The 72,089-nt window shown below is 48.6% G+C and overlaps 3 non-coding genes and 2 pseudogenes across 3 annotated transcripts; all 5 read left to right on the top strand.

Annotated features, from left to right (window-relative positions):
• Positions 1-35,618: 35,618 nt before the first annotated feature.
• On the top strand, positions 35,619-35,809 carry LOC140397807 (U2 spliceosomal RNA). The gene has a single exon (XR_011937234.1). It is a non-coding gene; the product is annotated as a U2 spliceosomal RNA (small nuclear RNA).
• Positions 35,810-36,954: 1,145 nt separating this feature from the next.
• LOC140397365 (U2 spliceosomal RNA) lies at positions 36,955-37,133 on the top strand (annotated as a pseudogene).
• Positions 37,134-43,257: 6,124 nt separating this feature from the next.
• Positions 43,258-43,445, top strand: LOC140397358 (U2 spliceosomal RNA). Its single transcript, XR_011936829.1, has one exon. It is a non-coding gene; the product is annotated as a U2 spliceosomal RNA (small nuclear RNA).
• A 6,145-nt stretch (positions 43,446-49,590) lies between these two features.
• On the top strand, positions 49,591-49,777 carry LOC140397361 (U2 spliceosomal RNA). Its single transcript, XR_011936830.1, has one exon. It is a non-coding gene; the product is annotated as a U2 spliceosomal RNA (small nuclear RNA).
• Positions 49,778-56,000: 6,223 nt separating this feature from the next.
• Positions 56,001-56,178, top strand: LOC140397362 (U2 spliceosomal RNA; annotated as a pseudogene).
• Positions 56,179-72,089: the final 15,911 nt, after the last annotated feature.

The following is a 72,089-nucleotide window of genomic DNA, read 5'->3' as shown; positions in this document are numbered from 1 at the left end:
CTGGGATGTAGCTGCCTCTGTAACTGTGACCATTCAGTGATTCAGTTCCAATTGTCAGTGTGTTTCTCTGGGTGGTTCCACTGCACTCTGGGATGTAGCTGCCTCTGTAACTGTGACCATTCAGTGATTCAGTTCCAATTGTCAGTGTGTTTCTCTGGGTGGGTCCACTGCACTCTGGGATGTAGCTGCCTCTGTAACTGTGACCATTCAGTGATTCAGTTCCAATTGTCAGTGTGTTTGTCTGGGTGGGTCCACTGCACACTAGGGTGGAGCTGCCTCTTTTTCTGTGACAATTCACTGATTCAGTTCCAATTGCCAGTGTGTTTCTCTGTGTAGTACGACTTTGATCATGTCGTCAGCCGACTTGTAGATGGAGTTGGAACCAAATTTTGCCACGCAGTCGTGTGTGTATAGAAATTATGGTAGGGGGTAAGAACACCACCTTTCGTGGGCCCCGCTATTGGGGACTGATGTTGTTTGTTCTTACTGAGTGTGGTCTGTGGGTCAGAAAGTCACGGATCCATATGCAGAATGAGGCACCAAGTCCTAGGTATTGGAACTCTTATATGATCTTGACTGTGATTATTGTGTTCGAGGTGGATGTGTAGTCAATAAATGGAGACTGAGAGGAGTCCTTGTTGTAGAGATGCTCTACGGATGATTGGAGAACCAGATATATGGAGTCTACTGTGGACCGGTATGCGAGTTGCAGTGGATCTAGGCATTCTGGGAGTATGGACTTGATGCGCTTCATGACTCATTACGATTGATGTCAGGGAGACTGGACAACAGTCATTTCTGGAACTATGACTGGTTCTTCTTTATCACCGGTATGATGGTAGCCTTCTTGAAGCAGGTGGGGACCTCGGAGCGGGGTAGGGACAGGGTATAGATGTCCGCGAAATCATACCCCAGCTGGTCCACGCAGGCTCTGAGGTGCACGACCAGGTATAGCGTCCGGTCCCGTCGCATAACAAGTGTTCAATTTGAGGAAGGCCCATCTGATTTTGGAAGCTGTGACGGTGGGTGTGCGTCTGTTTGGGCTGCTGTGGTACTCAACAGCGGATAGATCGTTTTCTGCTCGAACCGAGCATATAGTGCATTAAGTTCATTAGCGTGGGTTGCGCTTCTGCTGCAGATACTGCTCAAAGAACAAAGAATATTTACAGCACAGGAACAGGCTCTTCGGCCCTCGCAGCCTGTGCCGATCCAGATCCTTTATTAAACCTGTCGCCTTTGTTTGTAAAGATCTACATCCCTCTGTTCCCCGCCCGATCATGTATCTGTCTAGATGCATCTTGAATGATGCTATCGTGCCCGCCTCTACCACCTCCGCTGGCAAAGCGTTCCAGGCACCCACCACCCTCTGCGTAAAAAACTTTCCACGCACATCTCCCTTAAACATTCCCCATCCCACCTTGAAATCGTGACCCCTTGTAATTGACAACCCCACTCTTGGAAAAAGCATCTAGTTTAAGATAAAATATTACTATTATCGACACATAGAACAATCTGCCATGGGAAGATACATTTACATTAACATGCGCAAGAAATATTCTGACCTTCACATCTCGCCGGTATTTAACGGTAAATGTTTATGAGTCGGCTTATTCACCGGCAGCGGAATACGTTGCATACGGACAAGCATAGTGAGGTTAAGGAGGGATCATTCCCGATATAGGAATGTCGATATAGTTCTCAGGCCGCATTGCATCTGTCTTGCATTTCTTGGTGCTCCCACATGTCTGCGGCCCCTGTTTTTCCGGGCGGTAGAGGTCCGGCGTTTGGAAGCAGCTGTGGAAGTAGCTCTGACGGTTTGCTACAGTTTACTGTTTAAAATCCACTTACTGCATGAGGGTGTCGCTGGCAAGACCTGCGTTTATTTTCCAGCCCTCCTTGCCCTTCAGAGTTAGTGGCGATGTGTCTTTGTGCACCTCTGCAATCCCTGATGGGTAACTACATCCACCGTGCTGTTTGGCTGGGGGATGGCTTTTGCAGGTTTTTACCGAGCTACAGTGAAGGAATGATCCACATATTTCCCAGTTCGGAAGGTGAATGACTTGGAGAGGGTCTGCCAGGTGTCGCTGTTCCCAGGGATCTACTGCTGCCGTTCTCCTCGAACGTCGTGGTCGTTGGTTTAGCGGGAATGTCAGAAGGACGTCGCAAGTTTAATGCCACCGCTGACATGTGCCTTGTAGGTGATTTGCAGTCTTTACTGTGTCAGGTGTTGAGTGCGAATTGGCTGAATTCGTGATTCCTGGGCCTCCGGTGCAGGCCGAAATGAATCACCCACGGGGCACTTCTGTTTGATAATTGTTGTCAGAACTTTTGCACAGTTGTTGCTGGGGTCCTGCATCACTGTGGATGGGGATATTTGTGGATCCTCATTCTCGAGTGCGTTGTTTAATGGTCCAGCACCATTCAATGTATTTTTGCAGATGACACACTGACAAGTAAGTTCATGGTTGAGCTGCCCATCGATAAAAATGTGCTTTTATCTGGAGGTTCTCCGAATGATTCTGTTTTGTGGCTTGTCATTGCCTGAGGCAATGCGCTTTTCGAGCAAACTAATGGAAAATAACTGAGGAAACATTACGAACATTAACTCGGAAAAGGATTGTTTATAACTGGAGCAGGATAATAAAAGACGGAATGGAATAAATACGTTTCGGATATTCCAGTGAGACCATTGTGGTCGTGACATTCCTGAGTAGCTATTGGAATATGTTCCGTAAGTCAGGCAATGGGTATCAAAAGATGGATTTATAGTCCGTATAACTATCAGGATTGAGTTCTTAGGGATGACTGAGGATTTCCAGGATTGGCCACACTTAACGAACACTCGATATTATAGAATGCGGAGGTACAGAAGTTACATGATGGTTGTTAATTTTGGTATCAAGTGACAAATTTCGGCAAACCAACAGCACGGAGGAATCTCTATCCAGTTTTAATAGTTTTTCATAGTTTTAATAGTGTATATATGAGTGGTTAGAAGCAATCAGGTGATTTGACAGACACGCTCGCTGACCTGCCTGCGAATATATATTTTTATTTTAAAAATAAATTTAGCGTACCCAATTCATTTTTTTTTCAATTAAGGCTCCTTCAACATAGCGTGGCCAATCTACCGACTCTGCACATCTTTGGGTTGTGGGGGCGAAAACCACGCAACCCCGGGGGGAATGTGCAAAATCCCCGCGATCAGTGACCCAGAGCCGGGATCGAACCTTTGACCACGACACCGTGAGGCAGCAAGGCTAACTCAGTGCGCCACCGTGCTTCCCGTCTGGGAATATATAAAGGAAAAATTAATAGTATTGAGCCAACACATAGAATGTGACCATGATTTATGGAGTCCCCAACATCATGGGGACGCCATTTTGACTAGTTAGCCGATTCGTGAGATTGTCAACATAGACCGACGGTATTGCAGGGTGACTATGGCAAAAGTCACGATGATCTGTGGGAGACAATGTCCTCAGGAATATTGGGAACAGCTCAACATTTTGGCAGTTAAAACAATTCTGGGTAAATGTTGATACGTTACTGATATTAACCATGTTACAATCGATTTAATCACAATTCCCGGTGTTCCTTCCGAAGAATCACTGAAACGACTACACGATGACATTAATAAGTTCCATACAACCATCAGACTCACCATGGACCACTCTCCAAAATCAGTTGCATTCTTGGACACACTCGTCTTCATCAAGGACGGTCACCTCAGCACTTCGCTTTACCGCAAACCCACGGATAACCTCACGATGCTCTACTTCTCCAGCTTCCACCCTAAACACATTAAAGAAGCCATCCCCTATGGACAAGCGCTCCGTATACACAGGATCTGCTCAGACGAGGAGGAGCGTAACAGACATCTACAGACGTTGAAAGATGCCCTCGTACGAACGGGATATGGCACTCGACTCATCGATCGACAGTTCCAACGCGCCACAGCGAGAAACCGCACCGACGTCCTCAGAAGACAAACATGGGACACAACCGACAGAATACCCTTCGTCGTCCAGTACTTCCCCGGAGCGGAGAAACTACGTCATCTTCTTCACAGCCTTCAACACGTCATTGATGACGATGAGCATCTTGCCAAGGTCATCCCCACACCCCCACTACTTGCCTTCAAACAACCGAACAACCTCAAACGAACCATTATTTGCAGCAAACTACCCAGTCTTCAGAACAGTGACGACGACACCACACAACCCTGCCATGGCAATCTCTGCAAGACGTGCCAGATCATCGACATGGATACCACTATTACACGTGAGAACACCACCCACCAGGTACGTGGTACGTACTCGTGCGACTCGGCCAACGTTGTCTACCTCATACGCTGCAGGAAAGGATGTCCCGAAGCATGGTACATTGGCGAGACCATGCAGACGCTGCGACAACGAATGAACGGACATCGCGCAACAATCACCAGGCAGGAATGTTCCCTTCCAGTCAGAGAACACTTCAGCAGTCAAGGGCATTCAGCCTCTGATCTCCGGAGGTAAGCGTTCTCCAAGGCGGCCTTCAGGACGTGCGACAACGCAGAATCGCCGAGCAGAAACGTATAGCCAAGTTCCGCACACATGAGTGCGGCCTCAACCGGGACCTAGGATTCATGTCACATTACATTTATCCCCCACCATCTGGCCTGCAAAATCCTACCAACTGTCCTGGCTTGATGCAATTCACACCTCTTTAACCTGGGGTTACCCCATCTCTGGATCTGTAAAGATTTAATCACCTACTAATGCTCGCATTCCAAGCATTGTTTGGCGTCTTTGAATTTGTCGATATATGTGTTTCTGGAACATACCTCTTCATTCACCTGAGGAAGGAGCAGCGCTCCGAAAGCTAGTGATATCGAAACAAACCTGTTGGACTTTAACCTGGTGTTGTAAGACTTCGTATTGTGCTCACCCCAGTCCAACGCCGGCATCTCCACATCATTCCTTCTTCCTGACATTCATGAACTTCAACCCGAAAGAAAAAGTCGGATCCTGGATTTAGGTGAAATATTTTATCATTAGGTGTGTGGTGGTGAATTAATAAAACAAATCATCGTGTTGTCTTTGTTTGTATTTTTAAAATTTAGAGTACCGAATTATTATTTTCCCAATCAAAGGACAATTTACCGTGGCCAATCCACCTACCCTGCACATCTTTGGGTTGTGGGGGTAAAAAACAAGCAGGCACGGGGAGAATGTGCAAACTCCACATGGACAGTGACCTTGGGCTGGGGTTCGAACCCCTATTCTCAGCGTCGCAGTCCGAGTGCTAACCACTGCGCCACATGCAGCCCCAGGGTTGCCTTCGTGATGCTTGATTTGCACAGTTTCATTCATGTCCTGGTTAAGTGAACACTAATTCTGAACTATTTATTCCAGGCAGACCCGGGAGCAGCCAGGCTGATTCAGCAGGTAATCGCTTTCATTCTCATAGCTGATATTTTCCCGCCCAAAGCATCCAACTGAATGTTAAATCTGTGAGACAATCTCAGTGTTTTTCTGTTTAATTATGGACACGTTATCAATTAATTCCTGTTGCGAGATTAATGCTGAATATTTCAGAGCGACAATTGATTGTGTCCGTGGGCTTACAGAAAAAACAGATACAGCTGTCGGTCTGAAACAGATATTCAGTTCCCGAGTTGCCAGCCAGCGCTGACATATCGCGGAATTTTATGGTCCTTCCGCCGCCCCACCGACATCGTCCAGTTCCACCGAAGGTGGTGGGTTCACCGCATTTTCCCCTCCCGCCCCCTCCCTGAGCGGGCAGCACATTACATATCTGTCCCTTCCAGCGGTGAGCGGCAGGGCGCAGCTGGCTCGGCGGTGATGGCAGATATCTTGTAATCCGCAATAGGATTGGAATCTCACTGTGCTCGGCCAATCCGTGTGATAGACCGCTGACTATTCCAATCTTGACCTGTGTAGAGAAAATAAATTCTTTATTAAAACATAAATTTAGAGTACCCAATTCATTTTTTCCAATTAAGAGGCAATTTAGCGTGGCCAATCCCCCTAGCCTGCACATCTTTGGGTTGTGGGGGGGAAACCCACGCAAACACGGAGAGAATGTGCATACTCCACACGAACAGTGACCTGGAGCCGGGATCGAACTTGTGACCTCGGCGCCGTCTGACCTAAGCAGGTCTCACCCTCTGCGCCACCGTGCTGCCCTGAGGGAATAAATTCTGAGCCGATCCACACTCCAGGCTGACGCAACCGGTAGGATTGTTTTTCAATATCCCACTATTCGCCCCGTGTTTATACCATTTAGAAAGCTTCCCTCTTACATTTGCAATGTCTAATATTTGCTGCGGGTTTGTTGAGCTCCTGTAAACGGCCCAATGCTACTAGTGCTTCCGATATTTCCCGCTGCATCGGGGACCAATAACTCTGCATTTGATTTCTGTATTTTACAGAGGCGGTGAAGCTGAGACTGAGCAATGTGGGCAGTCGGTGCGCTGGTAGAGTGGAGTACAGTGGGGGACAGTGCATGATCAGGAATGGGACACGAAGGACGCCGCTTTTGTGTGTCGGGAGCTGGGCTGCGGCACCGCGCGCGCTGCACCGCGCAGGGCTCACTTTGGTGAAGGCTCCGGACCCATTGTGACGTGGAAGGTGCAATGCAAAGGGAGCGAATCCGCTCTGCGGGATTGTCCTTCAGAACGTTGGGATGCCTAGTCCTCGCCGCATTCCAATGATGCCGGAGTAATTTGTTCAGGTAAAAACCTTTCTTTGTCTATTCTCTACCGAATGGAATCTGTTCACTGAAAATAGAGGCAGTGAAATGACAGCTGTGAATTTCAACTTTTAGGACATCCTGATTAATAAAATGGGTTACTTCACCATCCAAGGCCTGCACCCTGTGCTCGGTTAACGGTGCGGGTAAACGCTCATTCGCTTTCAAGTGCAGGGTGAAATTCGCGGCTCCATCAGCGGCAACATTTCGACCTTTAGATTCTGAAGTAGGAAATGGACGTGAGAAACAGGGAATAGAGCCAGCGCTGCTATGGGTAGGTCAGGGATTACTTCCCCTCAATTTGGCCCTCTGTCAATCAAGACGTCAACGTTATCACACTGGTGATAAAGTGCGTGTTTGCAACATGACACTGACGATCTCTTTTAGACATACGGACAATTAAGTTAATCTGAAAGGAAAAATTATGGTCGAGAGAGAAGCAAAAACATTTGGTGGAAGGAGGTAAGTTGCTTGATTAGTGTTGGAGCGGAAATGAGCCAATGTCCGAACTAATCGTGACAGATTTTCATTCAGCAGATGTGTACAGATTTGTAAATCATTTGTATTATTGTAAGCTATTGTTGCTCAGCGCACAGATTTCACAGATTGGTATCCCAAGGTGCACACTGCGCTGGAAGACTGGAGATCCAGGTCGATAATACCCGGGGAACAGTGTGTGACCTTGACTGGGACTGGAATGATGCCATGGTAGTCTGTGCTCAACTTCAGTGTGGAGTCGCCGTGTCTGTGAGTAGAGGGGGTGATTTTGGAGAGGGCACTGGACTGATACACAGCGATAGATTTCAATTCATAGGCAACGAGACAAGCCTGGCGGACTGTCCTCTTGTTCCAGTAAATCGGACCCAATGCACTCACAGCAACGATGTCAGTGTGATCTGTTCTGGTGAGTGTTGAATTATGAATAATAGATCATTTTTGTCCAATATTTCAGTAACTGAGCAAAAGACAATCCAAGTCCGAGATATTCAGTTCTAATCACGATGCCCGGCCAATCAGTGATTAATTTCATATTTCTGGCGTGGCCTTACAAAGTAAGCAGGGATATTGATTATGGCAAATGTCTACGTTTTAATTGATCTTCTGAAAACAACAAATTATCATTGCTAATTACACATTGATGTAACATTCTATATCGAACACTTCAATAGACATGCTCTGTCTCCCCAGTCATGATCCACTTAATGGACTATAAAAATAGGTAATTTAGTAATTAACTGTGTTTACATTGTTAACAGATAAAGATCTAGGTTATTCACAAAACGGAAATAAGAGGTATAATCATACAGTAATAGAAGGAGGCAATTCGGCCCATCACGTTAACACCGGCCCGTGGATAGAGCACCCAACATAAGGCCACACCTCCATCCTATCCCAGTAACCCAGTAACCCCACCTAACCTTTTGTGGATACTAAGGGCAATTTAACATGGCCAATCCACCTAACCTCCACATGTTTCCACTATGGGAGGAAACCGGAGCACCCGGAAGAAACCAACGCAGACACGGGGAGAACGTTCAGATTCCGCAAAGACAGTGAACCAAGCCGGGAACCGAGCCTGGGGCCTGGAGCTGTGAAACAACTGTTCTAACCATTTTGGTACATAAAGTATCTCCGTCATTTTTTGCTGCCGGTAGAAATTAATGAAGTTAGCTCAGTAACATAATTGCAAATGCCCGGTTAACATTCGGACACCAGCACTTGTAGTGGATAGTTTTCAAGCAGTGGTGTATAGAAATGAACAATACATGGAGCATTTTCCAATACCGTCATATCCCGAAGAATTAAAAATATTCCGATAAACGGCCTCTTTCTGCATTTCCCGATCAGCGCCCTGTCTAAACATTGATGGTCCTTCAACATTTTTAACATAATTCAGTCAACTCTGGACTGAGTCTTTCCGATACGTTTTTCAAACTGGCCTAATCATGCAAAGCTTAATTAAACATCTTATACTTAGTTGGAATCTATACAATGTCGCCTTTAAACCCTCTATAATCGGCAATATTCCATCAGATTGATTTTCAGGATGAACACTCACATTTGAGTTGAGGCAGCTTCTTCAAAGTGTCCCGCACCATTTTAACTCCTTTAAAATGATTACTTGGGGAACATGAGCAGTGGGTATAGGTTCGATGGTATAATTTACTTTCTTTACCTTTGACGTGTGATTATTCTAATGGTTATCGACCAGTTACGTGGGTCCGTGTTTATATCCGAAACAGGACAACATGGTCCCCGATTGATTGGTGGCCAGGATAGGTGCTCAGGACGGGTGGAGGTGTTACACGGAGACCGCTGGGGGACGCTGTGTGATGTTTACTTTGGTTTAGAAGCCGCCAGTATGATCTGTGAGCATCTTCAGTGCGGGGCGGTAAAGAATATCACGAGAGGTGCTCCCTTTGGAAAGGGAACCGGCCCAGTGTGGAAGGAGAACTACAGGTGCGGCGGGAACGAGTCCCAGTTGTGGGAGTGTCCGCTTTCATCCGTGGACGATTTTAGCTGCTCCCATGGAAATGAAGCCAGTGTCATCTGCTCGGGTGAGTGCCCTCAATCCAGATAATCAGAGCAAAGTAAAATGTGGTACAGAAAATGAGGCGGCCATTCGGTCCATCGTGACAGTGCAAGCGTTTTGGAAATGTAACTCACCTCATCACAGCCCTGGAGTGCCCTCGCAGACTGTATTATTTCCCTTCCACATAATTGATCAATTCTCTTTTCAATGACATGATTGATCTTTATCTCCATTATACCCACACTGTCCATTTCCGATCCAAACCACTCACTGCCTATGAAAGTACTCTGAGGTCACAATTGTTATTTTGTCAAATATCTTAAATCTGCCACTCCTCCCATCCTCGCCCTATGCCGACGGGAACATTGAGTCCATATCTGTGTTACACAGAACTCTCAGGATTCTGAACACCCGGTCAAATTGGGAAGTTAAAAAATCCTCAGCACTACATTGAGGGTAATTAGAGGAGAAGTCCCGCGTGTCCACTCCTGTATTTTCTTTCACCCAATATCACACAGGACAGATTATTGGCCACTCTCACATGGCTGTTTGCGGGACTTTGGTCTCCTCCTTAATGTCTCTATTTTTTTTTTCATTTTGCATATTCCTGCAGCTGTTTGAGACAATTCACCTTTGCAGTGGCACAATCATAGTTCTCGGTATTCGGCACTGCTGGCAAATTTTTTCCCACACTCGGAATTTACATCCCTACACTGCAAGCTTAATTTCAAAGGAGTTACATTCTCTTCTCCTGTAATCCCAGATATTCCCTCCTCTCGTGCTTGCTGCCTGTACCGATTCTCTGCACGTGATTGATTTCCCCTAATGTTACCTCATAGCTCCAAAATGTTTGCCAAATCTGTCCTGACCATACCGATGGAACTAGCCAGTTGAACCGGAAGGATATGGGACGCGACTGCGTTCAGATGCAAACTATCCCAACATTCCCTGATCCCTCTTCCGCAGAACAGTTGCCCATATTGGAGGAAATTTATGTCCAAACCCCAGCATCTAATCTCCAGCTAGGTGTACATGCGTTTGCTAATGTTAAAAAAACAGAGTTGCATTTGGTGCAGTACCGAATAAGGATCTTTCTACATATACCGGCCAACGTGCGAGCGAATTCTGGCTTTCTATAAACAGTATTTGCATGACTCTATCCCTCTTTGTCATTGTTTCTGACACGGCCCACGAATGCTGACTGTTCAGCTTCCTGCCTGACAGTGCTCAGCATCCGCTCAGTCACACCCGTCACTCTTGCACCAGAGAAGCAGTCTGGTGTAAAGATGATCTAAACCTGCGTTCATTTGTTTCACTGTTACCATTCTTCTCAACGTCTCACTTCACACAGATGGAAATTGGTCACTGAGATTGATGAATGGGGGTAGCAGGTGTCATGGCCGAGTGGAGATTTACTACAACCGCAGCTGGGGCAGAGTCCAGGACAGCCTCTGGGACCTGAATTACGCTAACTGGTCTGCAGACAGCTGCGCTGCGGAGCCGCGATAGCCGCATGTAACTCTTCACAATACGGAGAGGGTGAAGGGTCAGTGTGGGTGAATTATGTCCATTGTAAAGGAAACGAATCGCATCTCTGGAACTGCAGCTCATTCCCACCGAAGTCGCCTCACACTGGCAGCATCGACGTTGGGGTTCTGTGTTCAGGTGAATAAACAGGTCACTGTGACTGAAATGAATGGGAAATGTGTCATGGGCAATGGGAACATGTCATTTCTTCCTCAGGGGCCTGTGGACCAATTATTTAGCACTGGAGCCAGGATGAACATGGGCAGTAATAACACATATTTGGAACTATGCTGACAGATTGAACAACGTTATAAATCTCTAGGTCCCGCCCCACAGTAAATACAGATAAAGCCAATAAGGACCAATGACAACGATAACAAATGAATTGGTCAAAGGGGTAGGTTTCAAGAGCGCAACTGAAAGGGAGAGGAAAGGTTTATGTAAAGGAATTCTGATATTGTCTGTCAAAAGCCAATGTCGGAGCTGTTGATTTATTTTTGTTCGTTCTTGTGATGTGGGCGTCGCTGTCTGAGCCAGCAATTGTTACCCAAATCTAATTGCCCTTGAACTGAGTGGAGTGCTAGACTATTTCAGACTGGGGGAAGTTAAGACTTAACCGCATTGGTGTATGGGGCTATAGTCACATGTAGGTCAGAGCGGGTTAGGACAACAGATTTCCTCCCTGAGGTGCATTAGTGAATGAGATGGGTTTTTACGACAATCGACAATGGTGACATGGTCATCAATAGACATCCAATTGCAGATTTTAGTTGAATTCAAATTCCACCATTTCGCAACATGGGATTAGAAGCCGCGCCCCCAGAGCTATCCCCAGGTCTCTGCCTTAGTAGTCCAGTAACAATACCACTACGAAGACGCCTCCTCATTAAGTGTCGGGGATCGATTGATGTATTTGTGCATTTGAACATGACAATGATATTCTAAAGCTAAATTATATTATAGGATGAAAGTGCAGGATGGATCAAATAGGTGATTTTGGTAGGCGGGGTGTGTGTGAGGGAATGTAATTGCGGTGGGCATTACTGGTGAGATCAAATTTGCGCGGTTCACTTTTGAAAGTGTTGTTTGCATTAGCGTTTTTGAAGGGAGCAAGATTGTTTTCCCAGCTAGGCATTTGAGAAATTTTCCTGTCTTGAAAGAACATGGATCTTCTGAACCTTTCAGCCGGAAGTGTGGTGAATTCGCGGGGAGGGTCAGTGCTTTAGCTGTTAAGCCGCTTTTTTTCTCAATGATGCTACCAACCCTTTGAACATTTTTTGATTTGTACCATTAAGAACGTTATGGCGATATCTGATTAAATATGGGCAGCAAAACAGTATGCAGTGAAAAACATAACATAAAATGTTTGCTTAAAGGGATTGTGTTTAGACTAATTAATTAGCATAATTAGACAATTGCGGGGGAAACATTCTATCCAGCATAGAATGGGCCAATCGCGAAAACCACGGTGCAGATTTTATAAAATAAATTGAGAGTACCCACTATTTTTTTCCAACGAACGGGCAATTTAGCGTGACCAAATCACCATACGCTATTCATGTTTGGGTTGTGGGTGTGAGAACAACGCAGACACGGGGAGAATGTGAATTCTCCACATTGCCAGTGATCCAGGGCCGGGATTAATCCTAGGACCGCGGCGGGGTGAGGCAGCGGTGCTAACCACTGCGCGCTTTATCAATTTCCAAATTATTTGTATCGGTTGATTCAGATTTTCGGAACAGGCATTTCCCTACGTCCCATTGAAGATCAGTTCCACATTGCCTTCACGGCGTTATTTTCCAGTCACCATATTATACATTTAGGTAAGACTACAAATGTGTTGGACAACAAGTATTCATTTACCAGCTTGAAAGGGAGATTTTAATTCAGCCGGCTATTACACAATAGTTTGAATTAAGCAGTGATATGAATTTGTGTTCGAAGGATAATATTCCACTGCATTATTTTCTATCAGGACACAAACAGTTAAGGCTGTCTGACGGGGCAAGCCGGTGTGCTGGCCGATTGGAGATTTATTACTCTGGGACCTGGGGCTCAGTTTGTGACGATTCCTGGGACCTGACAGACGCTGAAGTGGTTTGTAAACAGCTGGGTTGTGGAAATGCATTGCAGCTTCCATTTCCTGCTCCGTCTGGACCAGGCACAGGCACCATTTGGCTTGATGAGCTGGACTGCTCCGGGAACGAATCGTCTATCTGGCAATGCCCCCATGCATTGTGGGGAAACCACGACTGTAATCATAAAGAAGATGTGGAGATCATGTGCTCAGGTAAATATCGTATTTCCTTCAGTTATAAGCGAAGTTTCATACTGAAGATATATCCCCGATTTGGTCGGAACAGCACTGACGGAGGTTAGTCGGACTAACGCCATGTGTGGCGTTTATTCTGCACACAAATAGCATTAAAACGTTGGTTCAGCCTACCGGATCTATGTTCCCTTCCGATTATTTCTCCTCTCACTTCCGTTTATACTCTCAGTGTAAAAGCATCGGTGCCATCCGCCTCAAGTATCTTATGTTTTCTGAGTTTCACTTTCTTCCAACTTTCTGGCAATCAGAAGAAAAACATGTTCTCCTGAACTCACTGTGAATGTTATTCGTACAACAGATGGTCGTACCAGGGTCATACAGATCCACAGCACAGAAAAGACCTCTCGGCCCATCGTGTCTGTTATATATTGTGCAGTCCTCTTCAGAATTAACTGCTTGCCCCATTTTCTGCCTCCTATAAATTTGGAACTTTTATTTGTGAGGGCAAAGTATGACTAGTTGATGGATATCATCAGGAACAGTAACACCAGCACCAATCCATGTAAACATCCCGTTCGAACCTCTGCTATTTAACTAACAGAATAATTTACAGCTAATTTTACAGCAACTTTACTACTGACTCGCTGGTTTCTCATTTTCTGACCTGAGTTAACAATGTGGGAATTTGTCAAAGCTCTGCTGACAATCCAGGCTGATTCAAAGTAACGTATTCATCATAGATTATCATAGAATTTTCAGTGCAGAAGGACGCCATTCGGCCCATCGAGTCTGCACCGGCTCTTGGAAAGAGCACCCTACCCAAGGTCAACACCTCCACACCCTATCCCCATAACCCAGTAACTCCACCCAACACTAAACGTTACAAAGTTTCCTAGTCATTCAATGCGGCACATCATGTAAATGTCTGGTTTGGAATTCACAGTTACCTATTGTGGACTGCATCGTTTGATTTCAGCTGCTCGTTTCCGTTAATTTTTAGAAATAATATCAATGAAAATGTTAACTCAACTGGCGCAACATATATATTGCAGTGCACTCTGGATACACAATTGGTCAGTAGAAGCAACTAGATGTTTGTTATTTCATTGATAGAGCACAAAGAGCTACGTCTGGTTAATGGAAGTGTTCTACAATGGGACCTGGGGCACAGTGTGCTCTGACAAACTGGAGAACCGTGATGCAGATGTGATCTGTAAACAGTTATTTTGCGGCACCGCCGATTTCATTGACTATGACGCTAAATCATTTAGAATGGGTACCGGCCACACTTGGCTCGATGAGACCGAATATCTGTCACATGAGACGACGCTTTGGCAATGTCAGGTAGACCCGTGGGGTCAACACGACTGTGATCATCGGGAAGATGCGGGTATTTTTTGTTCAGGTGACACAATGAACTACTTTGTTTGCAGATGTAATTTCACATATTAATGTCATCTTCATTCAACATGTCTGTCTTATCAACAGGGGGGAAACACAATGAAGGGACCACACTAAAGTGTCAAGGACTGCGATGGAGAATCAGGTTCTCCTTCATCTTTTCTAACAGCTGCCTGACTGTATTCTGCGCTTGTGTCACGTCAAGTGTAATAATTATTTTTTCTTTGACAAATTCAGGAAAAATATTGCGCTTGGCTGTAGGTGACACCAAATGCTCCGGGCGAGTGGCGATATTGTGTAACAACACTTGGGGCACGGTATGTGATGATTCCTGGGATATGAACGATGCCAGAGTTGTGTGCAGGCAGTTGGAGTGTGGTCCCCCTCTATTGGCCCCAGGAGGGGCCGCTTTTGGCCAGGGTAACGGTACTACCTGGCTGGATGAGGTGAAGTGCACTGGAAATGAATCCTTTCTCTCTGATTGTCCTTTATCAGTGTGGCCTCAAGCTGACTGTGATCACAAGGAAGACGCCAGTGTGGTTTGTTCCGGTAAGCATCGCACAGAGTGGTGGGTGCTTGAGCTGGACAGGGGTGTTTGGTTCTTGGTGCTGAATATGAAGCACGTTTATCAATTAAGAATAACAGCTGAATTTCGAACATCAAACCCAAATAATTGTTTATTTTTTTCAACATGTTCCACAGATCCGCTTTTCTCTCCAACTTCTTCTCCATCCACGCCTGAAGGTACATCTCGTTGATAGAAATCATTCAATATTATTGTTATTTTTATATTCGGGGAATAATTGGACATTGGAATTGCCTTGTTGTGAGGATTTCTCAAAATGATAATCATGTAAACATTGAAAATTACACGGTGAAACCTTTATCTGTGAAAACTTTCCTGAATCTTTAATACAGCTCCTGAAGATGAAAGCACTTCCATTCCTCTTGTTATCTGCATATCAGTCGGAGTCCTATTGATCTGTGAGTTACTCGCCCTGGTGACAGTAATGCAGCGGCAGATGTCAATAAAAGGTGCGGCTCGAATCGAATTGACTTTGATCTTCACTCTTCCACTTTCCAGTTATACCTGGTTAAACATAAACTTTTATAAAAGCAACATACTGCGGATGCTGAAACTCAAATTATGTCACAGTCAGAGGGTCTGGCAGGAAGAGTCACATGGTCTCAAAGTGTTGCATTTGTTGGTTTCTCCCAGAATCCTGCCACACCTGCTGACTTTGTCCGGAAATGTCTGTTTTCCCGGTGTTAGAAATGATCATTTGTGTTTTATTTGGTTTTAGGTGGCCTTTTTACTTTACATCAGATTATTTTTCTACCTTTGTGTTCTTAATCCCTTTTAGTAACGATGCCATTTAAATTATTCTTCATTTAATACATGACATGGTGCCTTCCCCAAATTGACTGCTGTGTTCCCATATTGTAACAACGACTAATTTTAATTGTACATCTTTAGCTGCAAAGAGTTTAAAACCTGCTGATCATGAAAAACACGATATACAAATGGTTATTTCATGAAGATGAAATCACGTGGCAAGCAGAAGAATTAGTCCCAGTTGGTACTGATCGAAAGACTAAATTCTGGGAATAAATGCATCCATATAGACAGGTGGAGTTTAGGAATGTGTTCTGCATGAATCGGCGCTAAGACGAATGTTGTTTGTAATTTGTTGGAACAAGTTAGAGTTTGGAGTCAAAACTACATTTTAACGATGGTCTCAAGTTGTGGTAGGCGGAGATGTACTGATTTGCTATAATAGACATACGATTGGAAAATTAAGTTTCACATAAGTAACTGACATAAATGAAACCTTTGTGAGAAAAGGCACCATGTCATGTATTAAATTAAGAATAATTTAAATGGCATAGTTTCTAAAAGGGATTAAGAACACAAAGATAGAAAAATAATCTTATGTAAAGTAAAACGGTCAACTAAAACCAAATAAAACACACATGTTCATTTCTAACACCGGGAAAACAGACATTTCCGGACAAAGTCAGCAGGTGTGGCAGGATTCTGGGAGAGACCAACAAATTCAACACTTTGAGACCATGTGACTCTTCCTGCCAGACCCTCTGACTGTGACATAATTTGAGTTTCAGCATCCGCAGTATGTTGCTTTTATAAAAGTTTATTTTTAACCAGGTATAACTGGAAAGTAGAAGAGTGAAGATCAAAGTCAATCGAACTGTGGTTGGATGGAATTGGAGTAGATTGTATGGCTCTGAACAGGATATTACGAAAGTGCAAGAACAGTTCAGGGGAGGGCTGAACACAATGTACAAGAGTGTGAACAGTATTGAGGGGTGCCGTTTATCCAGAATGGCTGAACAGAAAGGAAGCAAAATGATCCCAGTTGGCGCATTCTGGCTCTTCCCTGAACTATTGCCCGCGGGTTCCACGATCTAAATCCACTTCTGATGTATTTACCGTCAGTGAAATTGAAACAGAAGGAATTATTGTGGCAGGGGAAGCGGTTCTGTATCAAACACCCAACGGCTGATGCAGACCTCACGGATTATGCCTTATATTATTTAATCCACTGGGTTATCTGACACATTAACTATCCGAACGGACGGAACTGTTAGATGACAAAAGTGACATTTATTGTCCACCTGATGGACATAAATAACAAACCAGAAATTTTCTGGAACACAGGGTTTACTGAAGAAACTCAGTATTAGTAAGGAAGTGGAGGTGGGAAACTGATGACAGTGAAGGCCGATAAATATCAGGACTTGATAATATACATTCTAGGCAACTTACCAACGTGGCGCGAGATATTGTTGATGCATTGTGCGTCATCTTTTGTGATTATTTGCACGTTGTAATTAATTATTGGAGGATAGCTCATGTAATCCCACTATCCAGAAGGAGAGGGAGAGTGAAAACGGGAAAAGATCAGTACACCTAACGTCTGTAGTGAGGACAATTCTAGAGACATTATGAAAGACTTAATAGCAGACCACTTATAAAACAGTGATAACATCGTACAGAGTCATCATGGATTTACGAAAAGGAAAACATGCTTATGAAATCGACTGGAACTATTTGAGCATATAATCAGTAGAATTTATGAATTGGGGCAGTGGGCCTGGTTTACCTAGACTTTCAGAAGGCTTTCTACAATGTCCCTCACCAGATTATTAGCAAGCGACATTGAAGCGCAAACGATTGGGGGGGAGGATATTAAGATGGATGGAATAATGTTTGGCAGAAAAGAAGCAGAAGAGTAGGAATAAACATTTTTTTTCAGAATGGCAGTCATGTCCATTGAGTCATGTTTCAGTGCTGGGACCCAAGCTGTTCACAATATACATTCATGATTTAAAGAATGCAATATGCCCAACTCTTCAGATGCCACACGTTGGGTGAGAGGATGAGCTATAAGGAGGATCGATACAAAGATGCTTCAGTGTGATTTGGCCGAGCTGAGTGGGAAAATTCAGGGAATATGCAGAGTTATGTGGATAAATGTGAGGTTGGCAGCAAAAATAAGAAGGCAGAATATTACCTGATTGGTTATAAATTGAGAGAGGCGTTTGTGCAACGAGACCCGGTCTCTTCTCACACCAGTCGCTGTGGTAATCCTGCAGGTACAGCAGGTGGAACAGAAGGCAACTGGTTTGCTGGCCATAAAAGTAGCAGAGCAGGATGTCATGCTGCAATTATAAAGTGCCTTCGTGAGACCACACCAGGAATATTGTACAGTTTTGGTCACCTTATCTGAGGGGTGATATTTTTTTGCTATAAAGGGAGTGCAACGAATATTTACCAGATGTATCCCTATAATGGTGGGTCTGACATATGAGGAAAGATTGAGTCCTTTACGATCATTTACGCTTGAGTTCAGAAGAATGCGGAGAGTTTGTGGCATCGATCTGAAACCTATAAAATGCAATCAGGATTACGTCCTTCACTCGGTTACGATATTGTGTAATTTGCTACCACAAAAATAATTGAGGTCAAAACACATATGATGATTTCCAGAACGAATTAGAAGCGCAGAACGACCCACTCCTGCTCCTAAGTTCCATATTTGTTTGTCTCTCTGTCTTCCTCTGTACAGTTGTCCTGAAACGTTTGAGCAGTTTCTTCGCCTGATCTCCCAAAGCTGAATGTTCTTCCAAAGTGGAGGCATGTATCAATTCATGGACAGTGTCACAGAGATGGTGAAGTTATTAATACCTCGTCTCCGATTGGTTGAAGTATTATGTGTCATGATGACTTTGTGATGACTCCACCACAAACAACTGATCCATTAACCAATCACTTTGTGTTTAGCAGATTCTGCAACCATTAACACTCTCAACCAGATTGAATATTACAGCAGTCGCAGTTTGGGTGACACTGATCCTGGATCCGCATATCCTGAAGTTGAATGCTCAAATATTTAGGGTATGTAGAAATTTTCGTTCCACCAGCTCGTTTCAGATCTTCACTCTGTAATATCTGAATTACAAAACACATCGGCCATTAAATGAGAGATTCAAGGATCTCACGTATTGCACAATGATTTCAGCAACAGAAACATCTAAACCGCTTGAGTCTGAAACAGCGTTTTATCATTTCTCCCAATAAAATAAATTAATAATAAACGTTTCCTTGTGATTCTCCACAAGCCAATGGAGGCAGTGAAATGTTTGCAGGTTGGAGGGATGCTCATTTTCTGGGAACAGTATGAATTTAAACTAAAATTGAAAATACTGCCGCACAAGCTGGCCCAATAATTCTTTCCGCTCAAACTCAATGACGTCATACCGAAATCGATCCACTTTCCTGCCCCTGTTATACTTGGGAGAGAATGATTACAGTATATCTTTCTAACTATCTTTTGGACGTAAGTAACTTCAACTGAAAACACCTGTGCCTCTCAGCTCGTGTTTCTGCCGACGATGACGATGCTGAGACTGAAACCATTGACTCTCAGGGTGGACACTTGCTGCAGGATCCTGGGTCTGATGATCGCATTACAATTCGGAAAGTTCAGCAGTGATCTCTACACTCTGGGTAAGATAAATCTTTGATTCTCCTGTTCTAGGATGAATGATGAGCCCAATGGGCGACCTGCAGATTTTTCTACACCTGGGGCACGCTGCGCTTGATGGGCTGGGTAAACAGGTTGTTTAACAGGAGGATCATCAAGTTTTCACGATTCAAGTTCGGCTTTGCGCAATTCCACGAAGACTCTTGATGTGCTTCATGCCATTGGGGGCGACCCTTCCACATTCTTGGGCTGTCTAATTCCAGGACCGTCCATTGGTCATCGCGCATGTTTCAATTTGCTTGGATGTTTGAGGACATTCCTGTACTTTTCCATGTCCCTCTTTTCCATGTCTCCTGTTGCGACTGCGCTCCGAATAGATTATCAGCTCTGGTTATTGCCTCAGTCACCCACACTCATGTGAGGAATTGACTCGCTCTATATTGAAGTTATTCTAATCGATCATGGAACAAAGTGGGATTTGCAATTGTTCATGTCGCGAATGCAAATAATTTAAACAAAGCAACTAACTTTCAGCCCAATGTTTAACTGAAGTATGCTCATCCCCACAGTGAACAACAGTCATATCCTCATTGACCCCGCGTTATCGGTTCCTTCCACACCTTCTCACAATACCAATGCTATCTGTGTCACAGGCCGGGGGATTCTACCATCATTGGTCATTGACCGTTTACATCTAAAGTTTACAAATCTGCATTGCACTGGTAAACGGTGATGGTTGGTTCCATTTCCCTCTGTATGTGGCGCGCTGCTGGGGCGTTACCTGTCCCGTGTAATTTTGGGACTCCTGGAGTATTCCCACGGTTCACTGAGTGAGAGTTTATGAGAAAAAAAACGGAGAATGTTTTGGATAGAATTTTAAAAAGCCAGTTGCACTGGAAATGTTGCGAAAGAGAAAACATGTAGATGTGATTTATTTCGATGATCTCTTCTTTCTTTTCACCCATCTCAGATAATTGTCAACTCCACATCCCTGAGATCCACAGACATATGACTCTACATTAAATCTGATGGAAGACATCAGAACTTTTCCAAAATGTCATCGCTTTGATTATGCTTTGCTGCCCGATATCAATATTGTATTTGACTGAATGAGAGATTACTTCCTGTTGTGTGTATTAGAATCACATTTCTCTCCTTATTTTGTGTGAAAGAATCTGCATTCTGTCTCTTTAAGAATGAAAAACAAAACACAATGTATATCCAGTATTGCACTGCCCATGTTAAAGCTGTGTTAAATCGCACTGCATTGTGGAACCGAAACGGCATTATAATTAAATAACTGATGCTGTTTCATGTCAGGTGTATTGGAAGACCATTTGGTAAAGTCCCTCACTCTTGCACCATTACATTAAGGTTAGGAGTGATAAATGCATTATTTCTCTGTTTTATCTCCAGTTATTGATGATGTGGAGATGCGAGCGTTGGACTGGGGTGAGCACAGTAAGACGTCTTACAACACCAGATAAAAGTCCAACAGATTTGTTTCGAATTACGAGCTTTCGGACCACAGCTCCTTTCTCAGGTGAAGGAGCTGCACTCCGAAAGCCAGTAATTCGAACCAAACCTCTTGGACTTTAACCTGGTGTTTGTTAGACATCTTACTGCCCAGTTGTTGAGCCCGTACATCATGTATTCGAGGAGCAGCGATCACTGCATTCTCCCAGCAGCCAAGTCCCTCACATTCATTCCAGCACTGCCCCTGACAATCGGGTCCTGAAGGCTGTAAATCAGAATTTCACGTATTTTTCTCACTTTAATTCCCCAATTTGTATATTCATTTCCATTAGTGTTGCCCCACTCAAGAGATCTTCGGCAGTATCACCCAGTATCACCCAGTACTGGAGAGAATTCTTCGAGACAGGATCTGCTCACGTTTGATTATCATAGAATTTACAGTGCAGAAGGAGGCCATACGGCCCATCGAGTCTGCACCGGCTCTTGGAAAGAGCACCCTACCCAAGGTCAACACCTTCACCCTATCCCCATAACCCAGTAACACCACCCAACACTAAGGGCAATTTTGGACACTAAGGGCAATTTCTCATGGCCAATCCACCTAACCTGCACATCTTTGGACAGTGGGAGCAAACCAGAGCACCCGGAGGAAACCCACGCACACACGGGGAGGATGTGCAGACTCCGCACAGACAGTGACCCAAGCCGGAATCGAACCTGGTACCCTGGAGCTGTGAAGCAATTGTGCTATCCACAATGCTACCATGCTGCCCATTTTGAAGCAAATGGACGTGTTAGTGAGAGGCAGCATGGTTTTGTGAAGGAGAGGTCGTGTCTCACTAACTTGATAGAGTTTTTCGAGGAGGTCACAAAGATGATTGATGCAGGTAGGGCAGTGGATGTTGTCGATATGGACTTGAGTAAGGCCTTTGACAAGGTCCCTCATGGCAGACTAGTACAAAAGGTGAAGTCACACGTGTGAGCTGGCAAGCTGGACATAGCACTGGCTAGGTCATAGAAGGCAGAGAATAGCAATGGAAGGATGCTTTTCTAATTGGAGGGCTGTGACTAGTGGTGTTCCGCAGGGATCAATGCTGGGACCTTTGCTATTTGTAGTATATATAAATGATTTGGAGGAAAATGTAACTGGTCTGATTAGTAAGTTTGCAGCCGACACAAAGGTTGGTGGAATTGCGGATAGCGATGAGGACTGTCAGAGGATACAGCAGGATTTAGATTGTTTGGAGATTGGACGGAGAGATGGCAGATGGAGTTTAATCCTGTCAAATATGAGGTAATGCATTTTGGAAGGTCTAATGCAGGTAGCGAATATGCAGTAGAACCCTCATGAGTATTGAAATTCAGAGAGATCTAGGTATACAGGTAGACAGGCCACTGAAAGGGGCAATGCAGGTGGAGAAGGTGCTCAAGAAGGCATACGGTATGCTTGCCTTCATTGGCCGGGGCATTGAGTATAAGAATTGGCAAGTCATGTTGCAGCTAACCTCAGTTAGGCCACACTTGGAGTATAGTGTTCAATTCTGTTAGCCACACTACCAGAAGGATGTGGAGACTTTAGAGCGGGTGCAGAAGAGATTTACCAGAATGGTGCCTGCTATGGAGTGAATTCGCTATGAGGAGGGTCAAAGACAGAGTCGATTGTCAGAGGCTTTTTCCCAGGGTAGAGGGGTCAATTAATAGGGGGCATAGGTTTAAGGTGCGAGGGGCAAGGTTTAGAGTGGATGTACGAGGCATGTTTTTTACGCAGAGGGTAGTGGGTGCCTGGAACTCGCTGCCGGAGGGGGTGATATTTAAGGGGCATCTTGACAAATACGTGAAGAGGATGGGAAAGGTGGATACGGACCCAGGAAGTGTAGAAGATTGTAGTTTAGTCGGGCAGGATGGTCGGCACGGGATTGGAGGCCCGAAGGGTCTGTTCATGTGCTGTACGTGTCTTTATTCTTTTTCCTTATAAACAGTGCCCTAAAGTAAACGAAATGCATTTGAACAGGGCCCTCCAGTAAATCATTACATTTTAATGATTGCCCGACAGTTTTTCAATCGCACATAAACCGTGCCTCAAAGTAAATAAATCACATTTAAACAGCTCCATGCAGTGAACCAAATGTTTTTAAACAGTGCCCTGCAGTAACCCAAATGCATTTCAACTGTGCCCTACAGTAAATTAAATGTGCTTAAACAGTGCAATGCACAACACAAATGCAGTTGAACAGTGGCCCACACTCAATCAAGTGCATTTAAACAGCGCCCTGCAGTAAACCAAATGCATTTTAACAGCGCCCTACAGTAAATCAAATTCATTTAAACAGTGCCCCCAGAGTAAATAAAATGCATGAAAACAGTGGCCTACAATAAACCAAATACGTTTATCCAGTGCACTACAGTAAATCAAATGCATTTAAACAGTGCCCGACAGTCAACCAAATACATTTATACAGTACACCACAGTAAATCAAATGTATTTGAAAAGTGCCCGACACTAAATCAAACGCATTTAATCAGTGCCCTACAGCAAACCAAACGTACTTAACCAGTGCCCTAATGTAAAATCATTTGGATTGAAACAGTGCCCTGCAGTAAATCAAATGTATTTTTACCGGACCCGAACGTAAATCAATCACATTTAAACAGTTACCGACAGTAAACCAAATGTATTTAAACAGTGCGCTACAGTAAATCAAATGCATTTAAACAGTGCGCTACAGTAAATCAAATGCATTTCAATTGTGCCCCACAGTAAATCAAATGTTCTTAAATATTGCCCAAGACAATACAAATGCAGTTGAACAGAGCCCTGCACTAAATCAAATGCATTAAGAAAGTGTGCCGCAGTAAACCAAATGCATTTGAACAGTGCCCTACAGTCAATCAAATGTATTTCAACAGTGCCCGACACTAAAGCAAATGCATTTAAACAGTGCCCTACAGTAAATAAAATGCATTTAAAGTGCCCTACTGAAAATCAAATGCGTTTAAACAGTGTCCCACAGTAACCTAAAGGCAGTTAAACAGTGCCCGCCACTAAATCTAATGTATTTAAACAGTGTCCTACAGGAAATCAAGTGCATTTAAACAGTGCCCAAATGGAAACCAAATGAATTTGAACAATGCGCTACATTAAAGAAAATGTTTTTAAACAGTGCCCGACAGTAAATCAAAGGCATTTAAACAGTGCGCTACAGAAAATCAAATGCTTTTAAATAATGCGCTACAGTGAACCAAATTCCTTTAAACTGTGCCTGACAGTAAACAAATAGCATTAACTGCCCATTCCAGGAATTCAAATGTACTTAAAGAGGTTCCTAGAGTAAATTAAATGCATCTAAACAGTGCTCGACTCTAAATCAAATGTCTTGAAACAGTGCTCTACTGTAAATCAAACGTATTTAAACAGTGTCCTACAGCAAATCAGATGCATTTAAACTGTGCCCGACCGTAACCCAAATGCATTTAGACAGTGCCCTACGTTAAGTCAAATGCATTTAAACAGAACCCTACAGTAAATAAAATGCATTAAAACAGTGCCCTGCAGTAACTCAAATGCATTTAAACAGTGTCCTACAGTAAATCAAATGCATTGAAGCAGTGCCCTACAGTAAATCAAATGCATTTAAACAGTGTCCTACAGTAAAGAAAATGCATTCAAACAGTGCCCTATCGTAACCCAAATGCGTTTGAACAGTGATCTACGTTAAATCAAATGCATTTAAACTGGACCATCCAGTAAATAAAATGTATTAAAACAGTGCCCGACAGTAAATCAAATATAGTTAAACAGGGCCCTGCAGAAAATCAAATGCGTCTAAACAGTGCCCCTGAGTAAATCCAATGTATTTCAACAGTGTCCTACAGTAAGTCAAACACATTTAAACAGTGCTCTGCAGTAAGTCAAATGCATTTAAACAGTGCCTTACAGTAAATCAAATGCTTTTAAATAGTGCCCGACAAAAACCAAATGCCCTTAAAGTGTTTGACAGTAAATCATACAAATTTAAACAGTGAAATGAAATGAAAATCGCTTATTGTCACAAGTAGGCTTCAAAGGAAGTTACTGTGAAAAGCCCCTCGTCGCCACATTCCAATGTCTGTCCGGGGAGTCGGTACGGGAAATACGGGAAACAGTGCCCTGAAGTAAACCAAATGCATTTCAACAGTGCACAACAAAAAATCTAATGTATTTAAACAGTGCCCGACAGAAAATCAAATGTATTTAAACAGTGCCCTATAGTAAGTCAAATGTATTTAAACAGTGCCCTACGGTAAATCAAATGCATTTAAACAGCGCCATGCAGAAAATCAAATGCATTTAAACAGTGCCCTGCGGTAAGTCAAATGCATTTAAACAGCGCCCTCTAGCAAATACAATGATTTAAACAGTGCCCTACAGTATATTAATCGTATTTAAACAGTGCCCTCAGTAAATCAATCGCTTTTACAAAGTGCCCTCCAGTAAACCAAATGCGCTTAAATAGTGCCCGACAGTTTTTCAATCGCATATAAACCGTGCCTCAAAGTAAATAAATCACATTTAAACAGTTCCATGCAGTGAACCAAATGTTTTTAAACAGTGCTTTATAGTAAAACAAATGCATTTACAGAGCCCTGCAGTAAACCAAATGCATTTCAACTGTGCCCTACAGTAAATTAAATGTGCTTAAACAGTGCCATGCACAACACAAATGCAGTTGAACAGTGGCCCACACTCGATCAAGTGCATTTAGGAAGTGCCCTGCAGTAAACCAAATGCATTTAAACAGCGCCCTACAGTAAATCAAATTCATTTAACAGTGCCCCAGAGTAAATAAAATGCATGAAAACAGTGGCCTACGATAAACCAAATACGTTTATCCAGTGCACTACAGTAAATCAAATGCATTTAAACAGATCCCGACAGTCAACCAAATACATTTATACAGTGCACCACAGTAAATCAAATGTGTTTAAACAGTGCCCGACACTAAAGCAAATGCATTTAAACTGTGCTCTGAAGAAAATCAAATGCATTTTATCAGTGCCCTACAGCAAACCAAACGTATTTAACCAGTGCCCTAATGTAAAATCACTTGGATTTAAACAGTGCCCTACAGTAAATCAAATACATTTAAACAGTACTTTACCGTAAACCAAATGCATTTAATCAGTGCCCTACTGTACATCAATCGCATTTAAACAGTGTCCTACAATAACCAAATGCATTTAAGCAGTGCCCGACTGTACATCAATCGCATTTAAGCAGTGTCCTACAATAAACCAAATGTACTTAAATAGTGCCCTACAGTAGTACATCAATCTTATTTGTTATGGGCCAGGGTTTAGAGACTCCCAAAGTGTATCATGGACTTCACCTGACCCACCTGACCCAGAACTTTTAATAGACTGTGGTATGGGGAGCACACGGCCCACTCTACAGGGGTGGTACAGCAGAAATGGGAAATATATTTTAAAAAACAAATCGATGTTTATTCTCTGAATTTAAGTTAACCTTTTTAAAAACATACAGTGAACATCTTAGCAACCACAATTCAACTACAACCCCCAAAGAATACAACACTAAGTAATGCTTACGCTGTCCTTTTACCATCCAGAAGACTTACATAAAACAGAACCTTTAACAGAAGCACATCTGGTTAACGTCACTCCTGAAAACGTTTATAATTCTGACTTCACCAAATGATCAAGAGATAGACGCATCATGGCAGAGAGATCAAGAGTACACCGGCTCTGTCTGGCTTCAGCTCCAACACTGAAACTAAAACACACACTGCAGCGAACAGCCTAAAACGAAAGTAAAAAGCTGCCAGACAGCCCAGCACCACCCATACGCTGACGTCACTGATAAACACTCGTTTCTGAAAGGTACATTTCTTAAACACCCATTTCTTAAAGGTACTCTCACATGACACCACCGCCCAAGAAAAAAAATAAACCATCAACTTCAAGATGGTTTCATTTTTCACCTTGTCACTATCCTTTAAGAAATGCACGAAGTAAACACACTTTTGCGTTTCTAAAAACAACACACGCTAACAGGGATAATAATATAGTCCATTTTTGTTCTTCTTCCTTCAACTGAAGCCCTTCTCGATTGACAGTCACTTTCAACATGAAATTTTACTTAAATGTTCAATGAAATTCACTCATGCCAGAAATCGCATTATTTCCCTATGTTTGAGGGTATAGGAAACTTCGCAATGAAAGTGACTTGGGGTTTTCCAAATTCACTTTTGGCTAGGTTTATCACCAAACCCGCCTCCTGAAGTCGATGGAATAATTCCATCAGACGTTTCAACTGTTCTTCCCATGTCTGGATTATCAGATCGTCGATGTATACCACACAATTGGGTAATCCTGAAACAACTTTGCTAGTTAACCATTTAAACGTGGCTGGGGCGTTTTTCATGCCAAATGGCATAACTTTGAATTGTTATGCACTATCTGGAGTCACAAAAGCTGAAATCTCCTTCGCCGTATCGGATAAAGATACCTGCCCTTAACTAAATCCAGTTTGGAAATAAAAGCTGATTGTCCCACTTTCTCAATACAATTCTCCAAACGTGGGATAGGGTAAGAGCCCGTTCTTGTAACTGCATTAACCTTTCTGTTGTCCACACACAACTGTCGGGTACCGTCTGGCATTGGTATCATCAATATGGGCGAGCTCCATTGGCTGCAACCCACTTCAATTATGCCATTTTAAAGCATAATCTCAATCTCTTTGTTAACCTGTGACAATTTTAAAGGATTAAGTCTATATGGATGTCGTTTGATTGGAACAGCATTTCCCACATCTACATCATGTATAGCCATTTTAGTATTTCCCAATTTATGTCCACAAACTTGCCCATGTGATAATTTTGAGGTCAGTCCGTTTTTCCTCTGGAAGGTAACTCTACAATTTATCCCAATTTTTAAGAACAGCCCCGTTTTCCAATTTAATTTGAGCTATGTCAAATTCACAGTCATCTGGATTTGGTTGGTCATTTTGAGTTAGAATCATTAAAACCTTTTTCTCTCCTTCCCTTTCCAAGTACCTTTTAAGCATATTCGCATGACACACTCGGTGAGTCTTCCTTTTATCTGGTGTTGTTACCACGTGATTCATTTCACTTAATTTCCTTTCAATCTGATATGGTCCACAAAACATAGCTTTTAAAAGTTCACCTCCCACTTGGAACAATACTAAAGCTTGATCTCCACAGGCAAAACTACGAACTTTGGATTTCTTGTCCGCTGCCCGTTTCATCGCATTTTGTGCAACTTTTTAATGTTGCCTAGCCAATTGACCTGCTCTATTTAATCGTTCCCTAAAATTTGACACGTAATCCAATTGTGTAATTTCTGATTTATCACTCACCAATTTTTCCTTAATCAATTTAAGTGGTCCTCTTACCTCATGACGAAAAATTAGTTCAAAAGGACTAAATTTGGTTGACTCATTAGGTGTATCCATAATTGCAAACAGTACGAATGGACTTTCTTTATCACAATCCTCTCAATAATCGTGACACTAAGCCCTCAACATTGTCTTTAATTTCTGACGCCACCTTTCTAAAACTCCCTGCGATTCTGGGTGGTACGCAGTTGATTTAAATTGTTTTATTCCTAAACTATCCATAACTTCTTTATATAATTAGGAGGTAAAATATGATCCTTGATCCGGTTGTATTTCTGTGGGTCGTCTATTGCTAGTAAATAATTTAAGTAATTCTTCCAGAATCTTTTTAATTGTAATGTTACTGGAATGGCCTCCGGAAACCTAGTAGACACCTCCATTATCGTCAAAAGGTATTGATTCCAACTTTTTGTTTTAGGAAGTTGTCCTATGCAATCAATTAGGACCCTTGTAAAACGTTCCTCAAATGCTGCAACTGGTATTAAGGGCGCTGGTTTTATCACTGCTTGAGGTTTCCCTGTCACCTGACATGTGTGACATGACTGACAACATTTAATTACATCTTTCTGGCGTACAGGCCAATAAAATTGTTTTTGTATTTCAGCTCAAGTTTTCTTTATTCCCAAATGACCTCCCTGGTACCTCATGTGAAACTCGCAACACCTCCTTTCCATACCCAACGGCAATACGACATGATGAACTTCTGCCCACTTTTCATCCGCCTGCATATATAAAGGTCTCCATTTCCTCATCAAGCCATTACTTTTACGGTAATAACACTCTGTTATACACTCTTCCGTGTATGTTTCTGATACATCCGTTTTATTTCTATACCTTTCTGTTGTAACTCTGCCAATTTTTCTGAACTAAAAATATCCGCCTCATCCTCTACCTGATCTTTTTCTTTGTCAACCATCTGATCAAAAATCGGTTCTGATAATTGCACTTCAACTTCATCATCACTCTCTGAATTCCCCTCCTGTCTTAACCTGTGACTTTGCGACCTTGTAACTACAGAATCCGGAAAAATTCTTCAACATTTCAGTTGTCTGATTTCCCACTGGATTATCAACCACCGTGGGCATCACTCCCACCTGCGATTCAGCTATATCATTACCCAAGATAAACTGTATTCCTGGACAAGATAGTTTCTCTATTACTCCTACTACCACCTCACCACTCTTCACTGGACTTACCAACCTTACCTTATATAATTGAACACTACTCCTCTCACTCTGAATTCCACATATTACCACCTTTTCTGGCAGCATTCTTCCCAAACACCATAACTCCTCATCTCCGACCATGAAAGATTGACTAGCTCCCGTATCTCTTAAAATTGTGTCTTCTTTACCTGCTCCTCATGATACACATGAGTAACCTTTACCAACACAAGTAAATTCTTGAAAGAGATCTGGCACCATTTGATCAATCACCTCTTGATCAGGTGTACAATCTTTTGCACCTCCTTCGCTTCTTTTGGGCTTTCCTTTACCACTTTAACTACCCCCACTGTCTTATCCTGTTTTACCACATCAGCCTTCCCAGCGCTTTTCTTCAAGCACCAACACTGTGACTTTACATGGCCTAGTTTATTACAGTGAAAACATTTGAACCTTTTCATGTCTCTTCCACCCTCCTGGATTTTTACTCTGAGGTGCACTGTCCTTATTATATCCCATCACATCACCTTTACTTTTACCACTTGAGTATTTCTCATGTCCCCAGTTTCCATCCCTCACAGGCTGAAACTGATGCCGGAAACCAAGCTTTGATTTATGAACTAATTCATAATCATCTGCCATTTTGCTGCTAATCTCGCAATTTTAACCCTCTGTTCTTGCACATGAGTGCTTACTGCATCAGGAATTCAATTTTAAACTCCTCCAAAAGCATAATTTCTCTGATAGCTTCATACGTTTGGTCTATTTTCAAATTCCTTATCCACCTATCAAAATTAATTTGTTTGAGCCTTTCAAATTCCATGTATGTATGACCAAATTCTTTCTTTAAATTTCTAAACCTTTGTCAGTGAGCTTCGTGCACGAGTTTCTCTGCACCTAAGATGGATTTGGTCACCTTCTCATACGTCCCAGACACCTCCTCCGGTAGTGATGCAAACACTTCACTAGCTCTACCTTCCAGCTTTGTTTGAATCAGTAATACCCACATGTCCTGGGGCCATTTTATTTGTTTAGCCACCTTCTCAAATTAAATGAAAAAGGCTTCTCCCTCCTTCTCGTCAAACCTTGGCAATGCTTGGACATATTTAAATAAATTTCGACCAAGCCTTCAACTTTGACGCTCTTTCTCACTATCCTCATCACTATCATCCAACTGTACGTTTCCCTTTACGTCTACCAATTTTAACTGACTGTCATTTTTCATGGTCATTTTCTGAAGTTCAAACTCTCTCTCTTTATTTTTGTCCCCTGGTCTGGATCTCCCTTTATCTTTCTCTTTGTTCTGCTGGGGCTATTCTTTCTTTTCTACTTTCTTCTCTCACCTTTTCTAATTCTTCTCTCTCTCTCGTTCATTTTCGTCTCTCTCTCTTTCTTATTCCTCTCTATCTCTTTCTTTCTCCCTTTCTTTTTCCTACAGGAAACTAAAGGCATTTAAACAGTGCCCTACAGTGAATCAAATATCCAGAAACAGTGCCCCAGAATAAATCCAGAGTATTTAAACAGTACACTGCAGTAAATCAAATATAATTAAATAGCGCACAACAGTCCATCAAATGTATTGAAACAGTGCCCTCGAGTAAATTAAATGCATTTCAACAGTGCCTGACTGTAAATCAAATGCATTTAAAAAGTGTCCTACGTTAAGTCAAATGCATTTAAACAATGTCCTACAGTAAACCAAATGTTTTTAAACAGTGCTTTATAGTAAATCAAATGCATTTAAGTAGTGCCCTACACAAATCCAAATGTTTTTAAACAGTGACACAGTAAATTAAATGTATTTAAACAGGCGCTACAATAAATCAAATGCATTTAAACATTGACACAGTAAACTAAATGCATTTAAAAACTGCCCTGAAGCAAATCAAATGCATTCAAACAGTGCCCTACAGTAAGCCAAATATATTTAAATAGTGATTTATAGTAAATTAATTGCATTTAAACAGTGCCTGACAGTAAATCAAAAGTATTTATATTTGAGCCCTAGAATAAATTAATTGCGTTAAACAGTGCCCGACACGAAATCAAACGCATTGAAACAGTGCCCTACAGTAAGTCAAGGGCATTTAAACAGTGCCCGAAAGCAGACTAAAGGCATTTAAACAGTGCCCTACAGTAAACTAATTGCATTTAAACAGTGCCCGATACTCAAATGCATTTAAATATTGCCCTCCTGTAAATAAAATGCATTTAAACAGTGTTTTACGTTAAATCAAATGCATTTAAACAGTGCCCTACAGTAAATGAAATCCATTTAAACAGTGACACAGTAAATCAAATGTTTTTAAACAGGCGCTACAATGAATCAAATGCATTTAAACAGTGACACAGTAAACTAAATGCATTTAAGAAGTGCCCTCCAGTAAATCAAATGCATTCAAACAGTGCCCTACAGTATACTAAATGCTTTTAAACAGTTTCCGACAGTAAACTAAATACATTTAAAGAGTGCCCAACACTCCAATGCATATAAGTAGTGCCCTACAGTAAATTAAATGAATTTAAACAGTGCCCTGTAGTAAACCAAATGTGTTTAAATAGTGCGGTGAAGCAAATAAAATGCATTTAAACTGTGCCCTACAGGAAATAAAATGCATTTAAACTGTGCCCTATAGTAAATCAAATGCATTTAAACAGTGCCCTACAGGAAATCAAATGCATTTATACAGTGTCCTACAGCAAATCAGATGCATTTAAACAGTGCCCTACAGGAAATTAAGTGTTTTTAAACAGTGCCCTCCAGTGAACCAAATGCATTTAAACAGTGCCCTATAGCCAATCAAATGTATTTAAACAGTGCCCTACAGTCAAACAGACCTTATTTAAACAGAGCATTACAGTAACACACCAACTAAAAGTGCCCTACTGTAATCGGACTTAAAATGTGCCCGATAATAAATCATGCTTTTAAACATTAAACATGTTTATGTAAAGCGAATTGCTTTGGAGACCTAAAAAAAACACCTTTCTCGAGGCCAGTATATGCCCTTCCAGAAACTGAACGGGGTCCAGCCAAATTAATGCTGTTCCATATTTCTATCCAGCATATTAATTCTGCTCCATTTTAATATGCAGCCATATTAATACGGCTCCATATTAATACCGTTCCATGTTACTACTCTTCCACATTAATCCTTTTCCATATAGTCCTGTTATATTTGAGTACGGTGCCATATTAATGTCCAGTCATATTAATACTGTTCCAATTTACTACTGTTCCATATTAATTCTGTTCCATATTAAAATGCAGCCATATTAATACTCTTCCATATTAATACTCTTCCATATTAATACTGTTCTATATTAGTGCTGCTTCATTTTAAGACCGTTACAAATGAGTACTGTTCCATATTAATGTCCAGCATATAAACACTGTTCCAAATTAATACTGTTCCATATTAGTACTGTTCCATATTAGTATCTGGCCATATTAATATCCGGCTATATTAACACTGTTCCATAGTAATACAGTTCCATATTAACATCCAGCCACATTCCATATGAATAATAATCATCTTTGTCACAAGTAGTCTTACATTAACACAACAACGAAATTACTGTGAAAAGCCCTTCGTCGCCACATTCTGGCGCCTGTTCGGGTACACAGAGGGAGAATTCAGAATGTCCAATTCACCTAACAAGCACGTCTTTCGGGCCTGGTGGGAGGAACCAGGAGCACCCGCAGGAAATGCACGCAGACAACGGGAGAACATGCAGGCTCCGCAAAGAGAGTGACCCAAGCTAGGAATCAATTCTGGGGCCCTGGAGCTGTGAAGATATGGTTCCATATTAATACTGTTCCATATTAGTACTGTTCCATATTGATATTCAGCCATATTAATACTATTCCATATTAATAATGTTCCATATTAATATCCAGCCACATTAATGCTGTTCCATTTCAATATGGTTCCATATTAATATGCAGCCAGATTACTACGTTTTTGCTCAATGCCTGCTACCCCGCCCCCCACATGGAGGTTGGACATGGCCCGACTTGCCCGTAAGGCTTTGTGCAAGAAAATATCACAGGCCACAGATGACTTTATTATTAATAACTAGAATGCTGTGATCAGGGGTGATATCATTGCCTAGAACGCACCTAGACACAAGGTAGAGAGGGCGGCTAGGCGACAGTTGTGGACTCCATACTGGAGGTAGACGGGCGATACTCTGAGGACTCGCCCAAAGAACTCCTGGCGGAGAGGAAAAAGCTACAAATGGACTTTGACCTGCTCTCCACGAGGGAAGCAGTGCAGCAACTCCGCCAGGCACGGGAGGCCCTTTACGAACACGGAGATAAAGCCAGCCACTGCTGGTTCACCAGCTGAGAAAGCAGGCAGCCACGGGGGTAATTGCTCAGATTAGAAGCAGCAGACCGAATCCAGTGGCAGAGCTAAACAATGTCTACGAGGCATTTGAGACCCTCTACCAGGGGTTATTCACCTACAAGCCCTCAGCTGAGGGATGAAACTGTTCATCGATGGACGGGACACGCCAGTTGTGAGGCAGACTGAAAATGGGACAGGAAGCACCAGTAAAACTGGGAGAAGGATAGCGCAGTGGTGAGCTCACGATCCTCATGGTCCCGCCCGCCACACACATCCCTGTGACGATGGATGTGGCTGTCCTACAACCCAATTGTGTGTAGAAGCTGGGATTCGTCTTTCTGGAGCTGCAGGAGGTTAGGGGGGATTTAAACACGTCTTCAACGTCATTAAGATTTTTTTTTAAAGATAGAAATGGATAGATCCTCTGACCCTAATTGCTCTACTGCATAAATCCCACCTTAGTTAGTGTCCCAATCCATTGGACTTTCCACAACACCAAATCCAGCAATACTCAGGAAGAATAATTGTTTTCCTATCCAGCCGACTGTTCTGTATTGAAGAAGCTGGTGAACTTTAGAAGGACAATTCTGCCTTCCTATCCACACTTCTGTTCACACATCAGTGCACTAAGTCCAGATATACTTTGGACTGACTTTTCTGTGTCATTTTTGTCTCTATTGTTCATAAAAACAGATCAAGCTGAGCTGTACGACATCTGCGTGTCCCCAGTGCACTCTGCTGAACACATCCAGATATAGTCTGGAGCAATATTTCGCTGTTCCGTTCTAACCTGGTGCTCCACCGGACACATGCACCTGCCCTGCTGCCGAACATGTATGTGTTTCATTTCCCAACCACTGTCCACACCCACTGACCCGAGCTGTACTTCAGAAGCCAATCTGCCTGTGCCATTCGCCTTGGATTGTTTCGGAATCCCACGTCAGGCTCGAATGTAGGTTCCGATTCTTTATAGAATCATATAATCCCTACAGTGCGGAAGGCGGGTCATTCGGCCCAACGATTCTGCACCAGCCCTTAGAAAGAGCAACCTATTTAAGCCCACACCGCAACCATATCCACATTCCCGCAACCCAATCTAACCTAAAGGGCAATTTGGCACGGCGAATCCACCTGACCTGCACATATTTGGACTGTGGGAGGAAAACAGAGCACCCAGAGGAAACCGTGTCAGAGAAAGTGCAAACTCCACATGGACATACATCCGAGGCTGGAATTGAACCTGGGTTGCTGGCGCTCTGAGGCAAGCGTGCAAACCACTGTGACACCGGATTGCAGCCGCCTGGACTCTGCACTGCACAGATTCAGCGTGTAGGACAATTTCTGGGGTCTCTGACAGCCTCTTTTCTGTTTTACAATGAAATACACAGTTTTTAAAATTAAGAGTAGTCAATTATTTTTCCAATTTCTGGTGGTTAATCCACCTACCTCCCACATCTTTGAGTTGTGGGGTGAGACCCACGCAGAACCGGGGAGAATGTGCAAACTCCACGCGGCTCGTGACCCGGGGCCGGGGTCGAACCCGGGTCCTCGGCGCAGCGAGGCAATGTGAACTGGGAACTTAAGGAAACTAGGAGAGCAAAAACGGTACATGAAAGGATACAGGCAGGTAAAATGAACGGACGTCCTAAGTAGTTTTAACAGCGCATTAAGGGTAAAAGGATAACTAGGGAAATAGCCGGAAAACATGGGCTATCGCTTCTCGGCCTTTTGGTTCAGATCAAGTGTAGTATCTGTTCTTATCAGTTTAATACCTGGTATGTCCTCTATCTGGGGACCGAATATTAAATTAATTTTTGGGACTCGGAGATGGTTCAGGGGCTTGCTTCTTCCGCTCCACGCATCAATCTCGTCTTGCAATGCTTCCAGGAATGGTGCCTTCACCCCCGCTTTGGGGAGCAAAAAGTACAAATGCAGAAAATGGCGCAAAACCTGGCCGCCCCTCTTCTCCCTTGTCCAGTTGTCTCATCCGGACCAATTTAAGGCCTTTCAGGCTCCAAAGCATTGCTAGCTTTTCTGCTGGCGTGCGCTTCGTGCACTAATGTTGTGAGCCGATGGACCCGCGGACTTGCGGCAGCCAGGCTCCGTTTTCAGCTGATATGCCACACAGACTTCCTGCTGCTTTTTACAGGCCACTCCCTCTCACCCCAGGATGCCGACTTGCCTTCTCCTCACTTCAGCTACCACAGCCCTTCATCCTGCACAACAGGGAAGTGTGGCGACAGACGGAACGGCATCCTGATTTGGATGTAGGTGTACCTTCACTGCGTCTCTTTTCGTTCTCCTGACTCCACGACCAACACGCCAGGGTGGAGCTCAGTGAGACTAGACATTGCCCCCTGTTGGATTCCGCCAATACTTGCTGCTTGCACGGATTGCCCTTTGTTCGGCAAAGCTGGAGGTTTCTTCGACTCCCTGCGTTGGGTGTCACTGGGCCTTCACAGCGTCTCCATTTCTTCTGGTGATGACAGGGGACGGCATGACAAACGATGTCTCCCTGTTGTGTTTTACTGATTCTGCATGCACAGACTCACCGTGCTCGGCCAAGCTGGAGGTCTCTTGACCAACAGTGACCGTAGGGACTAAAAGTTCCAAAGCACAGTCGAGCGCAGCAAGGTGCACCTGAATGTCGGTGGACGAGGAGGACAAGAGCCATAGCCGGAAAATATGGGTTATCGCTTATCGGCGTTTTGGCTCACATCAAGTGTAGTATCTGTTCTTATCGGGGCAGCTACCGCCAAGGCGCAAGGGGGAAAGACCAATGTGTAACGTTTTTCCAGCAAATATACACCGAGGGGCGGGTAACAGTGTAAACCCCACTTGGTCTGGGCCACTCACACTCCAATGTATAAAACAAACATGACAATGTAAATATTTAAGAAAGAATTGCAATGTAAAGAGTGATATGTGTATAAGAATATCAAAATATAATGGAAGAAAGTCAAAGCAGTGTGTAGCTCTGACGGAAATGTACAGACAAGACAATTCGAAATGTTCTGTAATGCTTATGATAATTTTTATGAATAAAGTATATTTTTTTGAATTAAAAAAAAATATATTTTCTTATCAGTTTAATACCTGGTATGTCCTCTATCTGGGGACCGAATATTAAATTAATTTTTGGGACTCGGAGATGGTTCAGGGGCTTGCTTCTTCCGCTCCACGCATCAACCTGGTCTTGCAATGTTTACAGGAATGGTGCCTTCACCCCGCTTTGGGGAGCAAAAAGTACAAAAGCAGAGAAGGGCGCAAAACCTGGCTTCCCCTTTTCTCTCTTGTCCAGTTGTCTCATCCTGACCAATTTAAAGCCTTTCAGGCTCCAAAGCATTGCTAGCTTTTCTGCTGGCGTGCGCTTCGTGCACTAATGTTGCGAGCCGATGGACTCGCAGACTTGCGGCAGCCAGGCTCAGTTTTCAGCTGATCTGCCACACAGATTTCCTGCTGCTTCTTAAAGGCCACTCACCCTCACCCCAGGATGCCGACTTGCCTTCTCCTCACTTCAGTTACCACAGCACCTTCATCCTGCACAACAGGGAAGCGTGGCGACAGACGGAACGGCATCCTGATTTGGATGTAGGTGTACCTTCACGGCGTCTCTTTTCGTTCTCCTGACTCCACGACCAACACGCCAGGGTGGAGCTCAGGGAGACTAGACATTGCCCCCTGTTGGATTCCGCCAGTACTATCTGCTTGCAAGGATTGCCCTTTGTTCGGCAAAGCTGGAGGTTTCTTCGACTCCCTGCGTTGGGTGTCACTGGGCCTTCACAGCGTCTCCATTTCATCTGGTGATGACAGTGGAAGACGTGCCAGACGATGTCTCCCTGTTGTGTTTTACTGGTTCTGCATGCACAGACTCCACCGTGCTCGGCCATGCTGGAGGTCTCTTGACCAACAGTGAACATAGACTAAAAGTTCCAAAGCACAGTCGAGCGCAGCAAGGTGCACCTGAATCTCGGTCGATGAGGAGGACAAGAGCCATAGTCGGAAAATATGGGTTATCGCTTCTCGGCCTTTTGGCTCAGATCAAGTGTAGTCTCATTTGATCGAGAGAAGCTGAGGATTGCGATGTCGATCGTGGATTGGAGAACTCGGAGGGATTGAAGTCGTCAAACAGGAAACGTTTGGAGCTCGGCTGCTATTGGTGGATCTAACGCCGATACAGTTCAGATCCAACGTACGAGCTATGGATGCAGCTGCATCACGTACATCAGGCTGGGTAGTGCGAAACACTGTCCGAGTCAAAGTGCAGAAAACGGAAGGAGAGTCACCGTTGGACCGGAAACACTTCGTGAAGCGGGTGCTGCTCTAGTGTTGTGGGTTTAAAGCAACAGACATCTTCTGCTTGCAAAACTTCCCCAACAATGTTTTTTTTTGATGTCACCTTCAAGAGCGTCGCAGCGTGCATCAAATTCTTGAACGTCTTCAAGGGAAAAAGTAACCAGAGTCCCCTGTCGATCCTGACTGCGGAGCCTCTGTTTACGCTACCGGCGCAGCAAAGCCGGGTTGTTACACTGCACACGTACAACCCCACGTCCCCGTGTCTGCTGTGCTCACGTTCCTCGCCAGGTACGCTCAGCTGAAAAGTGACAGCGTGCAAGTGAAAGACACCTTCGGCATCTGGACAAGTGAGCACCAGATCAAGGTGACTCTGAGAACAGACGGCAACGGAACCATCCTGCATCCCCCCTCCAGTTTCGCCATTGATGGAAATCGTGGCTACCTGTACTACGTGGGACTGCCACGAGTATGCCACACCTGTGGCAAAACGGGGCATGTTGCCGCAAACTGCAGTGTGACCTTCTGCAAAAATTGCAGGCAGGAGGGACACATGACTAAGGACTCCAAGGAAGACAAGTGCTGCAACCTGTGTGGGGAGGCCGGCCATCTTTACAGGGCCTGCCCGAAACGCAGGGCGACATATGCTCAAATCATCAGCAGCGGAGTTAAAAAGGCGACCAGGGAGGAGGTGCATACACCCTCCACTGAAAAAGACACCACGGCACAGAATGCGGAAAAGCAACAGAAGGGCCCCCAACAAAAAGAGGAGGCCCCAGCACCTCCTGACAACCCAACCCCAGCCCCATCTGATGAGGAACACTCAGTGGAAGAGGAAGAGGATGGGAAAAAGAATAAAGAGCCCTGGGAAACAGTGAACAGGGACAAACGAAAGAGAAAACAAAAAAACAAACTGAAGAAACCCCCCCGAGGGGTAGTGGCAAAAAGCGACACCTTTCAGCCAGCGCACTTAGCGCCGAGACCTCATCCGATGAGGGAAAACAGGACAAGAATCGGCCTCAAATAAAGAGGCAAAGCACCAACCTGGAACGGGAGGCACAGACCCCCCAGACCACCGACCGGGAGGAAAACAAGGTCACAGACCAACCTCGATAGTAACGAGCAGCAACAACCCAGGCGAAGACCGGCCTGCAACCCCAACACCTACTGTCTGCCACAACGAACGCCAGTGCTACACCTCCCCCCCCCCCCCCCCCCCACCCACCCCCAATGCATCTGCGTCAAAATCACGGGGCCAGTGCGGACCAGAACAGTTTTCTCAACCCTGCAACTCTGCGAAAGTTTGCGAGCACCACCGGCATGCTGGGGAACATCCAACAGCTGGAACAGCCAACTGTATAGACTCTGGACTCTTGAGACTGGTACATCTACCTTTTTATAATGGGTTTAAAAATTGCATCCACAAATGTGCGAAGCATTAAAGATACTTCGCGGTGTGTAGCCACACTCAACTATTTAGCAAATGTGAAAGCTGACCTACTGTTCCTGCAGGAGTGCGGAATTCCGCACCTCAGCAACTACAGGCGCTGGTCGAGCTGGCGGTCCCACGGGTCATCCATCTGGTCAGGAGGAAACGACTGCCGCGCCTCCGGACTGGGTATTCTGCTGCGGGGAGGCAACTTCACCATCTCCGACGTTAAGGAGGTGGTGGGCGGGCGCCTCCTCGTAGCAGACGTGAAATACAAAAACACCCCTCTCAGACTTATTAATGTGTACGCCCCGGCCGTAAAAAGTGAGCGGCTGGCAGTCCTTCAGCAACTCCCACTGCTGTTGGCCACCTCCAAGCCGGTCATCCCGGGTGGTAACTTCAACTGCATCATCGATGCGGTTGGACGATCCAGCAGAGCCGACAGCAATCTAGACGCAACGTCCAGACTCCTGATGGAAACGGTAAAAGACGCCAAGCTGCTCGACGTCTGCTGCAACCCTGCAGACGGCGCGCAGCGTAGATACACATGGTCACGGCCAGACGGGTCCGTCCGCTCCAGGAGAGACTTCTTTTTTGTGTCACGAGCTTTCACGGTCAGGTCCACCGACGTAACGCCGGTGTTTTTCTCTGACCACTGCCTCCGACTGGCCGACTGCCACCTGCAGGAAGACGAGGGGGTAGGCAGGGGGACATGGAAGCTAAATGTAAAACTGCTGACCCCTGATAACCTCGAGGAACTCAGGAGGGATTACAAAGGTTGGAGAACCGTGAAACCCCTCCTTGAGGCCCCACATCTCTGGTGGGAAGCAATCAAGGGGAATATCAAGAGGTTTTTCATCCTCAAGGGCGTGCAAAAGGTGAGAGAGAGACGAGGGATCATGTCCAGGCTCCAGAAAAGTATGCAGAATTTGCTCCAGCTGCAGTCGATGGGGGTGGATGTCAAGGAGGATCTCCAAGAGGTGAAGAGCCGGCAAGCCTCGCTCTACACCTCGGAGGCCTCCAAGATTATCTTCCGTTCCTGAGTCCGCTCCATGGAGCAGGACGAAAGGTGCTCACGCTTCTTCTTCCAAAAGGTGCACAGAGAGACCTCTGTGATCAGCAGCCTGAAGGAAGAAGATGGCTCTGTAAAGTCATCGCAGTCTGACATCCTGAGGATCAGCCAATCCTTTTATGCCGGACTGTATGACCTGAAGCCAACAGATAGCACTGTTTCCCAGACCATGCAGTTGACTATCACGGAGTTTATAGGTGACAGCGAGCTGGAAAACCTGGACAAACCACTAACTCTGGACGAGTTGACAAAGACCGCCAAGTCCTTCGAGATGAGTAAAACTCCCGGAAGCGACGGCTTACCGGTTGAGTTGTATTCGGCTCTGTGGGACTGGATGGGCCCAGACCTGATGGAAGTGTACGAGAGTATGATTCTGGAAGGCAGCATGTCAGAGTCCATGAGGAAAGGCATCATCACCCTCATCTACAAAGGGAAGAAATTCAGAATTGGCGACCCATTTCACTGTTGAATGTGGATTACAAAATTCTAGCTAAGGACATCGCCAATCGGGTCAGGTCTGCTCTGGAGTCGGTGATCCACCCTGACCAAACCTGTGCTGTACCCGGCAGGAAGATCTCTGATAGCCTCGCGCTACTCGGGGATACGATCGCCTACGTGCAGTACAGGAGGGTGGACACTTGCCTCATCAGCCTTGACCAGGAGAAGGCTTTTGACAGAATATCGCACACCTACATGATGGGCGTGCTCTCCAAAATGGGGTTTGGGGAGGGAATTCGCAATTGGATCAAACTGCTCTACACAAACATCTATAGCGCAGTCTCAATCAATGGGTGGGAATCAGAAAAGTTCCATATCAAATCCGGAGTCAGGCAGGGCTGCCCTCTCTCCTCTGCCCTTTTTGTGTGCTGCATAGAACCTTTTGCCGAGTCCATCAGGAAGGATCCGGGTATAAGGGGAGTGACGATCCCAGGCAGTGGAGGCATACAAGTCAAGGCCTCCCAGTACATGGACGACGTTGCCGTCTTCTCCTCGGATCCTGCGTCTGTGCGCAGGCTCTTGACCACCTGCGACCAGTTTGAACGGGCCTCGGGAGCCAAGGTAAACCGGGGCAAGAGCGAGGCCATGTTCTTTGGGAACTGGGCCGACCGGTCCTTTGTCCCCTTCACTGTCAGGTCAGATTACCTGAAGGTGCTGGGGATATGGTTCGGAGCTGCTGGGGCGTGCACCATAACCTGCGAGGAGCGCTTAGCAAAGGCAAGGCAGAAACTGGGCTGGTGGGAGCAACGCTCCCTCTCCATTGCGGGCAAAACCCTGGTCATCAGGTGTGAGGTACTCTCGGTGCTACTGTACGTGGCGCAGGTCTGGCCCATAACCCGACCCTACGCCGCAGCAGTCACCCGGGCCATCTTCAAATTTATCTAGCGATCCAAGATGGACCGTGTCCGAAGGGACACCATGTACAAACCTCTGGAGAAGGGAGGGCGGAACGTACCCAACGCCTCCCTCATCCTGTTGGCCACCTTTGTGTCCAGCTGCATCATGCTGTGCGTGGACCACCAGTATGCAAACACCAAGTGTCACTACATACTGAGGTTCTACCTGTACCTGGTGTTGTGAAGGATGGGCCTGGCCTCATTGCCGCGGAACGCTCCAAGTAGTTGGGCCGTACCGTACCACCTGTCCTTCGTGGAAACGTTTTTGAAGAAAAACACCTTTGACCACAATGCAATGAAGCAGTGGTCAGCACGTAATGTCCTCGAGGCCCTCAGGGAAAAGGAGACGGTCGAGGACGTGGGATGGTTCCCTGTGCAGACTGCCAGAGTCATCTGGCAGAACGCCTCATCACCAGAACTTTCAAACAAGCACCAAGAACTAGCTTGGCTGGTGGTGACAACGGCCCTCCCTGTCAGATTCTTCACGCACACCCGAAAGCTCTGCGCCAATGCACGCTGCCCTCGGAGTGGCTGTGGGGGAAATGAGACGGTCACACACCTCCTTGTGGAATGTGCCTTTGCAAAGAATGTCTGGAGAGAGATGCAGTGGTATTTGTCAAGGTTTATCCCAAACAGATCTGTGACACAGGACTCTGTGCTCTACGGACTATTTCCAGGGACACACACCGAGACAAATATCAACTGCTGCTGGAAGGTCATCAACTCGGTAAAAGACGCTCTTTGGTCTGCCCGAAACTTGCTGATCTTCCAGTGCAAAGAATTGTCCTCGACCGAGTGTTGCAGACTGGCACATTCCAAGGTCCAGGACTACGTGCTGAGGGACGCACTCAAGCTTGGGGCAGCTGCCGCCAAGGCGCAATGGGGAAAGACCACTGTGTAAGGTTTTTCCAGCAAATGTTCACCGAAGATCAGGTAACAGTGTAAAGCCCCTCGGTCTGGGCAACCAACACTCCAATGTATAAAACAAACATGGCACTGTAAATATTTAAGAAGGAATTGTAATGTAAAGAGTGATATGTGTATGATAATATCAAAATTGAATGAAAGAAAGTCAAGGCAACATGTAACCCTGCCGGAAATTTAGTGTCAAGACAATTTGAAATGTTTCTGTAATGCTTATGATAATTTTTTATGAATAAAGTATATTTTTTTGAAAAAATAAATAAATAAAAAATAATCTGTTCTTATCAGTTTAATATCTGTTATGTCCTCAATCTGGGGACCAAAAATTAAATTGATTTTTGGGACTCGGAGATGGTTCAGGAACTTGCTCCTTCCGCTCCCCGCATCAACCTGATCTTGCAATGCTTCCAGGAATGGTGCCTTCACCCCGCTTAGGGGAGCAAAATGTACAAAAGCAGAAAATGGCGCAAAACCTGGTTTCCCCTTTTCTCTCTTGTCCAGTTGTCTCATCCTGACCAATTTAAGGCCTTGCAGGCTCCAAAGCATTGCTAGCTTTTCTGCTGGCGAGCACTTCGAGCACTAATGTTATGAGACAATGGACTCGCCGACTTGCGTCAGCCAGGGTCCGTTTTTAGCTGATATGCGCACAGATTTCCTGCTGCTTTTTACAGTCCACTCCCTCTCACCCCAGGATGCCGACTTGGCTTCTCCTCACTTCAGTTGCCACATCCCTTCATCCTGCACAACATTGAAGTGTGGCGACAGACTGACCGGCATCCTGATTTGGATGTAGGTGTACCTTCACGGCGTCTCTTTTCGTTCTCCTGACTCCACGACCAACACGCCAGGGTGGAGCACAGGGAGACTCGACATTGCCGCCTGTTTAATTCCGCCAGTACTTGCTGCTTGAACGGAGTGTCCTTTGTTCGGCAAACCTGGAGGTTCCTTCGACTCCCTGCGTTGGGTGTCACTAAGCCTTCACAGCGTCTCCATTTCTTCTGGTGATGACAGTGGAAGGCGTGCCAGACGATGTCTACCCTGTTGTGTTTTACTGGTTCTGCATGCACAGACTCCACCGTGCTCGGCCAAGCTGGAGGTCTCTTGACCAACAGTGACCGTAGACTAAAAGTTCCAAAGCACAGTCGAGCGCAGCAAGGTGCACCTGAATGTCGGTGGACGAGGAGGAAAAGAGCCATAGCCGGGAAATATGGGCTATCGCTTCTCGGCGTTTTGGCTCAGATCAAGTGTAGTCTCATTTGATCGAGAGAAGCTGAGGATTTCGATGACGATCGTGGATTGGAGAACTCGGAGGGATTGAAGTCGTCAAAGAAGAAACGTTTGGAGCTTGGCTGCTATTGGTGGATCTACATGCTGGCCTAAACCTCGGGTTTAGGCCTAACGCCGATACAGTTTCACACCCAACGTACGAGCTATGGATGCAGCTGCATCCCGACCACTAGGCTGGGGCGTGCGAAACACTGTCCGAGTCACAGTGAAGAAAACGGATGGAGAGTCACCTTTGGACCGGAAACACTTCGTGAAGAAGGTGCTGCTCGAGTGCTGTGGGTTTAAAGCAACAGAGATCTTCTGCTTGCAAAACTTCCCCAAGAATGGCTTCTTTGATGTCACCTTCAAGAGCGTCGCAGCGTGCATCAAATTCTTGAACGTCTTCAAGGAGAAAGGTAACCAGAGTCCCTTGTCGATCCTGACTGCGGAACCTCTGTTTACGCTACCGGCACAGCGAAATCGGGTTGTTACACTGCACACGTACAACCCCCACGTCCCTGTATCTGATGTGCTCACGTTCCTCGCCAGGTACGCTGAGCTGAAAAGTGACAGCGTGCAAGTGAAAGACACCTTCGGCATCTGGACAAGTGAGCACCAGGTCAAGGTGACCCTAAGAACGGACAGCAACGGAGCCATCCTGCATCCCCCCTCCAATTTCGCTATTGGAGTAAATCGTGGCTACCTCTACTACGTGGGACAGCCACGAGTATGCCACACCTGTGGCAAAACGGGGCATGTTGCCGCAAACTGCAGTGTGACCTTCTGCAAGAACTGCAGGCAGGAGGGACACATGACTAAGGACTGCAAGGAAGACAAGTGCTGCAACCTGTGTGAGGAGGCCGGCCATCTTTACAGGGACTGCCCGAAACGCGGGGCGACATACGCTGAAATCATCAGCAGCGGAGTTAAAAAGGCGACCAGAGAGGAGGTGCATACACCCTCCACCGAAAAAGACACCACGGCTCAGAATGAGGAAAAGCAACAAAAGGGCCCCCAACAAAAAGAAGAGGCCCCAGCACCTCCTGACAACCCAACCCCAGCCCCATCTGATGAGGAACACTCAATGGAAGAGGAAGAGGATGGGACAAAGAATAAAGAGCCCTGGGAAACAGTGAACAGGGACAAACGAAAGCGGAAACAAAAAAACAAACTGAAGAACCCCCCGAGGGGTAGTGGCAAAAAGCGACACCTCTCAGCCGGCGCACTTAGCGCCGACACCTCATCCGATGAGGGAAAACAGGACAAGAATCGGCCTCAAATAAAGAGGCAAAGCACCAACGTGGAACGGAAGGCCCAGACCCCCCAGACCACCGACCGGGAAGGAAACAAGGTCACAGACCAACCCCCGATAGTAACGAGCAGCAACAACCCAGGTGAAGACCGGCCTGCAACCCCAACACCTACTGACTGCCATGACGAACGCCAGGGCTACATCACCCCCCCAATGCATCTACATCAAAATCACGGGGCCAGTACGGACCAGAACAGCTTTCTCAGCCCTGCAACTGTGCTAAAGTTTGCGAGCACCACCGGCATGCTGGGGAACATCGAACAGCTGGAACAGCCAACTGTATAGACTCTGGACTCTTGAGACTGGTAAATCTATCTTTTTTATAATGGGTTTAAAAATTGCATCCATAAATGTGCGAAGCATCAAAGATACTTCGCGGTGTGTAGCCACACTCAACTATTTGGCAAATGTAAAAGCTGACCTACTGTTCCTGCAGGAGTGCGGAATTCCGCACCTCAGCAACTACAGGCGCTGGTCGAGCTGGTGGTCCCACGGGCCATCCATCTGGTCAGGAGGAAACGACTGCCGCTCCTCCGGCCTGGGTATTCTGCTGCGGGGAGGCAACTTCACCATCTCCGACGTTAAGGAGGTGGTGGGGGGGCGCCTCCTCGTAGCAGACGTGAAATACAAAAACACCCCTCTCAGACTTATTAATGTGTACGCCCCGGCCGTAAAAAGTGAGCGGCTGGCAGTTCTTCAGCAACTCCCACTGCTGTTGGCCACCTCCAAGCCGGTCATTCTGGGTGGTGACTTCAACTGCATCATCGATGCGGCTGGACGATCCAGCAAAGCCGACAGCAAACTAGACGCTACGTCCAGACTCCTGATGGAAACGGTAAAAGACGCCAAGCTGCTCGACGTCTGCAGCAACCCTGCAGACGGCGCGCAGCGTAGATACACATGGTCACGGCCAGACGGGTCCGTCCGCTCCAGGATAGACTTCTTTTTTGTGTCCCGAGCTTTCACGGTCAGGTCCACCGACGTAACGCCGGTGTTCTTCTCTGACCACTGCCTCCTACTGGCCGACTGCCACCTGCAGGAAGACCAGGGGGTAGGCAGGGGGACGTGGAAGCTAAATGTAAAACTGCTGACCCCTGAGAACATCGAGGAACTCAGGAGGGATTACAAAGGTTGGAGAACCGTGAAACCCCTCTTTGAGGCCCCACATCTCTGGTGGGAAGCAATCAAGGGGAATATCAAGAGGTTTTTCATCCTCAAGGGCGTTCAAAAGGTGAGAGAGAGACGAGGGGTCATGTCCAGGCTCCAGAAAAGTATGCAAAATTTGCTCCAGCTGCAGTCGATGGGGGTGGATGTCAAGGAGGATCTCCAAGAGGTGAAGAGCCAGCAAGCCTCGCTGTACACCTCGGAGGCCTCCAAGGTTATCTTCCGTTCCAGAGTCCGCTCCGTGGAGCAGGACGAAAAGTGCTCACGCTTCTTCTTCCAAAAGGTGCACAGAGACACCTCTGTGATCAGCAGCCTGAAGGAAGAAGATGGCTCTGAAAAGTCATCGCAGTCTGACATCCTGAGGATCAGCCAATCCTTTTATGCCGGACTGTATGACCTGAAGCCAACAGATAGCACTGTTTCCCAGACCTTCCTGTCGACTATCACGGAGGTCATAGGCGACAGCGAGCTGGAAAACCTGGACAAACCACTAACTCTGGACGAGCTGACAAAGGCCGCCAAGTCCTTCGAGACGAGTAAAACTCCCGGAAGCGACGGCTTACCGGTTGAGTTGTATTCGGCTCTGTGGGACTGGATGGGCCCAGACCTGCTGGAAGTGTACGAGAGTATGCTTCTGGAAGGCAGCATGTCAGAGTCCATGAGGAAAGGCATCATCACCCTCATCTACAAGCAGAAGGGGGAAAGGGAAGAAATTCGAAATTGGCGACCCATTTCACTGTTGAATGTGGACTACAAAATTCTAGCAAAGGTCATCGCCAATCGGGTCAGGTCTGCTCTGGAGTCGGTGATCCACCCTGACCAGACCTGTGCTGTACCCGGCAGGAAGATCTCTGATAGCCTCGCGCTACTCAGGGATACGATCGCCTACGTGCAGGACAGGGGGGTGGACACTTGCCTCATCAGCCTTGACCAGGAGAAGGCTTTTGACAGAATATCGCACACCTACATGATGGATGTGCTCTCCAAAATGGGGTTTGGGGAGGGAATTCGCAATTGGATCAAACTGCTCTACACAAACATCTATAGCGCAGTCTCAATCAATGGGTGGGAATCAGAAAAGTTCCAGATCAGATCTGGAGTCAGGCAGGGCTGCCCTCTCTCCTCTGCCCTTTTTGTGTGCTGCATAGAACCTTTTGCCGAGTCCATCAGGAGGGATCCGGGTATAAGAGGAGTGACGATCCCAGGCAGTGGAGGCATGCAAGTCAAGGCCTCCCTGTACATGGACGACGTTGCCGTCTTCTGCTCGGATCCTGCGTCTGTACGCAGGCTCTTAACCACCTGCGACCAGTTTGAACTGGCCTCTGGAGCCAAGGTAAACCGGGGCAAGAGCGAGGCCATGTTCTTTGGGAACTGGGCCGACCGGTCCTTTGTCCCCTTCACAGTCAGGTCAGATTACCTGAAGGTGCTGGGGATATGGTTCGGAGCTGCTGGGGCGTGCACCAAAAACTGGGAGGAGCGCCTAGGAAAGGTAAGACAGAAACTGGGCTGGTGGGAGCAACGCTCCCTCTCCATTGCGGGCAAAACCCTGGTCATCAGGTGTGAGGTACTCTCGGTGTTGCTGTACGTGGCGCAGGTCTGGCCCATAACCCGACCCTACGCCACAGCAGTCACCCGGGCCATCTTCAAATTTATCTGGCGATCCAAGATGGACCGTGTCCGAAGGGACACCATGTACAAACCTCTGGAGAAGGGAGGGCGGAACGTACCCAACGCCTCCCTCATCCTGTTGGCCACCTTTGTGTCCAGCTGCATCAAGCTGTGCGTGGACCCCCAGTATGCAAACACCAAGTGTCACTACATACTGAGGTTCTACCTGTCCCCGGTGTTGCGAAGGATGGGCCTGGCCTCATTGCCGCGGAACGCTCCAAGTAGTTGGACCGTACCGTACCACCTGTCCTTTGTGGAAAAGTTTTTGAAGGAAAACACCTTTGACCACAAGGCAATGAAGCAGTGGTCAGCACGTAATGTCCTCGAGGCCCTCAGGGAAAAGGAGACCGTGGAGGACGTTGGATGGTTCCCTGAGCAGACTGCCAGAGTCATCTGGCAGAACGCCTCATCACCAGAACTTTCAAACAAGCACCAAGACCTAGCTTGGCTGGTGGTGAGAAAGGCCCTCCCTGTCAGATTCTTCATGCACACCCGAAGGCTCTGCACCAATGCACGCTGCCCTCGGAGTGGCTGTGGGGGAAATGAGACGGTCACACACCTCCTTGTGGAATGTGCCTTTGCAAAGAAGGTCTGGAGAGAGATGCAGTGGTATTTGTCAAGGTTTATCCCAAACAGATCTGTGACACAGGACTCTGTGCTCTACGGACTGTTTCCAGGGACACACACCGAGACAAATATCAACTGCTGCTGGAAGGTCATCAACTCGGTAAAAGACGCTCTTTGGTCTGCCCGAAACTTGCTGATCTTCCAGTGCAAAGAATTGTCCTCGACCGAGTGTTGCAGACTGGCACATTCCAAGGTCCAGGACTACGTGCTGAGGGACGCACTCAAGCTTGGGGCAGCTGCCGCCAAGGCGCAATGGGGAAAGACCACAGTGTAAAGTCTTTCCAGCAAATGTACACCGAGGGGCGCGTAACAGTGTAAAGCCCCTCGGTCTGGGCAATCAACACTCCAATGTATAAAACAAACATGCCACTGTAAAAATTTAGAAGGAATTGTAATGTAAAGAGTGATATGTGTACGACAATATCAAAAGTGAATGAAAGAAAGTCAAGGCAACATGTAACCCTGCCGGAAATGTACAGTCAAGACAATTTGAAATGTTTCTGTAATGCTCATGATAAATTTTTATGAATAAAGTATATTTTTTTGAAAAAAAAAAAAAAAAAAAAAAATCTGTTCTCATCAGTTTAATATCTGATATGTCCTCGAGCTGTGGACTGAATATTAAATTGATTTTTGGGTCTCGGAGATGGTTCAAGGGCTTGCTTCTTCCGCTCCACGCATCAACCTGGTCTTGCAATGCTTCCAGGAATGGTGCCTTCACCCCGCTTTGGGGAGCAAAGAATACAAAAGCAGAAAATGGCGCAAAACCTGGCTTCCCCTTTTCTCTCTTGTCCAGTTGTCTCATCCTGACCAATTTAAGGCCTTTTAGGCTCCAAAGCATTGCTACATTTTCTGCTGGCGGGCACTTCGAATACTAATGTTGTGAGCCGATGGACTCGCGGACTTGCGGCAGCCAGGCTCCGTTTTCAGCTGATATGCGCACGGATTTCCTGCTTCTTTTGACAGGCCACTCCCCTTCACCCCAGGATGCCGACTTGCTTTCTCCTCACTTCAGTTACCACAGCCCTTCATCCTGCATAACGGGGAAGTGTGGCGACAGACTGAACGGCATCCTGATTTGGATGTAGGTGTACCTTCACGGCGTCTCTTTTCGTTCTTCTGACTCCACGACCGACACGCCAGGGTGGAGCTCAGGGAGACTAGACATTGCCCCCTGTTGGATTCCTCCAGTACTTGCTGCTTGCACGATTGCCCTTTGTTCGGCAAAGCTGGAGTTTTCTTCGACTCCCTGCGTTGGATGTCACTGGGCCTTCACAGCGTCTCCATTTCTTCTGGTGACGACAGTGGAAGGCGTGCCAGACGATGTCTTCCTGTTATGGTTTACTGGTTCTGCATGTACAGACTCCACCGTGCTCGGCCAAGCTGGAGGTCTCTTGACCAACAGTGACCGTAGACTAAAAGTTCCAAAGCACAGTCGAGCGCAGCAAGGTGCAACTGAATGTCGGTGGACGAGGAGGACAAGGGCCATAGCCGGGAAATGTGGGCTATCGCTTCTCGGCCTTTTGGCTAAGATCAAGTGTAGTTTCGTTTGATCGCGGGAAGCTGAGGATTGTGATGTCGATGTCGATGGTGGATTGGAGAACACGGAGGGATTGAAGTCGTCAAAGAGGAAACGTTTAGAGCTCGGGTGCTATTGTTGGATCTACATGCTGGTCAAGCCTCTGATTTAGTACTAACGCCGATACAGTTCAGACCCAACGTACGAGCTATGGATGCAGCTGCATCCCGACCACCAGGCTGGGGAGTGCGAAACACTGTCCGAGTCACAGTGAAGAAAGCGGAAGGACAGTCACCTGTGGACCGGAAACTCTTCGTGAAGCGGATGCTGCTCGAGTGTTGTGGGTTTAAAGCAACAGAGATCTTATGCTTGCAAAACTTCCCCAACAATGGATATTTTGATGTCACCTTCATGAGCGTCGCAGCGTGCATCAGATTGTTGAACGTCTTCAAAGAAAAAGGTAACCAGAGTCCCCTGTCTATCCTGACTGCAGGGCCTCTGTTTCCGCTACCGTCGCAGCAAAACCGGGTTGTTACACTGCACACGTACAACCCCCACGTTCCCGTCTCTGATGTGCTCACTTTCCTCGCCAGGTACGCTGAGCTGAAAAGTGACAGCGTGCAAGTGAAATACACCTTCGGCATCTGGACAAGTGAGCACCAGATCAAGGTGACTCTAAGAATGGACACCAACGGAACCATCCCGCATCTCCCCTCCAGTTTCGCTCTTGGAGGGAATCGTGGCTACCTCTACTACGTGGGACAGCCACGAGTATGCCACACTTGTGGCAAAACGGGGCATGTTGCCGCAAACTGCAGGGTGGCCTTCTGCAAAAACTGCAGGCAGGAGGGACACACGACTAAGGACTGCAAAGAAGACAAGTGCTGCAACCTGTGTGGGGAGGCCGGCCATCTTTACAGGGCCTGCCCGAAACGCGGGGCGACATATGCACAGATCATCAGCAGCGGAGTTAAAAAGGCGACCAGAGAGGAGGTTCATACACCCTCCACCGGAAAAGACACCATGGCACAGAATGCGGAAAAGCAACAGAAGAGCCCCCAACAAAAAGAGAAGGCCCCAGCACGACCGGACAACTCAACCCCAGCCTCATCTGGTGAGGAACACTCAATAGAGGAGGAAGAGGATGGGACAAAGAAAAAGAGCCCTGGGAAACAGTGAACAGGGACAAACGAAAGAAAAAACAAAAAAACAAACTGAAGAACCCCCCCCCCCCCCCCCGAGGGGGAGTGGCAAAAAGCGACACCTTTCAGCCAGCGGACTTAGTGCCGACACCTCCTCCGATGAGGGAAAACAAGACAAGTATCGGCCTCAAATAAAGAGGCAAAGCACCAATGTGGAACGGGAGGCACAGACCCCCCTGACCACGGACCTGGAAGAAAATAAAACCCGCCGAGACAATCAACCGCTGGCTCATGGGAACAGCAATATGACCAACGGCCAGCAAACGCCGGACTTTGAAAACAAGGTCAAAGACTAACCCCCGAAAGTAACAAGCAGCACCAACCCAGGCGAAGACCGGCCTGCAACCCCAACACCTACTGACTGCCACGACGAACGCCAGGGCTATACCGCCCCCCCCCCAATGCATCTGCATCAAGTTCACGGGGCCAGTGCGGACTAGAACAGTTTTCTCAGCCCTGCACCTGTGCTAAAGTTTGCGAGCACCACCGGCATGCTGGGGAACATCCAACAGCTGGAACAGCCAACTGTATAGACTCTGGACTCTTGAGACTGGTAAATCTACCTTTTTATAATGGGTTTAAAAATTGCATCCACAAATGTGCGAAGCATTAAAGATACTTCGCGGTGTGTAGCCACACTCAACTATTTAGCAAATGTGAAAGCTGACCCACTGTTCCTGCCGGAGTGCGGAATTCCGCACCTCAGCAACTACAGGTGCTGGTCGAGCTGGTCGAGCTGGTGGTCCCACGGGCCATCCATCTGGTCAGGAGGAAACGACTGCCGCTCCTCCGGCCTGGGTATTCTGCTGCGGGGAGGCAACTTCACCATCTCCGACATTAAGGAGGTGGTGGGCGGGCACCTCCTCGCAGCAGACATAAAATACAAAAACACCCCTCTCAGACTTATTAATGTGTACGCCCCGGCCGTAAAGAGTGAGCGGCTGGCAGTCCTTCAGCAACTCCCACTGCTGTTGGCCACCTCCAAGCCGGTCATCCTGGGTGGTGACTTCAACTGCATCATCGATGCGGCTGGACGATCCAGCAGAGCCGACAGCAAACTAGACGCTACGTCCAGACTCCTGATGGAAACGGTAAGAGACGCCAAGCTGCTCGCAGCGTAGATACACATGGTCACGGCCAGACGGGTCCGTCCGCTCCAGGATAGACTTCTTTTTTGTGTCCCGAGCTTTCAAGGTCAGGTCCACCGACGTAACGCCGGTGTTCTTCTCTGACCACTGCCTCCTACTGGCCGACTGCCACCTGCAGGAAGACCAGGGCGTCGGCAGCGGGACATGGAAGCTAAATGTAAAACTGCTGACCCCTGAGTACCTCAAGGAACTCAGGAGGGATTACAAAGGTTGGAGAACCGTGAAACCCCTCTTTGAGGCCCCACATCTCTGGTGGGAAGCAATCAAGGGGAATATCAAGAGTTTTTTCATCCTCAAGGGCGTTCAAAAGGTGAGAGAGAGACGAGGGGTCATGTCCAGGCTCCAGAAAAGTATGCAGAATATGCTCCAGCTGCAGTCGATGGGGGTGGATGTCAAGGAGGCTCTCCAAGAGGTGAAGAGCCAGCAAGCCTCGCTCTACACCTCGGAGGCCTCCAAGGTCATCTTCCGTTCCAGAGTCCGCTCCGTGGAGCAGGACGTAAAGTGGTCACGCTTCTTCTTCCAAAAGGTGCAAAGAGAGACCTCTGTGATCAGCAGCCTGAAGGAAGAAGATGGCTCTGCAAAGTCATCGCATTCTGACATCCTGAGGATCAGCCAATCCTTTAATGCCGGAATGTATGACCTGAAGCCAACAGATAGCACTGTTTCCCAGACCTTCCTGTCGTCTATCACGGATGTCATAGGCGACAGCGAGCTGGAAAACCTGGACAAACCACTATCTCTGGATGAGCTGACAAAGGCTGTCAAGTCCTTCGAGACGAGTAAAACTCCCGGAAGCGACGGCTTACCGGTGGAGTTGTATTCGGCTCTGTGGGACTGGATGGGCCCAGACGTGCTGGAAGTGTACGAGAGTATGCTTCTGGAAGGCAGCATGTCAGAGTCCATGAGGAAAGGCATCATCACGCTCATCTACAAGCAGAAGGGGGAAAGGGAAGAAATTCGAAATTGGCGACCCATTTCACTGTTGAATGTGGACTACAAAATTCTAGCCAAGGTCATCGCCAATCGGGTCAGGTCTGCTCTGGAGTCGGTGATCCACCCCGACCAGACCTGTGCTCTACCCGGCAGGAAGATCTCTGATAGCCTCGCGCTACTCAGGGATACGATCGCCTACGTGCAGGACAGGGGGGTGGACACTTGCCTCATCAGCCTTGACCAGGAGAAGGCTTTTGACAGAATATCGCACACCTACATGATGGGTGTGCTCTCCAAAATGGGGTTTGGGGAGGGAATTCGCAATTGGATCAAACTGCTCTACACAAACATCTATAGCGCAGTCTCAATCAATGGGTGGGAATCAGAAAAGTTCCAGATCAAATCCGGAGTCAGGCAGGGCTGCCCTCTCTCCTCTACCCTTTTTGTGTGCTGCATAGAACCTTTTACCGAGTCCATCAGGAGGGATCCGGGTATAAGAGGAGTGACGATCCCAGGCAGTGGAGGCATTCATGTCAAGGCCTCCCTGTACATGGACGACGTTGCCGTCTTCTCCTCGGAACCTGCGTCTGTGCGCAGGCTCTTGACCACCTGCGACCAGTTTGAACGGGCCTCGGGAGCCAAGGTAAACCGGGGCAAGAGCGAGGCCATGTTCTTTAGGAACTGGGCCGACCGGTCCTTTGTCCCCTTCACTGTCAGGTCAGATTACCTGAAGGTGCTGGGGATATGGTTCGGAGCTGCTGGGGCGTGCACCAAAAAACTGGGAGGAGCGCATAGGAAAGGTAAGACAGAAACTGGGCTGGTGGGAGCAGCGCTCCCTCTCCATTGCGGGCAAAACCCTGGTCATCAGGTGTGAGGTACTCTCGGTGCTACTGTACATGGCGCAGGTCTGGCCCATAACCCGATCCTACGCCACAGCAGTCACCCGGGCCATCTTCAAATTTATCTAGCGATCCAAGATGGACCATGTCCGAAGGGACACCATGTACAAACCTCTGGAGAAGGGAGAACGGAATGTACCCAACGCCTCCCTCATCCTGTTGGCCACCTTTGTGTCCAGCTGCATCAAGCTGTGCGTGGACCCCCAGTATGCAAACACCAAGTGTCACTACATACTGAGCTTCTACCTGTCCACGGTGTTATGAAAGATGGTCCTGGCCTCATTGCCGCGGAACGCTCCAAGTAGTTGGACCGTACCGTTTCACCTGTCCTTCGTGGAAACGTATTTGAAGGAAAACACCTTTGACCACAAGGCAATGAAGCAGTAGTCAGCACGTAATGTCCTCGAGGCCCTCAGGGAAAAGGAGACCGTGGAGGACGTTGGATGGTTCCCTGAGCAGACTGCCAGAGTCATCTGGCAGAACGCCTCATCACCAGAACTTTCAAACAAGCACCAAGACCTAGCTTGGCTGGTGGTGAGAAAGGGCCTCACTGTCAGATTCTTCATGCACACCCGAAAGCTCTGCGCCAATGCACGCTGCCCTCGGAGTGGCTGTGGGGGAAATGAGACGGTCACACACCTCCTTGTGGAATGTGCCTTTGCAAAGAAGGTCTGGAGAGAGATGCAGTGGTATTTGTCAAGGTTTATCCCGAACAGATCTGTGACACAGGACTCTGTGCTCTACGGACTGTTTCCAGGGACACACACCGAGACAAATATCAACTGCTGCTGGAAGGTCATCAACTCGGTGAAAGACGCTCTTTGGTCTGCCCGAAACTTGCTGATCTTCCAGTGCAAAGAATTGTCCTCGACCGAGTGTTGCAGACTGGCACATTCCAAGGTCCAGGACTACGTGCTGAGGGACGCACTCAAGCTTGGGGCTGCTGCCGCCAAGGCGCAATGGGGAAAGACCACTGTGTAAGGTATTTCCAGCAAAGGTACACCGAGGGGCGGGTAACAGTGCAAACCCCCTCGGTCTGGGCAACCAACACTCCAATGTACAAAGACAAACATGGCACTGTAAATATTTAAGAAGGAATTGTAATGTAAAGAGTGATATGTGTATGATAATATCAAAATTGAATGAAAGAAAGTCAAGGCAACATGTAACCCTGCCGAAAATGTACAGTCAAGACAATTTGAAATGTTTCTGTAATGCTCATGATAAATTTTTATGAATAAAGTATATTTTTTTGAAAAAAAAAAAAAAAATCTGTTCTTATCAGTTTAATATCTGATATGTCCTCGAGCTGAGGACTGAATATTAAATTGATTTTTGGGATCGGAGATGGTTCAGGGGCTTGCTTCTTCCGCTCCACGCATCGACTGGTCTTGCAATGCTTCCAGGAATGGTGCGTTCACCCCGCTTAGGGGAGCAAAAAGTAGAAAAGCTGAATATTGCGCAAACCCTGGCTTCCCGTTTTCTCTCTTGTCCAGTTATCTCATCCTGACCAATTTAAGGCCTTTCAGGCTCCAAAGCATTGCTACCGTTTCTGCTGGCGGGCGCTTCGTGCTCTAATCTTGCGAGCCAAATGTTCACGGACTTACGGCAGCCAGACTCCGTTTTCAGCTAATATGCCACACAGATTTCCTGCTGCTTTTTACAGGCCACTCCCTCTCACCCCAGGATGCCGACTTGCCTTCTCCTCACTTCAGTTACCACAGCCCTTCATCCTGCACAACAGGGAAGTGTGGCGACCGACTGAACTGCAACCTGATTTGGCTGTATGCACACCTTCACGGCGTCTCTTTTCGCTCTCCTGACTCCACGACCAACACGCCAGGGTGGAGCTCAGGGAGACTAGACATTGCCCCCTGTTGGATTCCGCCAGTACTTGCTGCTTGCACGGATTGCCCTTTGTTCGGCAAAGCTGGAGGTTTCTTCGACTCCCTGCGTTGGGTGTCACTAAGCATGAACAGCGTCTCTATTTCTTCTGGTGATGACAGTGGAAGGCGTGCCATACGATGTCACCCTGTTTTGTTTTACTTGTTCTGCATGCACAGACTCCACAGTGCTCGGCCAAGCTGGAGGTCTCTTGACCAAAAGTGACCGTAAACTAAAAGTTCCAAAGCACAGTCGAGCGCAGCAAGGTGCACCTGAATGTCGGTGGACGAGGAGGACAAGAGACATAGCCCGGAAAATCCGGGCTGTTGCTGCTCGGCATTTTGGCTAAGATCAAGTGTAGTCTCATTTAATCGAGGGAAGCTGAGGATTTCGATGTCGATCGTGGCCTGGAGAACTCGGAGGGATTGAAGTCGTCAAAGAGGAAACGTTTGGAGCTCGGCTGCTATTGGTGGATCTACATGCTGGCCAAAGCCAACTCCGATACAGTTAAGACGTAACGTTCGAGCTATGGATGCAGCTGCATCCCGACCATCAGGCTGGGGTGTGCGAAACACTGTCCGAGTCACAGTGAAGAGAACGGAAGGCGAGTCACCTGTGGACCGGAAACTGTTCGTGAAGCGGGTGCTGCTCGAGTGTCGTGGGTTCAAAGCAACAGAGATCTTCTGCTTGCAAAACTTCCCCAACAATGGATGTTTTCATGTCACCTTCATGAGCGTCGCAGCGTGCATCAAATTCTTGAACGTCTTCAAGGAAAAAGGTAACCAGAGTCGCCTGTCGATCCTGACTGCGGAGCCTCTGTTTACGCTACCGTCGCAGCAAAATCGGGTTGTGACACTGCACACGTACATCCCCCACGTCCCCGTGTCTGATGTGCTCACGTTCCTCGCCAGGTACGCTAAGCTGAAAAGTGACAGCGTGCAAGTGAAAGACACCTTCGGCATCTGGACAAATGAGCACCAGATCAAGGTGACTCTGAGAATAGACGGCAACGGGACCATCCTGCATCCCCCCTCCAGTTTCGCTATTGGAGGGAATCGTGGCTACCTCTACCACGTGGGACAGCCACGAGTATGCCACACCTTTGGCAAAACGGGGCATGTTGCCGCAAACTGCAGCGTGACCTTCTGCAAAAACTGCAGGCAGGAGGGACACACGACAAAGGACTGCAAAGAAGACAAGTGCTGCAACCTGTGTGGGGAGGCCGGCCATCTTTACAGGGCCTGCCCGAAACGCGGGCGACATATGCACAGACCATCAGCAGCGGAGTTAAAAAGGCGACCAGAGAGGAGGTTCATACACCCTCCACCGGAAAATACACCACAGCCCAGAATGCGTAAAAGCAACAGAAGGGCCCCCAATAAAAAGAGGAGGCCCCAGCACGACCCCCTGACAACCCAACCCCAGCCTCATCTGACGAGGAACACTCGATGGAAGAGGATGGGACGAAGTATAAAGGCCCCTGGGAAGCAGTGAACAGGGACAAACGGAAGAGGAAACAAAAAAACAAACTGAAGAACCCCCCGAGGGGGAGTGGCAAAAAGCGACACCTTTCAGCCAGCGGACTTAGTGCCGACACCTCCTCCGATGAGGGAAAACAAGACAAGAATCAGCCTCAAATAAAGAGGCAAAGCACCAATGTGGAACGGGATGCACAGACCCCCCAGACCACAGACAGGGAAGAAAATAAAACCCGCCGAGACAACCAACCTCTGGCTCATGGGAACAGCAATATGACCAACTGCCACCAAACGCCGGACATCGAAAACAAGGTCAAAGACCAACCCCCGAAAGTAACAAGCAGCAACAACCCAGGCGAAGACCGGCCTGCAACCCCAACACCACCCCCGCAATGCATCTGCATCAGGTTCACGGGACCAGTGCGGACCAGGACAGTTTTCTCAGCCCTGCAACTGTGCAACCGTTTGCGAGCACCCCCGGCATGCTGGGGAACATCCAACAGCTGGAACAGCCAACTGTATAGACTATGGACTCTGAGATTGGTAAATCTCCCTTTCTATAATGGGTTTTCAAATTGCATCCATAAATGTGCGAAGAATCAAAGTTACTTTGCGGTGTGTGGCCACACTCAACTATTTAGCAAATGTGAAAGCTGACCTACTGTTCCTGCAGGAGTGCGGAATTCCGCACCTCCGCAACTACAGACGCTGGTCGAGCTGGTGGTCCCACGGGCCATCCATCTGGTCAGGAGGAAATGACTACCGCTCCTCTGGCCTGGGTATTCTGCTGCGGGGAGGCAACTTCACCATCTCCGACGTTAAGGAGGTGGTTGCCGGGCGCCTCCTCGTAGCAGACGTCAAATACAAAAGCACCCCTCTCAGACTTATTAATGTGTACGCCCCGGCTGTAAATAGTGAGCGGCTGGCAGGCCTTCAGCAACTCCCACTGCTGTTGGCCACCTCCAAGCCGGTCATTCTGGGCGGTGACTTCAAGTGCATCATCGATCCGGCTGGACGATCCAGCAAAGCCGACAGCAAACTAGACGCTACGTCCAGACTCCTGATGGAAACGGTAAAAGATGCCAAGCTGCTCGACGTCTGCAGCAACCCTGCAGACGGAGCGCAGCGTAGATACTCATGGTCACGGCCAGACGGGTCTGTCCGCTCCAGGATAGACTTCTTCTTTGCATCCCGTGCTTTCACGGTCAGGTCCACCGATGTAAAGCCGGTGTTCTTCTCTGATCACTGCCTCCTACTGGCCGACTGCCACCTGCAGGATAACCAGGGGGTAGGCAGGGGGACATGGAAGCTGAATGTAAAACTGCTGACCCCTGAGAACCTCGAGGATCTCAGGAGGGATTACAAAGGTTGGAGAACAACGAAACCCATCTTTGAGGCCCCACATCTCTGGTGGGAAGCAATCAAGGGGTGCGTCAAAATGTTTTTAATCCTCAAGGGCGTTCAAAAGGCGAGAGAGGGACGAGGGTTCACGTCCAGGCTCCAGAAATGTATGCAGAATTTGCTCCAGCTGCAGTCGATGGGGGTGGATGTCAAGGATCTCCAAGAGGTGAAGAGCCAGCAAGCCTCGCTCTACACCTCGGAGGCCTCCAAGGTTATCTTCCGTTCCAGAGTCCGCTCCATGGAGCAGGTTGAAAAGTGCTCACGCTTCTTCTTCCAAAAGGTGCACAGAGAGACCTCTGTGATCAGCAGCCTGAAGGAAGAAGATGGCTCTGTAAAGTCATCGCAGTCTGACATCCTGAGGATCAGCCAATCCTTTTATTCCGGACTGTATGACCAGAAGCCAACAGATAGCACTGTTTCCCAGACCTTCCTGTCGACTATCACGGAGGTCTCAGGCGACAGCGAGCTGGAAAACCAGGACAAACCGCTTACTCTGGATGAGCTGACAAAGGCCGTCAAGTCCTTCGAGACGAGTAAAACTCCCGGAAGCTTACCGGTTGAGTTGTACTCGGCGCTGCAGGACTGCATGGGCCCAGACCTGCTGGAAGTGTACGAGAGTATGCTTCTGGGAGACAGCATGTCAGAGTCCATGAGGAAAGGCATCATCACCCTCATCTTCCAGCACACCTAAGAAGGTTGTGCAGTGCTAGTCCGAGGAGACCGAAGAGCTCTTATGTGACTGCTTAGATGCATGGATGGTCCATATTTAAGAACACGGCGACCAACTTAAATGAGTATGCCACCACCGTCACAGACTTCAGCAGAAAATGTGTGGACGACTGCATGCCAAAGAAAGCAGTACGTGCGTTCCCCAAACGGAAACCTTGGCTCAATCGCGAGATTGACTCCCTACTGAAGGACAGATCTGAGGTGTTCAAGGCAGAGGACCCTGACCTATACAAGAAATCCAGGTACGACCTCCGCAAAGCCATCCGGAATGCCAAGAGAGAATATCAAACCAAGCTAGAGTCACAGACAGACTCTCGGCGGTTGTGGCAAGGGCTAAACAACATAACGGGCTACAAAGCGAAGCCGAACAGTATCTCTGGCAGCAGCACACCCCTCCCCGGTGAACTCAATGCATTCTATGCTCGGTTCGAGCAGGTAACCAACAACCCGCTGGCGAGTGCCACAGCAGCCCATAATTCACCCATACCCACCAACACAGCTTCCGAAGTCAGATTGGCCTTCCTGAAAGTGAACCCTCGGAAGGCGACAGGCCCAGCCGGGATCCTTGGTCGTGCACTCAGAGCCTGCACGGACCAGCTGGCAGAGGTATTCGCGGACATCTTTAAGCTGTCCCTACTCCACTCCGAGGTCCCCACCTGCTTCAAGAAGACCACCATCATACCGGTACCAAAGAAGAACCAGGCAACGTGCCTCAATGACTGACGACCAGTGGTCCTGACTTCAGTCATAATGAAGTGCTTCGAGAGGTTGATCATGAAGCGCATCATGTCCATACTCCCAGAATGCCTTGATCCACTGCAATTCGCATACCGCTGCAACCGGTCCACATCAGACACCATTTCCCTGGCCCTACACTCATCCCTAGAGCATTTCGAAAACAAGGACTCCTACATTAGACTCGTATTGATTGACTACAGCTCCGCCTTCAACACCATAATCCCGGCCAAGCTCATATCAAAGCTCCAAAACAGAGAACTTGGCTCCCCACTCTGCAACTGGATCCTCGATTTTCTGACCAACAGACCACAATCAGTAAGAATGAACAACAACACCCTCCACAATAGTCCTCAAAACCGGCTGCGTACTTAGCCCCCTACTCTACTCCCTGTACACACACGACTGCGTGGCAAAACTTGGTTCCAACTCCATCTACAGGTTTGCTGACGATACGACCATAGTGGGCCGGATCTCAAATAACGATGAGTCCGAATACAGGAGGGAGACAGAGAACCTAGTGGAGTGGTGTAGCGACAGCAATCTCTCCCTCAATGCCAGCAAAACTAAAGAGTTGGTAATTGACTTCAGGAAGCAACGTACTGTACACACCCCTGTCAGTATCAACGGGGCCGAGGTGGAGATGGTTAGCAGTTTCAAATTCCAAGGGGTGCACATCTCCAAAAATCTGTCCAGGTCCACCCACGTCGACGCTACCACCAAGAAAGCACAACAGCGCCTATACTTCCTCAGGAAACTAAGGAAATTCGGCATGTCCACATTGACTCTTACCGACTTTTACAGATGCACCATAGAAAGCATCCTATCAGGCTGCATCACAGCCTGGTATGGCAACTGCTCGGCCCAGGACCGCAAGAAACATCAGAGAGTCGTGAACACCGCCCAGTCCATCACACGAACCTGCCTCCCATCCATTGACTCCATCTACACCTCCCGCTGCCTGGGGAAAGCGGGCAGTATAATCAAAGATCCCTCGCACCCGGCTTACTCACTCTTCCAACTTCTTCCATCGGGCAGGAGATACAGAAGTCTGAGAACACGCACGAACAGACTCAAAATCAGCTTCTTCCCCACTATCACCAGACTCCTAAATGACCCTTTTATGGACTGATTTCATTAACACATCACCCTGTATGCGTCATCCGATGCCAGTGTTTTTGTAGTTACATTGTATATGTTGTGTTGCCCGATTATGAGTTTTCTTTTATTCCATTTTCTTCTCATGTACTTAATGATCTGTTGAGCTGCTCACAGAAAAATACTTTTCACTGTACCTCGGTACACGTGACAATAAAAAAATCCAATCCAATCCAGACAGTTGTGAGTGTTTGATGGACAGTATAGATGAAGCTTTGCTCTGAAACACTGGAATTTATTCTGAGGGGTGATTTAATCAAATGCTTCAGAATAGTATTTGATAGTATACATCTCGTGTGTGTCTCAGTGACAGCTCTGGAATATGTACAGCACAATCTCATCCTGTTTCTGTGCCTCTCGCTCTCTGTGAAATTAACTGTTCCATTTTCTAAATTACCACTTTTCAAAAGGGCTCCATTGCCTGTGAAACAGTTTGTGATACCCAAAGGTTATGAAAAGTGCTTTAAAATGCCTGTCCCCAAGCTGCTGTGAGGATGTTCAGAGTCAGTGTGTGACTTGGGTCACACACAGGCCAGATACACCTCTCCAAGTTAAAGATGGAGAATGAATCTCGCTCCATTTAAAAGATGTATTGAACCAGCCTGTCTGAGTTTAAGTATGTGATTTTCTGTACGCGTGTGTGTGTGTATATGGGGGGGGGGGGGGGGGGGTGGTATGTGTGTCATTCTTTAAGCGGCACTGTATGTTACACGGTAGCACAGTGGTTGGCACTGCGGCCTCACAGCTCCAGGGTCCCAGGTTCGAATCCTGGCTTGGGTCACAGTATGTGCGGAGTCTGCACGTTCTACCCGTGTCTGCGTGGGTTTCCTCCGGGTGCACAGGTTTCCTCCCTGACGTCCCGAAGGACGTGCTGTTTGGTTAATTGGGCATTATGAATTCTCCCTCAGTGTTCCCGAACAGGCGCCAGAGTGTGGCGACCAGGGTATTTTCTCAGTAACTTCATTGCAGTGTGTGTCTGTATGTGTGTGTGTGTCTGTGTGTGTGTGTGTGTGTGTGTGCCTGTGTGTGTGTGTGTGCCTGTGTGCGCGTGTGTGCGTGTGCCTGTGCGCGTGTGTGCCTGTGCGTGTGTGTGCCTGTGCGTCTGTGTGTGTGTGCCTGTGTGTGTGTGCCTGCCTGTGCGTGTGCCTGTGTCTGTGTGTGTATCTGTTTGTTCAGGTGTATCTCAGCGTGAATAGGGGCAGCACGGTAGCATTGTGGGTAGCACAATTGCTTCATGAAATGAAATGAAAATGAAAATTGCTTATTGTCACTAGTAGGCTTCAATGAAGTTACTGTGAAAAGCCTCTAGTCGCCACATTCCGGCGCCTGTTCGGGAAGGCTGGTACGGGAATCGAACCATGCTGCTGGCCTGCCTTGGTCTGCTTTAAAAGCCAGCGATTTAGCCCAGTGAGCTAAACCAGCCCCAGGGTCCCAGGTTCGATTCCGGCTTGGGTCACTGTCTGTGCGGAGTCTGCACGTTCTCCCCGTGTGTGCGTTGGTTTCCTCCGGGTGCTCCGGTTTCCTCCCACAATCCAAAGATGTGCAGGTTAGCTGGATTGGCCATGATAAATTGCCCTTAGTGTCCAAAATTGCCCATAGTTTTGGGTGGGGTTGTTGGGTTGCGGGGATAGGGTGGAGGTGTGGACCTTGGGTAGGGTGCTCTTTCCAAGAGCCGGTGCAGTCTCGATGGGCCGAATGGCCTCCTTCTGCACGGTAAATTCTATGAAATCTATGAATTTGTTTCGTAGTGATTGAAGATCATGAGATAAAAAGTTTGATAGAACGTTTGGCAGCATTGTAGGTGTAAACAATAATGACAGAGACGGTGTAAACCCTGAAGAGAGCGCCTACACGGGGTAGGGGAGCGCCCACTCGCTGTCACCCCACCGAACCTGAACATCTTTAGATACTGTGGGCAATTTTGATAAATCTTGGCCAACTAACCTAACCTGCAAGCCTTTGGACGGTGGGAGCAAACCGGAGCACCCGGAGGAAACCCACACAGTCACGGGGAGAACGTGCAGACTCCGCACAGTCAGTGGCCCAGCCGGGAATCGTATCTGGGACCCTGTAGCTTTGAGGAAGCAGTACTAACCACTGTTCAATCCCGGCTCTGGGTCACTCTCCATCTGGGGTTTGCACATTCTCCCCCTGTATTCTCCCCCATAGCCAGCACTGCCAGTGCTCCCCACACGCATACTGCACTGCAAGTGCTCCCCCACACAGACAGCACCGGCAAAGTTCCCCTCCACAGCCAGTGCTCCCCTCCAGAGCTAGCACTGCCAGTGCTACCCCCACAGCCAGTACGGCCAGTGCACCACCACAGCCAGCACTTCCAGTGCACCCCCCATAGCCAGCATTGCCAGAGCTCCCCACAGCCAGCACTGCCAGTGCATCCCCCATAGCCAGCACCGCCATTTCTCCCCCACAGCCAGCACTGCCAGAGGGCCCCTCATAGCCAGCACTGCCAGTGCTCCCCTCCATAGCCAGCACTGCCTGTGCTCCCCCCCCCAAGGCCAGCACTGGCAATGCTCCCCTCCAGAGTCAGTGCTCCCCTCCACAACTAGCACCTCCAGTGCTCCACGCACAGCCAGCACTGTCAGTGCTCCCACACACGGCCATCACTGCCAGTGCCTCCTCACAACAGCCAGCAGTGCCAGTGCTCCCCCTCACAGCCAGCACTGTCAGTGCTTCCCCACAGTCAACACTGCCAGTGCACCCTCACAGCCTGATGTGCCTGTGCTCCCCCAAAATGCCAGCACTGCCAGTGTACCCCAGAAAAGCAGCACTGCCAGTGCTCCCACACAGCCAGCACTTCCAGAGCTTCCCCTCACAGCCTGCACTGCCAGTGCTCCCACCCTCCCACATCCAGCACTGCCTGTGCTCCCTCCACAGCCAACACTGCCAGTGCTCCCCACACAGCCAGCACTGTCAGTGCTCCCTCCACAGCCAACACTGCCAGTGCTCCCAGCACGCAGCAGGCACTGTCAATGCTCCCCACAGCCAACACTGCCAGTGCTCCACACGCAGCCAGCACTGTCAGTGCTCCCCCCACATAGCCAGCACTGTCAGTGCTCCCTCACACAGCCAGCACTGTCAGTGCTCCAACCACACAGCCAGCACTGTCAGTGCTCCTCCACACAGCCAGCACTGTCAGTGCTCCCACCACACAGGCAGCACTGTCATTGCTCCCCCACACATCCAGCACTGTCAGTGCTCCCACCACACAGCCAGCACTGTCAGTGCTCTCCCACACAGCCAGCACTGCCAGTGCTCCCCCACACAGCCAGTACTGTCCGTGCTCCCCACAGCCAGCGCTGTCAGTGCTCCCCACACAGCCAGCACTGCCAGTGCTCCCACCACACAGCCAGCACTGTCAGTGCTCCCACCACACAGACAGCACTGCCAGTGCTCCCACTACACAGCCAGCACTGTCAGTTATTCCCCCATATACCCAGCACTTTCAGTGCTTCCTCTACACAGCCAGCGCTGTCAGTACTCCCCCCACACAGCCAGCACTATCAGTGCTCCCACCACACAGCCAGCACTGTCCGTACTCCCACCACACAGCCAGCACAGTCAGTGCTCCCCACACAACCAGCGCTGTCAGTGCTCCCCACACAGCCAGCACTGCCAGTGCTCCCACCACACAGCCAGAATTGTCAGTGCACTCCCCACACAGCCAGCACTGCCAGTGCTCCCCACACAACCAGCAATGTCAGTGCTCCCCCACACTGCCAACACTGTCAGTGCTAATACCACATAGCAAGCACAGTCAGTGCTCATCGCCACAGCCAGCACTGCCAGTGCTCCCCACAGAGCCAGCACTGTCAGTGCCCCCCACAACAAGCACAGCCAGTGGTCCCCAAAGCAGCACTGCCAGTGCACCCCCAGAGCCAGCACTGCCAGTGCTCCCCCTCTCGGCCATCACTGTCAGTGCTCCCCTCCACACAGCCAGCACTGCCAATGCTTCCCCACATCCAGCACTGCCACTGTTCCCTCACATCCAGCTCTGCCAGTGCGCTCCCACAGCCTGCACTGCCAGTGCTCCTCTCCACAGCCAGAAATGTCAGTGCTCCCCACACATGGCCAGCACTGTCAGTGCTCGCTACAGCCAGCACTGTCAGTACTCCACCCTCACAGCCTGAACTGCCAGTGCTCCCAACAGCCAGCACTGCCAGTGCTCCCCTCACAGCCTGAACTGCCAGTGCTCCCCTACATCCAGCACTGCCATTGCTCAACCCACACAACCATCACTGCCAGTGCTCCCCCACAGCCAGAGCTCACTCTACCACAGCCAGCACTGCCAGTGCACCCCACAAACATACAGCACCGCCAGTACTCCCCACAGCCTACTTTGCAGTGCTCCCAACCAAGTCTAGCACTGGCAGTGCTCCCTCCACATCCAGCACTGTCAGTGCCCCTCGGACAGCCAGCACTGCCAGTGCTCCCCACAGCGAGCACTGCCAGAGCTCCTCCCCACTACAAGCACTGCCAGTGTACCCCAGCATAGCCAGCACTGCCAGTGCTCCCACAGCCTGTATTGCCAGTGCTGCCCCCACACAGACAGCACTGCTACTGCTCCCCCACCCAGCACTGCCAGTGCTCCCCACGGACAGCATTGCCAGTGCTCCCATTCACATAGCCAGCACTGCCAGTGCTCCCTCCACTGCCAACACTGCCGGTGCTCCCGTCCTCCCTCTCCCAGCATTGCCAGTGCTCCCATTCACACATCCAGCATTGCCAGTGCTCCCTCCACAGCCGACACTGCTAGTGCTCCCCACAGCCAGCATTGACAGTGCTCCGCAATCAGCCATCAATGACATTGCTCCCCCACATCCAGCACTTCCAGTGCTCCCCCACCACAGCCAGCACCTCCAGCGCTCCCCACATAGCCAGCCCTGCCAGTGATCCCCACAGCCAGTACTGCCAGAGTTCCTCCCACTACCAGCATAGCCAGTGCACCCCTTCACAGCCACCACTGCCAGTGCTCCCCACAGCCAGCACTGCTAGAGCTCCTCCCCACTACAAGCACTGCCAGTGCACCCCTCCATAGCCAGCACTGCCAGTGCTCCCACAGCCTGCATTGCAAGTGCTGCCCGCACACAGACAGCACTGCCACTTCTCCCCACCCAGCACTGCCAGTGCTCCCCACGGACAGCATTGCCAGTGCTCCCATTCACACAGCCAGCACTGCCAGTGCTCCCTCCACAGCCAACACTGCCAGTGCTGCCCACAGCCAGGATTGACAGTGCTACCCCACAGCCAGGATTGACAGTGCTCCCCAATCAGCCATCTATGTCAGTGCTCCCCCACATCCAGCACTTCCAGTGCTCCCCACCACAGCCAGCACTGCCAGCGCTCCCCACACAACCAGCACTGGCTGTGCTCCCCACTCAATGCCAGCACTGGCAGTGCTCTCCTCAACACATCCAGCACTGCCAGTGCTCCCACAGCCAGCACTGCCAGAGCTCCTCCCACTACCAGCAATGCCAGTGCACCCCTTCACAGTCATCACTGCCAGTGCTCCCCACAGCCAGCACTGCCAGAGCCCCTCCCCACTACCAGCACTGCCAGTGCACCCCTTCACAGCCAGCACAGCCAGTGCTCCCACAGCCTGCATTGCCACTTCTCCCCACACAGCCAGCACTGGCTGTGCTCCCCACTCAATGCCAGTACTGGCAGTGCTCTCCACAGCTAGTACTGCCAGTGCTCCCCTCACAGCCAGAAATGCCAGTACTCCCCCCACAGCCAGTACTGCCAGTGCTCCCACCACAGCCAGTGCTCCCCCACACATCCAGCACTGCCAGTGCTCCCCACATGCAGCCAGCTCTGTCAGTGCTCCCACAGCCAGCACTCCCCCCATTGCAACGCTCCCCCAGAGCAGGTACTGCCAGTGCTCCCGCCCACAACCAGCACTGCCAGTGCTCCCTCCACACACAGCCAACAATGCCAGTTCTCCCCTCCCCAAATGCCTGCAGTGCCATCACTCCCCCACAAAGCCAACACTGCCAGTGCGCACCCCCCACCACAGCCAGCACGGCTAATGCTACCACCCAAGGCCAGTACTGGCAGCGTTCCCCTCCACAGCCAGCACCGCCAGTGCTACCTTCCACACAGCCAGCACTGTCAGTGCTCCCCCACACAGCCAGCACTGCCACTGCTCCCCCACATCCAGGTCTGCCAGTGCGCCCCCACAGCCTGCACGGCCAGTGCTCCCCTCCACACAGCCAGCACTGCCAGTTCCCCACCACAGCCAGCACTGCCTGTGCTCCGCCCCCCAAGGCCAGCACTGGCAATGCTCACACCACAGCAAGAAATGTCAGTGCTCCCCACACATGTCCATCACTGCCAGTGCTCCCCTCCACACAGCCAGCTCTGCAAGTTCTCCCACCACAGCCAGCACTGCCACTGCTCCCCATATCCAGCTCTGCCACTGCTCCCCCCCACAGCCAGCACTGCCACTGCTCCCCACATCCAGCTCTGCCCGTGCTCCCCCACAGCCTGCACTGCCAGTGCTCCTCTCCACACAGCCAGCGCTGCCTGTGCTTCCACCCCAAACCAGCACTGTCTGTGCACTCACCCCACAAACATCCAGCACTGCAGTGCTCCCCACAGCCTACTCTGCCAGTGCTACCACCCAGGACCATCACTGCCAGTGCTTCCTCACAACAGCCAGCACTGCCAGTGCTCCCTCCTCCCACATACAACACTGGCAGCGCTCCCCCACAGCCAACCCTGCCACTGCTCCACAACAGCCAGCATTGCCAGTGCTGCCCCCACACATCCAGCACTGCCAGTGGTCTCCGCACATCCAACCGTGCCAGTGCGCCCCATAGACAGCATTGCCAGTGCTGCCCCCCCACACAGCCAGCACTACCAGTGGTCTCCCTACATCCAGCACTGCCAGTGCTCCACACACCCACAGCCAGCACTGGCAGTGCTCCCCACACATCCAGCACTGTCAGTGCTCCCCACACAGCAGCACTGTCCGTGCTTCACCCACACAGTCAGCAATGTCAGTGCTCCCTCACACAGCCAGCACTGTCCGTGCTCCCCCCACACAGTCAGCACTGTCAGTGCTGCCTCACACAGCCAGCACTGCCAGTGCTCCCCACACAGCCAGCACTGTTAGTGATCTCCCCACATCCAGCACTGCCAGTGCTCCACACACCCACAGCCAGCACTGGCAGTGCTCCCCACACAGCCAGCGCTGCCAGTGATCCCCAAAGCCAGCAGTGCCAGTGTTCCCATACAGACAACACTGGAAATACTCCCCTCCACTGTCAGCGCTCCCCCACACAGCCAGCACAGCTTGTACTCCCCCCAAGACGAGCACTGGCAGTGCTCCCCTCCACAGCTAGCACTGCCAGTGCTCCCCTCACAGCCAGAACTGCCAGTAGTACCCCCACAGCCAGTACTGCCAGTGCTCCCACCACATCCAGTGCTCCCCCACACATCCAGCACTGCCAGTGCTCCTCACGGCAAGCCCTGCCAGTGCTCTCCCACAGCCAGCATTGCCTGTGCTCCCCCCAATGCAGCCAGCTCTGTCAGTGCTCCCACAGCCAGAACTTCCAGTTCTCCCCCACATTTTAACGCACCCCCAGAGCAGGTACTGCCAGTGCTCCCGCCCGCAACCAGCACTGCCAGTGCTCCCTCCTCACAGCCAACAATGCCAGTCCTCCCCTCCCCAAATGCCTGCACTGCCATCACTCCCCCCAAAGCCAACACTGCCAGTACGCCCCCCACCACAGCCAGCACTTCTAATGCTACCACGCAAGGCCAGTACTGGCAGCGTTCCCCTCCACAGCCAGCATCGCCAGTGCTACCTTCCACACAGCCAGCACTGTCAGTGCTCCCCCACACAGCCAGCACTCTCAGTGCTCCCATCACACAGCCAGCACTGTCAGTGCTCCCCCACACAGCCAGCACTGTCAGTGTTCCCCACACAGCCAGCACTGTCAGTTCTCCCACCACACAACCAGCACTGTCAGTGCTCCCACCACACAGCCAGCAGTGTCAGTGCTCCCACCACACAGACAGCACTGCCAGTGTTCCCACTACACAGCCAGCACTGTCAGTTATTCCCCCATACACCCAGCACTGTCAGTGCTTCCACCACACAGCCAGCGCTGTCATTACTCCCCCCAGACAGCCAGCACTGTCAGTGCTCCCACCACACAGCCAGCACTTTCAGTGCTCCCATCACACAACCAGCACAGTCAGTGCTCCCCCACACAACCAGCGCTGTCAGTGCTCCCCCACACTGCCAGCACTGTCAGTGCTCCCACCACACAGCCAGCACTGTCAGTGCTCCCACCACACAGCCAGCGCTGTCAGTACTCCCCGAACACAGCCAGCACTGCCAGTGCTCCCCACAGCGAGCACTGCCAGAGCTCCTCCCCACTACAAGCACTGCCAGTGTACCCCAGCATAGCCAGCACTGCCAGTGCTCCCACAGCCTGTATTGCCAGTGCTGCCCCCACACAGACAGCACTGCTACTGCTCCCCCACCCAGCACTGCCAGTGCTCCCCACGGACAGCATTGCCAGTGCTCCCATTCACATAGCCAGCACTGCCAGTGCTCCCTCCACTGCCAACACTGCCGGTGCTCCCGTCCTCCCTCTCCCAGCATTGCCAGTGCTCCCATTCACACATCCAGCATTGCCAGTGCTCCCTCCACAGCCGACACTGCTAGTGCTCCCCACAGCCAGCATTGACAGTGCTCCGCAATCAGCCATCAATGACATTGCTCCCCCACATCCAGCACTTCCAGTGCTCCCCCACCACAGCCAGCACCTCCAGCGCTCCCCACATAGCCAGCCCTGCCAGTGATCCCCACAGCCAGTACTGCCAGAGTTCCTCCCACTACCAGCATAGCCAGAGCACCCCTTCACAGCCACCACTGCCAGTGCTCCCCACAGCCAGCACTGCCAGAGCTCCTCCCCACTACAAGCACTGCCAGTGCACCCCTCCATAGCCAGCACTGCCAGTGCTCCCACAGCCTGCATTGCAAGTGCTGCCCGCACACAGACAGCACTGCCACTTCTCCCCACCCAGCACTGCCAGTGCTCCCCACGGACAGCATTGCCAGTGCTCCCATTCACACAGCCAGCACTGCCAGTGCTCCCTCCACAGCCAACACTGCCAGTGCTGCCCACAGCCAGGATTGACAGTGCTACCCCACAGCCAGGATTGACAGTGCTCCCCAATCAGCCATCTATGTCAGTGCTCCCCCACATCCAGCACTTCCAGTGCTCCCCACCACAGCCAGCACTGCCAGCGCTCCCCACACAACCAGCACTGGCTGTGCTCCCCACTCAATGCCAGCACTGGCAGTGCTCTCCTCAACACATCCAGCACTGCCAGTGCTCCCACAGCCAGCACTGCCAGAGCTCCTCCCACTACCAGCACTGCCAGTGCACCCCTTCACAGTCATCACTGCCAGTGCTCCCCACAGCCAGCACTGCCAGAGCCCCTCCCCACTACCAGCACTGCCAGTGCACCCCTTCACAGCCAGCACAGCCAGTGCTCCCACAGCCTGCATTGCCACTTCTCCCCACACAGCCAGCACTGGCTGTGCTCCCCACTCAATGCCAGTACTGGCAGTGCTCTCCACAGCTAGTACTGCCAGTGCTCCCCTCACAGCCAGAAATGCCAGTACTCCCCCCACAGCCAGTACTGCCAGTGCTCCCACCACAGCCAGTGCTCCCCCACACATCCAGCACTGCCAGTGCTCCCCACATGCAGCCAGCTCTGTCAGTGCTCCCACAGCCAGCACTCCCCCCATTGCAACGCTCCCCCAGAGCAGGTACTGCCAGTGCTCCCGCCCACAACCAGCACTGCCAGTGCTCCCTCCACACACAGCCAACAATGCCAGTTCTCCCCTCCCCAAATGCCTGCAGTGCCATCACTCCCCCACAAAGCCAACACTGCCAGTGCGCACCC

Source organism: Scyliorhinus torazame, chromosome 20 (assembly GCF_047496885.1).
Source record: "Scyliorhinus torazame isolate Kashiwa2021f chromosome 20, sScyTor2.1, whole genome shotgun sequence".
NCBI classification, from domain to species: Eukaryota; Metazoa; Chordata; class Chondrichthyes; order Carcharhiniformes; family Scyliorhinidae; genus Scyliorhinus; species Scyliorhinus torazame.
The sequence above is the reverse complement of the archived record's forward strand: the minus strand, read 5'-3'. Positions and strand labels throughout refer to the sequence as shown.